The following is a 72,089-nucleotide window of genomic DNA, read 5'->3' as shown; positions in this document are numbered from 1 at the left end:
GCACTGAATTCCAAGTATGAAAGATGAAAGCAGAAAATAGCAATGCAGATGGACCATCCTCTTTAGGCACATGCATCCAGGTGGTGCTCAGAGTATGTTTTGAGGAATAAGCACGTGATTGTTAGAGCAAATGGAGCAGAGTCATATTACGAGACCTGTTATACTTGTCAGTCAAGACCACAATTTGTTACATCCAATCATTCTTGAAATTACCAGATGGGAAATCCATATTTTAATGTTCAAATTACACAGTGGGTAATGTTTCATGTCATATAAACACAAATACTATATAGTCAATTCTTGAAAGTTTTTCTGTGCTTGTATTTTATATGAAATTTAAAGTAACCCTGGTATAAAAGAAATATGTTTTCCATATGCACAAATTCATGTTAATTAAATATTTAATTTTTATGTAAATCCAAACATTTAGTAATGGTATTGTTACCTGTTAAATTGTATCAATAGTATGAACGTCTAATATTTGAAATCTAGAGTAATATTGTACTTTAATGTTTGTATCTGACTCTAGAGGGTACATTTCTTAAAAAGCAAGATGATCAGTTCCATGTGTAAATATAATAGCCATAAAATACCATCACCAAATATTTGTTTAAACATCTACTTTCATTAGATTTAAATTCACATAAAAGTAGCTAATGAAAGGTTTCAGTATTAAGTCTACAATGTCTGAAGAAACTTAAAAAAAATTGTATTAATTTATTGTTCAAACCTTTTTCACTGTATACCCCTAATGATGATTTTTAAAGACCTCAGAGCTGGACATAATGCTGCACACATTTAGTCAGAGCATTTTGGAGGCAGAGGTAGTAGGTAGAGCTCTCTAAGTTCAAAGCTAGTCTGTTCTACATAATGAGTTCCAGGGCATCTAGAACTACATAGTGAGACCCTGTCTAATAATGATGATGATGATGATGATGATGACAATGATGATGATGTTGATCCAAAAGACCTCAAATTACTTAATGAAATATGGTTAATCTTCTTGTGGATCTATATAAAATAGATGAATGGGATATTGGTCCCCAAAAGATGAAGCGAGGAAGTGAGTAATTTGGAGTTTGTGAAGTAGATTTAGAGTGGGCTTAGTGGGATAAAGAATAAAAGAAAAGACTCTGTTTTTGTTTTAAGTCAAAGATACAAAGGAACACAATTGTTGTCAGTTCAAGTTGCTTTTTATATATGTTCTATGGAAGTTACTGAACTAAATGTGGAGAAAAAAAAGTTAAATTATTACTCCCAAAAGTTTTTTTATCATAACCTTTATTTATCATCTCATATATCAAAACACAATTCAATGGTGTCTTGTACTCATCAATAGTTTGAATGTCTCTCTTTTCATGTTCTTAGAAATACAATCATATTTACAGCCTCATCCTTGACCTTCTTTGGTTACTATTATTATTATGAACATCATCATCATCATTATTTACCTCCCTATATATTTTACTTGCCTTGGAAAGGTGACAAGGGATTCTCCAGAGCAGAGTATTTTAGAAAGAATACTACCTTTCATGGATTAAATTTGAATATGAATAGTTTCAAATATTATATACTTATATATCAAACTAAATAAGTACTTACTTTTGGTTCTGAATAGTTTAGTAGCCAAAGTAAGAATGGATAATAAAATGTTGGATTGTTGCTTAAAGTCCAAATGGAGTATGATGTAAAACTAGACGTGAGTTTTATAGTGTACTAGGCAGGGACCAACAAATGTAACTGCATCTCTATTTTTCATACACAATACGAATGATTTAAGTAAATATTGCACTTAGTCAACACCACATCAACTAAGAAACACAATATTTAATGAGTTGGACATTGGAAATGACTTGCTGGAGAGAAGTAAGAGACTGATGGTTTAAACATAATCCCTATAGGTATAACCTGCTTTAACATACCTAAATTATAAACTATGTTATTTTCTGAGCCAATAAGCAATTTGATATGGTATGCTTACTTGGGAGTAGCATGATATCTGTGGCTTTCATTTCAAATTCTTTAAAATTTGTTTGGCAGTTTAATGCTGTGTCATTTCAAATGTCTCTGCTATTAATATTAGCTTTAACATTTATGAACGAGTCACTGTGTTCGCCAACATTTCACAGTCACACCTCAGTTTAGTCAACGTAAGTTAACAAGAGTAAAGGTAGGAAGGGAAGGAAGCTGAAGACACAGCTTTCCCCAAGTCTCACTTGTGGATTTCATCATAAAGGAACTCTGAGACTGGCTCAGCAGTTCAGAATACTCGCTGCTCATTACAGAGAACCCAAGCCAATCCAGCCACACACACGATGTTAGTATATGTCTGAACCCAGTGACGTCATATTTAGGGGCCAGGGACTCCTAAATTGCTGAGACAACCACTCCCAGAATTCACCTGCCTCGCTCACCTACACCTGGGAAGTTACACGTCATCACCCACTTAAATAGTTGAGACTGCCCCAATCTCTCTCTCTTCCTCTTCTCTTCTCTCTCACTCCCTTCCCCAAATAAACCCCTTCCCATGGAACCCGACCAGCTTTGCATTGTCTTTCCAAACTGTGCCCGAATTCTAACACATGAAGGCTCACAGTCATCTTTAATCACAACTCCAGGGAATCCAACACCTTCTGGCTTCTCTGGTCACCAGGCATATACATTGTACATATAATTTGCAGAAAAAACGTTTATACACATAAAAACTTAAAAATAAATATTTTTTTAAAAAATGAAGTTTCAATTTAAATAGGTGGTTATATCTCAAGTATTTTTACCCAGAATTGCTCCTGTCTAAAGGAAATCCAGGAACAAAGACTAGTGAAGAGACTAAAGGAAAGGCCATCCAGAGACTACATCACCTAGTGATCTATCCCATCTGTAGACACCAAATCCAGACACTATTGCTGATGCCAAGAAGCTCTTGCTGACAGGAGACTGGTATAGCTGTCTCTTGAGATACTCTGCCAGAGTCTAACCAATATAGATGTGTATGCTCTCAACAAGTCATCGGACTGAGCATGGGTATCACAGTGGAGGGGTTAGGGGAAGGACTGAAGAAGTTGAAGGGGTTTGCATTCTCATATAAAGAACAACATCAACCAAACAGACCCCCCCTCCCCAGAGTTTTCAGGGACTGGATCACTAACCAAAGAGTCATGTGAAGGGACCCATGGCTCCAGCTACATATGTAGCAGAGTAGTGCCTTATGTGGCACCAATAGGAGGGGGGACCCATGGTTCTATGGTGGCTCTATACCACAATGTAGGGAAATGCTAAGGTGGTGAGGCAGGAGAGGGTGGATAGGTAGTGGAGCACCCTCATACTAGCAGAGGAAAGGGGGAATGGGATACATAGTTTGAGGAGGGAAAACCAAGAAGGGGAATAACGTTTGAAATGTAAATAAATAAAATGACAAATAGAAAAAATAAATAATAAATTAAAATGTTGATTTATTTCCCTTTGAATAAAGTCTATATTTACTTTTTAAAGAGTGGTGGTTATATAATTTCATCTTAAAAGTCATGTTGCCTTGAAAATTGAACATCCAATATCATTGATGGGGTGTAAAAATATTAGTATGGCATCTACTGCCTCCTAGTAATCACCAGTAATCCCCAAAGGTTATTGTTTTCTAAAAGTGTTTGTGGTGAATAAAATGGGCAACTAGGCCTGACCTTTGCTGTCATACTTCTAGTTTGCTTTACTTCATGGGCAAATGTATACATGAAAGTTCAATGAGGTGAAACAGGAAAGGAATAGAATAGAAATAACATAATATACATTTATAAAAATAAAGCAATGATTGCACAACTGAACCCCCAAGTCAGGAATTAAAAAAAAATATGTATGTGCTCCAATAACCGCATGTCTGAACCCTTCAAAGACCTAATCCTAAAACTAGTTAAGTTTAGAGCCCAGGTTGCTACCAAGAGTGGGGATTATTCTTACTCTTAAACAATGTTTGGGTGTGGCCTAGGCTTCTTATATTAAGATTCTACGAAGCAAGATAGAATATTTAAATGGATGTATCTTTTAAAAAAATCTTAACCTATGTATCATAACTAAAAGCAAAATCAAATTATTATTAATAGAATGACTTTAAGAATTTTTTAACAAAATGCTCACTTCTGATTCAATGTCCCATTCTCTACTGAAGCTATGTTTGTTCCACTCTGCACTCTGTTAAGAAAAAAAAAATCTGAACACAGTCATCACAATCTAAGACCTATTTAGACTTTATGCAGCAGTACATGATCCTTTAGGTTCCCAAATACATTTCAGAAGTACTTTTATTTCAACATATTTTTGGTATGCCATGGTGGTAATTACAGCAAACAATTGCCTTCTTTTTTTTCTAGTTGGAAGTAGACTTTGTGTCTTATTCACTGTGATTAAAAATAAATCCCAAATGTGAATAGTATTCATGCCCTAGCATTGGTAATAAAGGGTGAGTTAGGGGAACAGTGAGGATGTACACCAAGTAGAGTTTTTTAAACCTACAAATAAATAAAAAGAAGAAAAAGGAAGATAAGGATAACTGGCTGTGCCTATGTAAAGGCATATAACATCATTGATGAGCTTCGAGGAGGACAAGCATATGCCAAGGAGGCTGCCAGGATATACAGTCTCATTCACAACTCTGAGAAAGTCAGAATGAATAACAAAGAAATAAGAAGACAGAAATGTCTGTTTTTACAGCTTGATAATCGCAACATATTATTCATATAAAATTTTAAAAATTTTAAAAATTTGCAAATTGCCTTCATTGTGGAAAAGAAACACATCTGTCACAGAAATAGTCATTCATAACAATTTTTTCTATTTTAACTATTATATATATATATATATATTCTTTTAAGTATACACATATTTTATATATATCACAAAAACCATGCAACATATTTATAGACAAAACTATTTCTTATTAGAATTTGGCAGGTGTCCCAGATGACGAGCACGTGCAGGAAACCTGTCTAAGTGCAGCTCCTCTGCAAGGCTCTCTGAGCACATTTTCATTTTAATCGGTTCTTAAGTCAAGCATCCCAGGGAAATACACGCCTGAAAAATTAATAAATCTCACATGGAGGACAATAGCTTTCAGATGGTCCTTCACCTACTTTTTCAAAACAAGTGAGAAAGCACAAAAATACTAAAAATGCAATATATCTGTCATTTTATATAAACATCAAAACATCTATTAATATGACTGAACTGATCCTACAATCTATACATTAATCTGCTTAGTATTGTTTAGCTACTTAGGAAATGCCTATAGATTGATTTAGTTATTTAAAATATTTTGTTTCTGCTGACTATATCAACCCTAAAGAAAATAGGTAGATCCATATCTTTAAAAATAAAAAATATAAACATGTATTTTAAGTTGAGATATAGAATGCAAAGTATAATGACTGAAAATATGGTTTTAAAGTACCTCATAAAAAGTGGGCCAAAGGAAAAATAAATCCTTGTCAATATAAAGAGAACAGTTTTTAAAAGTGAAATTTTACAATTTCTTAGAGAGTCCATACCACACGTTTTAACATATTCATATCCCCCCAATTCTTCTTAGACCCAAATTCTTTCCCTACCCATGAGAGTAATTTTAATCTTTAATGGTCTTTGATTCTGTAAAAGTTTTATTGAGCATATCAACTCACCAACTCTTTTCTCTTTGTCCTTCATGTAGTCTGTATCTTTTCTTTTTTTATCTTCATTCTTTTTTGCTCTTTGTCATTATAAACCTCCTGTGTCTAGTGTCACCCAAATAAACATGGTTGCATGGCCATGAGCATCCATGACAAGCTACTTGGAAAGAAACATGACTCTTCTTCTCCAATTAGCCACAAATTCTGCCAATATTTCTCTAATGGGGGTGAAATCTCAAAGGCTCATTTTAATAAGAAATTTAACCTCCATTCTAATATGGTAACAATGATTGGAAGTACAAATAATAAAAGTATTGATGAAACTTTTTCATATAAAATTATGTATAGCATAAAGAAAGAAACAGTTTATTAATTGTGCATGTACCCATTTGTTAATCATGCATTTATTATTAAGCATAGATATCCACAATATTGAAATAAATATTTATAACGTGTCAATAAAATTACAGACATGATTATTTGTGTTTTACAAGCTTTTAAAAGTCATAATCACAAAGCAATGCAAAACATAATGATAACTTTCTTAGAATTAAATCTTGTTTTCTAAGATGTTTAAAGAATTAATTTCAACATTATAAGTCAGAGATTGTTTCCTATTGATTTGTTTTCTGGATATACTTGATCTCTTTTACTGACGTTTTCTCAAATTTTTTCTTAGCTCTAGTATATTTTATCATTTAGAGAAGTTAGAAAAATCTCATGCTAAATAATACTATTTAGAGTCAGAACCTCTAATAAAGACAGAATAGAAAGTAAGAAATAGAATTTGAAGAGGATCTGATCATGACCAATCTGCCATGCAATAAAATATAAGTAATATTTTATAGACTAGATTAGATGAAACCACTAAGAATAAATAAAGAAGGAAAAATTCTAAGAGTGGAGCAAAAAGCAGACAGAGCAGGTAAATATGTATCATGATATTTCACTGAGATGATAATGAAAATATTGCCACTAGCCACTTAATAAGAAGGTCTCATCAATTAAATCATTTTCCCATAGGTGTTGAGATGTTTATATTGTTTTGTCTGTCATTTGGTCATCCCTTCATTTCCTCTGCTTGTCACTTTGTTTCCCTTAGAACATTTAACTACTTGCAATATCTGTTTCATATGGTGGCTTTTTAACTATTTTTTCATTGTGTGACATTTTAAAGTTTAGCGCAGGGATTAAAATTTTTTTCTTTAGTTTTTCGTAGCTGATTAAAACTTCAGATTGTGTCATTTCATAAAAAGCATAAATACCATAAATATCATATTCTAATTATAATTTTTAAGCCATTGTTCATGTAAATCATGTGTGGATGTGGCTCACATTTATTTAAAACTATACTTGACAATGCTAAAATGTCATGTGCACTTAAAAGAAGCAACCAGTAAAATATGATTTCAAAAGATGTAAAGTCTCAATTTATTTGCTCATCTGGTGAGTTGTTTTGTCTGAAATGAAACACTCCTGCTAAAGGAAGAGAGATAATCACAAGCTGAAAGACATACTAAAACACAAGCTCAAAGATGTGCAAAAATGAAAATATTCCCATGGTTGAGGAGCAATGAAACCCATATGAGGGACAGGATTCTTCTAGGATCAACTGAATGCCAAGCAGAGTACTGCATCAGGCAGTGCTAATGAGTCATTGTCTGTGCTGGAGTGGGTTTTTCCATGATACAGTGGCCTTTGAGATGCCCATGCTCCTGTTATCTAACCCTCTCTTTGGGGTATAGCTATACATTCTCATGAATCTAAGAAAAGCAATATAATCGTACATTTCAATTGGTTCCTTTTTGTTTCTTTTATTTGTTCTCTAATGTATTATATCTGAATCTCAATATGCCCTCCCTCCTCTTCTCTCACTGCTGTAACCTCCTCACTCCTCTTAAACCCACTCCTACTCCATTTCCTTTCAGAATGGAGCAGGTCTTCCAGGGATATCAACCCACCATGGTATAACAAGTTGCAATATAGGGCAAGGTACATCCCCTCATATTAGGGTTGTTGAGTCAACTCAGTAGGAGAAAAAGAGGTCTCAGAAGCAGGAAAACTTTCAGAGACATCCTTCTTTCCCACTGTTAGGAGTCCTTCAAGAAGATCAAGTTATATAACCATAATGTAATGTAATATAATGTATAGAAGACATAGGTCAAACCTATACATGTTCACTGATCATCAGTTCAGTTTCTGTGAGCCCTTATGAGCCCAGGTTAGTTGGTTCTGTGGATCATGTTCTTACAGTATCCTCAACCCCTCTGCCTCCTACAGTCCTTCTCCCTGCTCTTCCACAGGATTCCTTAGGCTCTGACTATTGTTGGATCTGGACCTCTGCATCTGTTGCCACTAAATGCTGGATGAAGCCTCTCTGGTAACAATTATGATAAGCTCCAGTCTATGAGTACAGAAGAGTATTATGAGAAATAATCTCATTTACTAATTTTTTCCTGTCATGATAGGCTCTATTCAAGCTATCTGAACTATCCAGACTTTGGTGCTTGGCCCTCCAGGCAGTGTTAGGCTTGGGTTACCTTTCATGTCTCAAATTTGATCAGTCATTGTTACACCACTTGTTTAAGTTCTGTGTCAGCATTACCCCAGAACATCCTCCTGATGGATCAAATAGTAAGTCATCTTAGAAATGAAGATATCAAACAATATTTAACAATTATGGCTTGCAAAATATAACATAGAACAATATACATAAGACATGTCATCTTAGAATAATATTTTGTTAAATACTATTAAAAGATAGTCACCATTTTAAATATTTAAATTGTATAACTTTTTAAAGTCACAGAATGTGTCTCTCTTGATCTAATATAAATCTGTACACATTGTTTTCTTTTAGTATTACTACAAATGTTTTGGGGTTTACATTTGAGATAGACTCAATCAGAAATACTTTAATTATATGTAGCTAAGGCTATTATATGTAGCTAAGGCTGACCCTGGACTCCTGATTGTTCTATGTGCATTTCACAAGTGAAGGAATCATGAATAGTTTTTATTGCACCCAGGCCATTATTTCCACATAATGCATTTAATTGTTACTAGAAAAGATAATGATTGCAATTCCAATTTATTTTTATTAAAGATATACACTATGGCCTTTTTTCCCCATCAAGAAATGATATACAACTCCTTTCCAGAGTTCAAAACAAAAGTTCCAACAGCAAAAATAAATATTGGAAAACTCACATGAGCACACACACACATACTCACACACACACACACACACACACACACATACACACACACATGCATACTAGCACTGTAAGAAAGCTGATGGGACTCCCCGAATACGCTGTGAGTAGGAAAATCAGAACAAAGTACAATGCTCCTTCAATCAACACACATACACTTTGCCTCTGGCCAAGCTCCTGGCATACATATCCCAGAAGGATGGAACATCTCTAAATACTGTTTAGATGAAATTTTTATTAGTTAAATGTCAACAGGCTAAGTAAAGATTTTGTATTGTCCACAGTTAAGTAGTATCACTGACATACCTATTGGGAACTGCGACAGCTCTACAGTTCCCCATAAAACATTGTGATCTTCATTTAGTAACCAACACTAATGCTCTAAATATCAATGTTTTGAATGTATTTAATATGTTTCTGAGTTAAAATCTTCTTTACGACTCACCTCTTTTCTTCTTATTAACACAGGGGGCATAATTTGGCTTTGGGTTATAGAAAATTCTGCTACTCATTGATCCTTTTACTGAGAAAATCATAGCTTTTGCCTGTCAGCTTCTTTTTCCAATGCCTTTCTCATTATTGTTTCATTGAAGAATCAATAACCCTTCAAAATACAGTCAAGATCATTGGTACTTTCTGCCTTCTATTAGACTTGGAAACTTCCATATGCTTCATGTATCTCATTAAAAGGGGCCTGTCTTTAAATCTAGGTACTTCATGTAAACTCATTTTTTTGTTTTGTTTTGTTCATTTTTTGAACCTTCATGAGTTTTACCCAAAGAGACTGTGGTTTTGCAATCTAATTTGTTGACCCTTCTCTTTGTTCTGGAGATATGTATATTGTTGCTTTTCTCCATGAAACATTTTTTTTCTAGAAAAAGTCTTGATTTGTCTCCATTTTATCTTAACATCTACTTTTTCTCCCATCAGAACAGCAAGTCAGCCACGTTTTAGAGTTTTTCTTCTCATTTTAGTTACTAAACAAACGTTCATATATTTACCAATGACAGTAAATTGAATATAAAAACCACCTTAATCTAAATGATGAATTTTTGATAGTCACTTAATAAGGGAGATTAAGATATTTCATATTAAAGATAATTTGTGCCTGATCTTGATGTGTGCATTCTCACTGGGTTAGTGCTTCTATTCATTACTTTACACAAAATAATCCAGTTCAGTTAAACTAATTGCTTTGGCTTATAACTATTCCTTCCACTTCCTTAGAACCTGATACCAGTCCATCTAATCAGACTTCATACATTCATATTCATGCCACCACCTTCCCTGTAGCTATGTCCTACTAGAAAATAGGGTCTGGAGATATCATATGTTTTCAGTAAAATTTTAAATTATTAAGAGTTTTACCCTTTCCTTAATTAACTCAACTAAGGATAATTTTTGGAACTGATAATTTTAATTATCTATAATATAGGCTACAATTCAACCTACATATCTGAGCCAATTGATCTACTGGTACTAAGTGGGTTGCAGTTAACAACACATATATCCTCAATGTAAAGCTGTATAGTTCCACAATGAAATAATTCTAACTCGTATTCATATTGGTGAATGGGTATCTTAATCTTAGTGATTCTGCTTCCAAAATTCTCAATGATGAGCTGATTTCTGAGAACAACAAACCAGCTATTGCTAGGAATCCCTGGCTACCACATGCCATTTGTCTCTGTAATTTTTCTGATACCTGAAATCCCAAAGTTCAGAAGATTTTGAAGTCCTCACTTGATCAGACTGTACCCATACATTGAAATAAAGATTAATCTCATTTCTGTTCCTCTATCTCAAGATCATCACTTTAGCATTCCTCCAATAATGTTCAACAGATTGCATGCAAGTCACCTGGACTGTGAATGAATACCCTAGAGTGTCTAGCCCAACAAGATGTGACTTAGGAATTGGCACAGAAAAACTGGACATGCTACTTTGGGAAAATCTTCTAGGAAACTCCAGAAGAAATTTAATAATTATCAGAGACAATAAATTAATAAAATTATATATATATGTAGTATACATATATGTGTGTGTCTAAACATCTATGTTTATGCATGTTCTTTCATGTAGCTATATCCATTACTAGTAAAATCTAGAAAAAACTAGACAAATCAAGGTAGGTGTCCAAGGCTCTTATCAAAAAAATCAGCGCCTATAATTTAAACAGTTGTTTGTTTAAGTCTAATACCGAGTTGTTGAAAGTCATATAAATGGTACTTATCTAAAGTAGACTTAAATTCTAAAAAGACGCTAGATGATATGAATCTGAATGAAATTGGAATCAAGCATGGGATGTGCAAACTACCTAGATTTCGATGTTTCCTCGACAATGACTCAGAACCCTAGTCTGAAACCGTGGAGGGGCAGACTGCTGGGTTCTCAAGGTGTGGATCATATCAGCAAGCTTTGGGAATGAAACAAGGAAGTGTAAAGATGCTTCAACTATTCTAAGGACTTAGCTATCCAGTTGCAGTACATGTGTTTCTCATACCAGTGTTATTAATGCTTCTTTGAAGAGTAGAAAACACTGCTAAGGCTTTGTGCAGATCTGAAAGTTCAGTCCTTGTAGCTAGTCTAATGAATTCGGTCATTTCTATTGTCCTTTAGCTTCTGACTTCTTTGTGCCCTAACCATTTTCTGGTCCTTTCACATACTGTTCTCCCTTATTACTTCTTCTTTTCTCCTCCTCCTCCTCCTCCTCCTCCTCCTCTTCCTCCTCCTCCTCCTTCTTCTTCTTCTTCTTTTTCTCTTCCTCCCTCTTGAGACATAGCATTAGATTTTATATAGTTAAGTCTATTCTATCAGTGAATTGTCTTAACTGGTAAAATTTCTGTTCTACCACTTAAGGTTCTACATTAGTGTAATATATGTTTTTCAAATGTGTGTCTAGATAAAATGTAGTGAGCTTTAGAATGACAAGAATAATTATTTTATCTAAGAGTAAAAAGACATATTACCTAAAAATGTGATATGTACAAAAGAATATTTTGGGTAAAATTTATACTTCTGCCAGAGAGCTCTGTAGTCCCAGAATGTTCACAAATAGCATCAAATTACAAGGGAAATCACCCTCAGCTTAGAACTGTGATCTAGTTTAGACATTATCTAGAGATAGGCTCCTAAAATGACTAAACTATCAATATTAAAATAATTAAATGATTTACTATTTATATAATTTTGTTAAAAATCCTAGAAAAGGGCATTTCTTGGAGAGAACATTAATAAACTTAAATCAAACACAGGAATGGGTTGATTGCAGAAGAGTACGGAAATCACTTATCTGATTGATACAGGTAAGGAAAATCCCAATTGTTTGGGAAAAAAGCAAAATTAAGCTTGTCTGACTATGTTTTGTCTAACTTTTGAAGTGCATACAATTTATTGAAAGCCTTTATTATGGTAGAGGATTTAAGAGCATGAAGAATGTGAACAATTTTGTGTCCACCAGCAAAACAAGGTTTACTGACAAAAAACACTTATTATTTTTCCCATACTATCTATAATCACCTACTAAATATGCATTATCCTAGGAAGAGCACAAATTTTTGAAGATATTTTAAGATATTTGAAAATATATTGCTATATGATTATGTGACAGCTGAGTGACAAACTTGCAGACAGATCATATTTTAAAATGAAAACAACATGTGCTATTTCATGTGGACAGATACAAATCATAATTACTTAAGTAATACTTGCCTGCTGTTAGGATTACTAGTAGTTACAACAATAATGTATTATAAATACATGAATTGCTATTATTATTATTATTATTTATTATTATTATAACTATTAATTAGGTTTCTGAGACAATTCCTCACTATGCAACTCTAGGCTGGCTGCAAAATCTTGTCAGTCCTGCTACAGCCTCCAGAAAACTGGAATTAATATGCTTTAGCCAACATATTATGCTGAAGCCATTGCCAATAAACTGAAACAACTCAAAATTGTTTGCCTCAGCTGGAGTAGTCCTAGTGTTGTGCAGTTCATGGTATTAACTTAGCTAGTATTTCTTCATCTAAGTTAATAACTTTGCATCTAAAGAATGTTAGAACCATGTATCTATTAAAATTCTGTGTCCATAAAAATTGAAATATTTTTGAAAGACTTTTCTCAACAGATATAGTTTATGGCCGAATTTTTCAAGCACTTATTTGGCATTAGAATTAGGTTTTAAAAAGTCTCATGAAGATGATAATATAGAACATGAAACAGAAATATGAAATGAGTGGTTTTACTATGCTTTATTATCACACAATAAGTGTTAGCAAAGAGTTTGTGGTTATAGGAGACACTTGTTTGCTGACAGCAACTGCAATGCAACTGAAACTTAACACAGGAAAAATGAATTAGTTATAAAACCTAGTATTCAACCTCGTTTATCATAGTTACCCCAGACACTATCAATGTTATAAAAAAAAAGAAAAAGAGAAAATGATTTTTTAAATGCTATAGAACATTAGAAGCTTACATGTAGAACCCAGAAGACATAAAGCACCATAAAAGTCATTCAAATAAATCTGAGAAAAATAATTAATACTGAATATTGTTGTACTATGTATCTATGCATTCATATGTATAAGAACTTCAAAATTGGCAATGTTGTCAACTCTTAATTTTGTTTATGACAGAAGTCAAAATATTTAATTTTGTTATATATTTTAAATGTTTTATTTTGAACACTGAAAAGGAAGCATAAAAATCCAATTTCCTGAAATGCCTTAAAAACTTCTCAGACATAACAGTAAATTTTGGAGTGTATTTTCAGCCCAATTAACCATAGAATATCTATAAACTTAATTCATTTTTTTCTGGAGATTTCTGTTTTGAACTAGGAAAGAATTCTTGCTCTTTTGTCTGAAATGGATATACTGTAATATTAGAAATAAATTTACCAGTTTTCTCCTAAATATAGTTACTGCTACATTTATTAATATGTGTGTGCACATATGTTTGTTTGTATGTATGTATTTATCTATGTACAAACTACTTTAAAATATATCTAGATTTTTTTATTCATTTAAAAATAAATCGACCATATGGTAACTCCAGAGTGGTTGTCATCTGAAAAAGGTTTGAACTGTAGGCTGATTGTTTTTCTGTGTTACTTATAGACATTACTTGTTGCTCCGCTATTGTTTTCTTTTGCCATTTCCAATCATGCTGTTATTTTTTTTCTCACAGATTCAAAAACGTCTTTTCTTTAGGAAAACTCTATTTTTGTTAAACCTAGCTGGTATAATGATCCCATGAACTCTGCTCAGAAGATACATACATTCCTTTGCGATTTCTGGAGACACAGCAGAAGTCACGGTAAGAACAATATTGTTACTTACCAGCTCCACCCACCCCCTGCCCTTTTGCAGCTAAAGGTCTAGAGAAGAGTTCATGTGTAAATGATTTGATCTTTTTTTATTGAATATTTTAATTACATTTAAGATGTTATCCCTTTACCCCATCCCCCCTCTGCCCAGGAACCCTCTATCCTATTCCTCCTCCTGCTTCTATGAGCAAGTACCCCCATCACCCTCCCACTCCCACCTCCCCACCCTCGAATTCCCCTACACTCAGCGTCCAGACTTCATGAGACCAAGCTCCTCTCCCACCTATGACCAACAAGTCCATCCTCCCCTACATACACAGCTTGAGCCATGGGTCCCTCCCTATGTGCGCCCAGGCTGGTCGTTTAGACCCTGGGAACTCTGGTTGTTTGTTATTGTTGCTCTCTCCATGGGGCCCCAAACCCCTTCAGCTACTTCAGACTTCTAACTTCTCCATTGGGAACCCCATGATTAGTTCTATGGTTAGCTGCGATCATTCGCCTCTGTATAAGTCAGACTCTTGCAGACCTCTAAGGAGACAGCTATATCAGACTCTTGTCAGTATGCACTTCCTGGCATCCACATCAGCCTCTACCTTTGGTTACTGCACATAGGATAGATACCCAGGTTGAATGCTCTCCAGACGTCCCCTCCTTCAGCTTCTGTCCTATACTTTGTCTCCATATTTGCTCCCTTGAATATTTAGTTACTCCTTCTAAGAAGGACTGAGGCACCCACACTTGGTCTTCCTTTTTCATGAGCTTCATGTGGTCTGTGAGTTGAATTTTGGGTATTGGGAGCATCTGGGCTATTATCCAATTATCAGTGAGTGATACTAAGTGTAGTTTTTTTGTTTTGTTTTGTTTTTTTGTGTGTGATTGGGTTACCTCACTCAGGATGATATATTCTAGTTCTATCCAGTTACCTAAGAATTTATCTAATTCATTGTTTTTAATAGCTGAGTAATATTTTGTTGTGTAAATGTACCACATTTTTTGTATCCATTCCTCTGTTGAAGGACATCTAGGGTTTTTTTTTCCAGCTTCAGGCTATTATAAATAAGGCTGCTATGAACATACTAGAACATATGTTCTTGTTGTACGTTGGAGCATCTTCTGGGTATATGCCCAGGAGTGGTGTAGCTGGGTCCTCAGGTAATGCTATGTCCAATTTTCTGAGGAACTGCCAGGCTGATTTCCAAAGTGGTTGCACCAGCCTGCAATGCCACCAACAATGGACAAGTGTTCCTCTTTCTCCACATCCTTGCCAACATCTGCTATCACCTGAGTCTTTGATCTTAGTTATTCTGACTGGTGGAATCTCAGAGTTGTTTTGATTTGCATTTCCCTGATAACTAAGGATGCTACCTTTTCTGTGCCTTCCTGTCTTTTTAAGGGATTCCTTAATGCCTCCATATGTTGTGAAGTTTTGCTAAAACTTTAAATAATCACATGCTGTATGCCACAAACTCCATGGGGTTACAAAGTTTATTGCTTTTAAAAGTTAAATTGAAAATTTTCTCATTTTCTTGAAACTAAATTAAAGCTTGAGAAGACTTCAATATGACAAAATAACATTCAAGGATATCTCAAGATAATCAGAGTTATGCTGAAGTTAAAATCAAAACAATAAACAAAACAAAAATTTAAAGAAAATTTAAAAGGAACTGTAGTCTCATTTTAAAGGCCGATGAAGCAAAAATTATTAGTCTAAGAAAGTTAATTTGTATTCAGAGATTTCTAATAAATTAATAATTAAAAGGCCCATATTGACAGCAATTTGGAAATGCTGTTCTTTGTAATCATCATTTCATCTGTGGGCTTATCTTATTAGCATAGTTAAATTTAACTTTTGTACAAATACATATAATATTAAAGTCAGAATAGTCAAATTAATGATTTTCCCTTAAATGAATTAAAACCAAAATCTGATACAGAGAGTTCTTATACAATGAAGGTGATGTTATGGGCTGAGTCATTTGAAGCAAATTTGACTTAGTACTTTCCAATTCTGAAATTGTGTTAAAGTCTGTATTGGTTTGAATAAGAGTGATGCTTTAGGCTCATATATTTGATTCTTAGTCATCAGGGTGTTATGCTTCTGAGAAGGACTATGATGTGCTGTTTTGTTGGAGTGGATATGTCGTTAATGGAGGAAATGTGACACTGGAGATGGGGTTTCAGGTCTCAGATGCTCAAGCCAGGCCTAGTGCCTCTAACATTCTGCTCTTTACAGATTCAGATATAGGACTCTTACCTCCTTCTTCAGCACCATGTCTGCCTGGGTGCCAGCATTTTTCAGCCTGGACAATTATAAACTAAAGCTCTAAAGTTTTTTTAAGTCCCAATTAAATGCTTTCTTTTATACAAGTTCCTATGGTCATAGAATCTCCTCTTAGCAATAGAACAGTGACTAACATAAAGTCCATACCTCTACAACATGTTCAAACGCCTGTCTTCTGTACAACATCATTCATTCTTCTATGCATCATTCATTCTTCTATGCTGTCTCAAACTATATTGCTTACCTTTGGAATCATTTCCCCTAATTTGTGCTGCCTTGTCTAACCTCAATAGGAAAGATAAGCCTAGTCTTATTGAAGTTTGATATGCCATGGTCGGCTGATATGCATGAGGTTTCCTGTTTTCTGTGCAGAAAGGGGAATGGAGTGGCTTGGGGGGAGGAGAGGGGAGAGAGAGAGAATGGGATGAGAGAGGTATGTAAATTAATTAATTAATTAATTAATTAAGGAATACATGAATTGAAGGAGCCTCTTAAAATTATTTTATAGAAAACAACCATACTCCCTGCAGAATTAGTAATTTGAAGTGTTCTGTAAAATGAAATGAGAACAAAGATATAAAAACAACTTCAGAGAGAGAACAAAATAAAATTATCAATATGATGGTGAAAATATAACAGACGTTGTGCAAATCAGAAATAGATGTAAAAATAATCTATAATTTTTGTGATATAACATTACTGCCCCTTCAACTTAAGGTTTTTTAAGTCTTCCTTGTACATCATATGGATTGTTTTCCTTCCTAAGAAGATAAATAATCTGTTAATTCCCATATGATAGCATAAGATTTACATGAGTATTGTTCTTTAAATATAGTCAATATTGAATATGTCTAATAAAGTCATGAGAGTAGCTTAGAAATTGGTAAAAGGTGAAAGAAATATCACAGAGAATATTAGACCTAGTTTAAATAAAGGCTGGCGACATTTTAGAATTCGGACTGACTTAAGGACAGAGACTGCATCTATTAGAAGAACATAATTTTCTATTGAGAGCTTATAATAAACTATCAGTTTTTCATGAAAATGACCTTTTGAAAAGTGAAGAGGCGTGCATTTTTTCTTAGCAAGAATATTGCATTAACAATTGTCAACCTGCAATTAGAAGAGGAGAAGGCTTTCAGTTCCTGTAACTTTCCACTAAAACATTGGCACATGAAAAGAAGTAGCCTGGACAGATGGGAAATTAACATGTCATAAAAATCTGTACTAGACTAACTACTGCTGTCAATCTCAGGCAAGTAATTTTATCACAATTACTTTTTCCTAAAAATTATCATGGACTTACAAGAAGAAAATAGTATGTATGTAATACAAACAACACAAGAAATTATTGTTTCTTTACCAGTTTATTATTAATCAGTGCCTAAAAGCTCTGCTAGCATTCATACTTGTAAAACATGTAGTATGTCATAAAAGTTTTGATTTTTAAATATTCTTCTATATGAAATATATACTCATAGATCTGTCCCAGCACTTATAGGCTGCAACACTTGGGATAGTGTTGATTGAACCTTGACTAGGCATTACAGTGAACCTGACTCTAGAGATATGGATGCAGATGAGCCTTCTTGAAGCACATGAGAGCAGAAGATCTGTTTCTGCCTCCTGCTGATAATTGCATTGGCTGGCTTAACCATAGCAATACTCAACACCTCTCCCTAAGGACTGTCAAGCTCAGCTACCATGCAGACCCAGATCCTGGGCTCTGAATTGGACAACTCTCAAATCTATGAGATGTGTGAAAGGGATACTTCTGCTGTTTCAAAGCTGCAGAATCTCAATGACACAGGACAATAACAGAATATCCAGGAGGAGTGTCAACAAGTATCTAATATTGATGGTGTCAAAGAAGCCAGAAATCTTGAACCAGACAAATAACTCATTGCAATGAACATTTGCAAATGAAGATATGTGGACAGTGGAATATTCTGTGGGACATGGTGTGATACACTACAGGTTTCATGCTGGGATGTTTTTCATGCTTGGTTTTTATTGTTGTTGTTTGGTTGTTTGTGTGTGATTTATTTGGGGAGAGGAAGATGCAAGCATGAAATATAGATGTAAGGCTACTTCACTGGGGTGTATGCTGTAAAATAGAACAAATCAATAAAAACTTAAATATATATTCCATATATATTTATACACACACACACACACACACACACACACACACATACACAGAGACACATACATATCTATGAGTTGGACATGCTCAACCACTGCATGAATCAGTGTTTCACCCTCAGTCAACATTGTCCAGCAAGACTTGGGCCTGGCTGTCATGTATTCCCATACATATTTCAACTCTCCTAAGTCCTAAGGTCACTGAAGCAAGAGTGGTCTACTACAAGAAATTTAATGAGATGACATACTTGGGTGGGGGGAGTAAATATCAGAAATCCATAAACTATTTCTGAGTAACATGTTAGGTGACACTGAGTGGAAGTCCTAATTGAGTTTTCAGTAAGAACACAACTAATCTGTCCTCTTAGCTCAGGGAATGTTTAGTACATAAGGGAATAGAACAATAATTTTCTACAAAAATGCAATTTCACTGGCCTCTCAAATCCGAACAGAGAATATTTTGTGGCAGAACTCAAAGATGTTTTGATCAATTTCATCCTGTTTCTAGGACATCACAGTGCCACCAGAGTGCAAACATAGTAGATGCTGACAGGAAGACTGTTTTACATGATGGATGATAAGATTATAGCCAGTCTATCTGATTGTGGTGCTATAGTCAACCCCAAAAGATGCCATACACGGCTCATAAATGTTTCTGGACAAAAGTGCCTTTTCTATAGGTTATTTTGCTCTTCATTTCATAGAACATTTTTGTTTTTATCTTCATGAAATCCAAGAATTCCTCTTCTCACTTAAACTGTAGCAAATCCCATGGAAACTGCCCCCCTTGAAGAAATGAGTCACTTGCATCTCGTCTGCAGACTTGGGTTCTGTGATAGAACTTGGAAAACTCAAGTAGAAAAAATGCATTAAAAAAAGAAAAAGTGAATTAATACTTTGAAAGTTTCTTCCACCACCCTAGAGTACTTGCATATGCAAAAGAAGATGTTCAGTATAAATTCAAATGTAAGAACCCATCAATTGAACTCCAAACATAGATTTGTAATACAAATTTTCTTCTGAAATTACATACATTTTGATCACTGTGACCTTTTCAGTAATAAAAACTTTTCTGTATTTCAAAAAATAAAGTATTACAGTGATGGGGCTGTTCAGACTAGTTTCGTCTTTAAAAGTAGGAATAGCGTCAAGGTTTTTGAAATTGTGAAATAATATCGGAACAAATCTTGGTATTCATGAATATTTTCACATGTATAGATGTATAACAAGATATAAAACATGCATATAATATACACATAATATTCAAATGTCCCATTTTTTATAATAATGACAATAATATGACAGGGTTGAAATGCTTCCTGCTGTCTTCTGTGTAGAACTACTAAAGATAACTAGTTATCTCTAGCCCTTAGTAGCAAAACTTATGGTACTGAATGCTAGAACCTACACATAATCATCAAATTCTTCCCTGAAATATTAAATATGTTAGTAAATATCTTTACCGATAAATATTTCATATTCTACCTCTACTTTATTTATGTACTTTGTACTGAATTTTGCATTCAATACATGTGATTTAAAATGTGGCTTAGAATCATATTTATTAATCATTATGATGTTTATTATATAAGATATTCCTATGTGATGGAAGCATGCATGTGTGTGTGTGTGTGTGTGTGTGTGTGTGTCTGTGTGCATGCATGCAATTTAAATGCACCCATGTAGCAAAATTTAATTTAGTTTTTTATATTTCTTTACATTTGTAAAAACTTAAAAATAATAAATATCATTTAAATATCAGCATATTGTTCTGCAGAAATTATGATTAAAGGTAGATAGTCATGGTTATGTACATATTCCAGGAACATAATGTTCTATTTAAAAGAAAACATTCTAAACAGCTTATGATAAATATGACATTTTTTTGATTTCTTCAAGACACATCTCAAAAGTAAAAGAAATGTTATAAAATCATTGCGATCGCTGTAAGGAAATTCCCACTTCTAGTTAAGCTTTAGCTTCCATATGTCTTGATTTCAGCATTTCCCAGGGTGTTGACGAAGTGAAGGATGAGGCTCCTCACTCACTTTCACATGTCACATTTTCATATTATCCCCCTGCCATTTGAAACATTCTATCTTGGGCATCTAGGACCTCTTCTTTTCCTGTTTCCACAGCCATATTTAAAGACTTTAGTTGTTCTTTCTTTACTACTGAACATATGGGAAATAGTCTCTCTTTAGTCAGTATTAACTTTTATAATGTAAGCATCTCACTTTTTGTACAAATAACTTACTAATAAGAAAAACATCAAAGTTAACTTTGATTTCTATCAATTATTTAAGAAAGCACATGTTATTTCATTAGTTTATGAATAAAAGAAACAACACATCTATAACTTTTTTCTAGACAAACACAAGTTAATGAATGTCAAAAAAGAACATACATAGATGGATATATATCTGTACAGATGTATGTATATCCATAACATATAATACCTGTATAATATTTTATCTTACATTCATTAAGCATATTCAATTCAAAGTATATGTCTGATTTATGACCAAAATTTCAGATTAAGAGACTCATGAAAGCAAGATGCTAAGAATTAGTACCTTTTATAAATTCCTAGAGTTCTGAATTAGGCACATTTTAAAATTATCCCAAAAATATGTTAATGTGAGAACATTACTCTGTCAGTAACTTTCTAAGTGGTCGGTCACAATGTCAACTCCAATATCCTGACAGCAGTGATAGTATAAACATTAAAGGTTTATTAAAAAATTAGAATGATAATAGTTGTCAGAATAATGAGGACGGAGGTGACTATTAAAGTTAAAACTCATAAATAAATTCAATTTTCTACTAATACAAAAAAATCTGTATGAAATATTGCCTTGTAACTGTAACAAAATGCCTGATGAAAGCTATATAAGAGAAAAAAGCTTACTATGGCTTACATTTGGTGGACAGGCATAGTGATGAAAGCAAGGGGAAGAGCTGGGAAAAAGATGATCTAGTCAGAAAAAAAAGAAACACCAGGCAACAAACAGGACCAGGGCTGGAAATTTTTAAATCATGTCCTTAGTGATTCACTTCCTCAAGTAAGGCTTTACTTCTCAAATGTTTCTCTGCTTTTTCCAACAGTGCCTCCAACTGAGGACCAAGTGCAAGCTCAGTAGCATGTAATATTTCATGTTCAAATTCCATTCTATGCGTAGCTTCTAACAGTTTCTGAGCATTCTCATGATGTAAAGTAGTCATGGTGGGACTCCACTGATGCCTATAGACAGAAATATTGTTACAAACCTGAGGTTATGCCTTTCCCCAGCCTAGAGCAGGCCAGAAAGACCTTGTTTACCACAACACACCTATTGTAATAGGAAATAGATGGAGTCATCCACCCTGGCTGCATATGCAACTTCCTGCAGGATCTTAGAATAGACTGCCCTCTGAGATTGCCTTGCAACATAATCCAGCTGAAGTAAAGGATGGGTTTGGTGTAGTTTACCTTATATATACAAGTGCTGAATATTATACTTTGAGCCTTGATCTGAGATTTTTGTCTTGGCTCCATGTTTTTCTTGCCTCTCTGTCTCTTATTCATTTCCATCCCTTCTTTCAGGTGAACCAAGTTCATCTGTGGCCAACGGGGCAGCTACATGAGGTAGTAAAAGACTGATGCAAAACAAGGTTGGAGATACATGAAAGGGCTATTGCACATGTGAACTCACACAGCTATGACTAACACAGAAGACTCCTAAAAACGAAAGCCAGTTAAAATTCTGGTGTGCATGGGATGAGGACTAATGACACAGTCCTTTTATCACCTATTATACCTTTAAAACTAATATTTAGTTGAAGAGATAGTGGTTTCTTTGGAAAGCTGAGCCAGTTTTCCACTGATGGGGCCCTTGCCAGGCTGTCCATGTTTCTATGGATGATCCTAAACCCATGGCCATATAGGTAGTCTCAGTGGGTATTACAAAGATTCTATGGAACTAAGATGGCAAACTGGTAATGAAGTGGTTAAAGGAAGGAATAAGGTCAGGATTTGACCAAATGTGTGGTGTGTGTGAGTGTGTGTGTGTGTACTTATCAATAATATTGTCAAATAATAAATTTAAAAATATTAAAGTCCTCATATACTTTAAGAGTCTATCACTGTTCTGAAGCCCCAACTCTGTTATCAGATCAGAGCAGTTTCTTTACAATATGTCTCTATAACAACAACAATAACAAAAGTTACTCACTTCCAATATATAAGAGAAGTGTGAAAATAATCTCATTTTCAAAGGGAGGAATGAGGGCCAGGAAAGAAAACATAGACTACAACCTAACAGAGTGAAAATCAAGCCTTTCGGACTCCATGTATTGAGTCAGGTCTGTGAAGTAAACACAGCCTTGACAAACAATGCCAACATTTGGTGAACATCTTCCTATACATGAACCAATGAAGCAGCATTCATATTCAAACTGCAAAATTATCTACATAACGACTAATTTGCACTGCAAAAATGTGTACTGGCCTGCCAGTATTAGATTATTAAAGGTAAAATGTTATTTTCAAAGTCTCTTTGCATTACTATCTAAATATGGTTTTAGTTAAACCCCCAATTTTATACAAAAGCCTAATTTCCATATTCTGTTTGACTACAGACACTTAAATTAATAGGATAGGCCATGCTAAGGGCAAACTGTAATTTTCCTTTGAAGAAAATGATATTAAACTATGAACATATTTAAGGAATGAAGTAAAGTAATGTAACTGTCTCTATTTAGCAATACTTGGCCAATTAAGGCAATTCCAAAAGTCACCAACACAAATTTCTAGTTGATGTGAAAATACACAGAAACTGTACTTACGCTGTTCAAAATTTCTTCAGAAGCAGGGAATGCAAAACTTCAAAGCCCTCATAGTCAATAATAATTAGTGAATACTTTTGGAAGTCTAGCTTTCTGGTACAGAAAATCACATTATTTCCTTGATTTTATGAAGCTCACAGTATAGACCCTGAGGTGAGTAAAAATAATCATATTTGCTGCTGCCACAGTTAGCATAGAATATAGCAAATTTATAAATACTCAAATTATTAAAGACAATGCCACTGATAATGTACTAGATAATCTTATATTCTTCAATTGTAAAAATTGGAATTACAGCTTGAATTAAGCAAAACCATAGTATTTTGAACCAGTGTACTCTGCAACGATCTATTGTTCAAATAGAAAATTTTCTTCTGAAAAGGACATTTTAGCCCTTGCAATTATAAACATTTCAGCTTCATTTTCTAAACTAACTTACAGAATTTTTATCCAATACAATCATGTTTATGAGCAAAAGTGTCTGTTAATGTTGTTAATTTGTCTTAAGCAGAGTCTTTCCAATTTCTTTCACTTGTGCATTTCAATCAGTAGTTTACAAGCCTAGCATTTAACAGTCTTGAAGATGCTAAGTGGGATGAATTCATCCAGATAAATTTTGTATTTTCAGAATTTTCATGAGCAATACCAATGTGAGTCCATTTTACCCTTCTCCTATCATAAGTAATTGGTATAAAACCTTCATAACTTAGGCAGCTACAGCATGGGAGTAGAGATCAGAGACATCAATGTTTTTTTTTTTCCTCCTTCCTCTTTCTGTTCATTGGGTATGCATTTTCTCTACGAGTATTGAAGAGAAGTCCAAGACTATTGGTGTTCTTTGGTAAGTTAAAGTCAATGTTGTCTGCATATTGACTTAATTTTGCCTTCAAATATGAAGTGTCTTACTAGGGAAACTATTAATGTAGTAATAATAAAGTATCTCAAGCTTATGATAATCTATGGAACTTTTATCTAAATAAGTAAAAATGAGAAAATGTGAAACTAAACTGTCTTCAATTATTTGAGACAAAAAAAAAATTTCAACAGCATAGAGATGTTATATGAGGAGATAAAACTATGTCTCTTTAAACCTTCTCAGTAACTTAAACATTTATAAATATACTTTTCATTTTAGAATTAAAATAATACTCTCATGTATTATAATTTCACGATTAAATTGTGTTTATTCTGTCAATGTATTTTCTTCATATGTTTCATTTTATATAAAAAGTAAGGTCCAAACGACATAAATTTTCAACTAAATTGCAATAGATAACATGACCCAGTCCGTTCAGGTCAGTTAACAGGGTCTAGCAAGAGAGAGAATGGGGATGGAGGAGCAAGAGACATGAAGAATGGAGACAAGACAGAGAGTCTGTTCAAGTCCCGTTTATTGAAAAGATATCATGGATATATATAAGTAAAAGCAGGGGAATGCAGCTAAAGACACTTTACCATGTGCGCCTTGCTGCTAGGGGCATTAAACAGCAAAACAAGATATTTCAGAAAAACAAGATATTTATCAGAGTGTGCTTAGCTGTTGTGGGCTATTGAAAAACAAGTCTCTTGTCAAGGTATATGGCCTGAGATGGCTACAAAGATGATAGTCGCTTTCTGCTAGGAGTTGGCTCCCAACACTAACAGATAGCATATGATAAGTCTACTCTGTATGTATTGTATTGAGTATAGTTTTCATGCTATTTTTGATTTGAGTATTTGAAAATAATATATATATGTATATACATATATATATATATATCTCAAAGAAATTAATTTTTATCATTGTATTAAATTGTTGTTATTGCCTGGAATTTGAAACACAATTATAATAAAGATATGATCAGTTCAAGTTGGCTTGATTGAAGCAAAAATGTGTTGCCCCATATATACAAATAATCTGAATCATACCTCTCCCTACCTACAAATAATCTGAATTATTTCTCCCTTGATAGAACTGATGTCATTATTCTCACATGTTGAATTTAAGTATTTATTAAAATTAACTAAAAAGCTATGAATGCTAAATAACTAAAAAATAAGGCAAAATGTTAAAACCAAATGGAACTCAGTAAAATACCTTGTTAAGATCTCATGAAGTATTCTTAATGTATTCTTAGTGCTTCTACATAACCTTCTATTGTAATACTAGAGTAAGTTGAATCACAATAGTATTGTTCTGCTTAAAAAATGCCACAAACCTACCTCATCATATTGAAAAAGAAAAATGAATTCAGTGTTTTGGATGAATTACATTTATACATAAGTTTATGAAATTGTGTGCAATCACATAAATGTTATATATTTATTAGTGATGGATATGAGAATATTTTAAATGTTATTGAAATTCTACTGAAGTACACTCATTTGTGTTTTGTTTTTCATGAATTTCTAAATGACTTAATATCTTAAACTCTATGATTTTGTGTCTTAAGTTATGGATATATGATAACTATGTCATCTACATTTTATCAAGATTTTACTGAAGTATGAATAAGCATTATACATAATTACAGTTGGGCATGGTGACAAACATCTGTAATACTATTTGATCATAAGATGGCATTAGGAAGATCATCTCCATCGACTCTGACTTACCGGATCATTCTGATAACAGCCTTTCAGAGTAAAGGGCTCTTTCCTATTCTGTGTTATGGTGTGACTAAAGAAATCTTTCAGTGAGCAACGGAGTGTGGCCTTGCTCTAAAATTTCACAAACAGATTCACTCTGCATTATAGCCACATTTGTCAGTCTTTTGTTTATTTATTTGGTTAGTTGGTTGTTTGAATCTTAATCAATAGGTCAGTACTCCAAACCTGGGGGGGGTGTGGGGCAGTGGGTTGTGAGAGACAGCTTGGTTTCTGGTTGAGCACTGGTTAGAGATGGCCAGAGACCCACGAATTCAGAGACCACACAGGTTTCCCTGCAAGGGATGGCATACATTTCACCACACTCCCAGACTCCAGGCTCCTGACATGATGCAAAAGATCTCTATTGATTCTTGTCTTTCAGGCAATTAGGACAATGCCCCAGAGCCCCTACAAAAGAGAGGTTTGTGTCAGGTAGCACAGGTAGAGGGTGTGACTACAGGCCTCAGAGCCTCAAGATATCTCCATACTAATGAGATACCTAAAGGCCAGAGGGCATAGCCAATTCCTTCCCAGACCCTCCTCTTACTTGCAAAAGCTATTTAACCTCAGACTCACCTTGAGATCATGGGTTACAGCTTCATCCACTTTCTGCCGTGACAATAAACCTTTTATTTTTATTTTTTAAAATATCATTTATTTTATTTATATGAGTACACTGTAGCTGTCTTCAGACAAACCAGAAGAGGGCATCAGATCCCATTACAGATGATTGTGAGCCACCATGGGGTTGCTGGGAATTGAACTCAGGACCTCTGGAAGAGCAAGTCAGTGCTCTTAATCACTGAGCCATCTCTCTAGCCAGACAATAAACCTTTTAAAACCATGGACTCAAAGCCACAGTCTAACCTCCCACTGAGGACTTCTCTACTTTCCACTCATGAAGAGGCCACCAATCCAAGAGGAGCTAGCCAAGCCAGCCATGACCCAGCCAAGCGAATCACTGACCAAGAATCTCATTTCCTCACAGGGAGCTGCCAGAGCTCATCTTTTCCCCTCGCCAAGTTTTGCTTCTGCTCCCTGAGCTGCAGCCCTAGCTGCCTAAGGCAGCAGACATGTGCGACCCACAACTCAACCCACAGGACCCACCCTCACAAACACCCACACTACAGCTCCACAGCGGCATGGGGGGTGATATTATAAAGCAAGATAGATAGAGGTGCCAGTCTTTACTCTAGGACCAGTAACAAGACCATTCCTGGTTTATATGGTTTATAAACTTGATTTGTGACTGGCTACTAGGATTGATTATCTCTAAAGCCAATTCTTATGAACTGAGTTATCACTCCATATCTTGTAACAATGTACCATACCATTATAGAACATCATTTGTACAACTGAACCAGCATAAGCATAATCTCAACACACTTTTTCCTATCACACCTCACCATCTTAGCTTACCACATCACCACATTACCACATCCTGTCATATATCCCATTAAGCCATTCCATCAAACACATCATCTCATCATAACACACTAACACAGTATACCACACCATCTATTGGCACCATATCTTCACAATACAACACAAAATCACACCACACCCTCTCATTGCTTCATTACCACATCCCTCATCACCACATCACATCACTACAACGTAATCATGTCAAACTTCCTCTAACATCATATGACACTGTACCATTGCCTAGCATCAGATCATTCTTACTGCCGAACAGTCTCATTTTTAATAAGTCTTGCAGTTCAATGGAGTATACGCAAATAAAATGACATACTCACCTCACCTCAAGATCATCACCAAAATAACACCAACAAAGGATTTGTTGACACAGTCCCAGCTTCTGGACCTTAGGACGAACATGTCTCAGTTGCAGATATAAATAGAGCTTAGGATTTTTGGAAGTTTTTCCAAGTTGTGAATGATTCGTAAAATCAAATTCTTATCAAATACTATTTATTACTCAGTATAGAATGTATTATTCATAATTTTTAATTATTTATGCTCTAAGAATTTAGGACTGGAGAAGCCAGTATAAAACCTTATAGAATACTTGCTGATTTGGTTCTATACTTTTCATATAAAGTAAATAAAAGAGGAAAATAAGACAAAATAGAGGTTAATGTTTTAAATATTTGATATTTTAAAATATCACAATCAATATTAAATATATGCAAGGCTAAAATATTTGCTGTAAAATAAAAATTATTTTAAATATAAATATAAAGTAATGTATTCTATAGGGATGATAATTTTGACATTTTAATTATGTTAATTATGTTAAAACAATGTTCTCATTAGTTAAAGAAGAATTGAAAGTAGAGCAGTTCACATCATGCAGATAATGAATATGAGTAATCAAGTCCCTTAAATAAATTTACTTTATTACACAAATTATTCACCTCAATTATCAACTTGGCCTCTTCTATTGAGATGATCATCCTATTCTCATGTGTGCAATTATCCTCCATAAGAGCATGTAACTAATATGATTGGATTGGAAGGAATTGTCTTAGTGTTGATGGATGGAAATCAGTGCCCCTGTGCTAATTGTTTTTGGTGCACCATGCTGCTTTATGCCTTTTCTGAAGGATAATGATTTCCTCATCTGATAGGATATAACAGAGATTTTATGGAAACTTATTCCAAAAAAGTACTCCACAGCTAGTGCATACTATGTCTTCTCCAAAGATGTTCAATTCAACAAGGTGAGTAAATACAATCAAAAAATTCATGTAAAAAGAAAAACAACAAAATAGAAAATATTTGCTCAATAAAATTAGAAAATATCTTTGTCTTTAGAGCGTAAAAACAGTCATCCTTTGTTATCCCAAAACCAATGAAATTATTTATACTCTAAACCAAGGAAATATTTCATTGTTAGAGATATAGGATTTTTCTTTTTATCTGTTTTCACTCCAGATTTTATCTCCCTCCAGGTCCACCCTCCTACAGTACCACATTCCATACCTCCTTCTGCTCCATCATCCTGTCTCCAGGATGATGTTCCCACCTCCACCCACTACCCCACCAGGCCTCTAATCTCTCTGGGGGTTAGGTGCATCTTCACTGGCTGAACCCAGACCCAGCAGTCCTCTGTTGTATATGTGTTAGGAGCCTCATATCAGCTGGTGTATGCTGCCCTGTTGATGGTTCAGTGTCTGAGAGATTGCAGGTCCTCCTACAGTGTCATCTTCCTCCTCAGCTTCTTCCAGCTTTTTCTTAATTCAAGCACAGAGATCAGCAGCTTCTGTTAATTGGTTGGGTGAAAACATCTGTATCTGACTCTTTCAGCTGCTTCTTGGGTCTTTCAGAGGGCAGTCTTGATAGGTCCCTTTTTGAGAGTGCTCCAAAGCCTCTGTAATAGTGTCAGGCCTTGGGACCTCCCCTTGAGCTGGATCCCACTTTGGGCCTGTCACTGGACCTTCTTTTCCTCAGGCTCCTCTCCATTTCCATTCCTGCAATTCTTTTAGACAGGAGCAATTATATATATATAGTGTGTGTGTGTGTGTGTGTGTGTGTGTGTGTGGGTGTGTGTGTGTATATATAGTGTGTGTGTGTGACATAAACATACTTGAACAAATTCCTGTCTATGGCCACATATGTACATTCCTGTTGAGTACTTATCTTGGAGTAAAATTACTAAAACAGATTATACATTTGTTCAGTATGCATTCCTGCTAATACTAATCATGTAGTAAAATCATTGAAACTGGTTAATGTTTTGTTCCAAAACAACAGATAATGACAAAGAGTTGTGTAGATTAGTATGATAGATTATTTATTTTCACACACACACATATTAATTATTTAAGAATTTCACATGATATGTTCTGATCTCATTCTCCTTTTCATCTTCCAGATATAACCCCTGTCCTAACCATCCAAATTTTTGTCCAATTATTAAAAATTCATCTTGTCTAATCATACTGTCCATATATTTTTATATTTGTTGTTTAGACCAAGAGTGTAGTTGGCTTACCAGAGACATTATTAGAGAAAAACTGATTGCCAGTTGCCAATAGCATCTAAGCTTGCACTGAGACTTTGGTTGTAGAACCTTTTCTACAGATTAGTATTCAGTCTTTCATGATCAGACACAGGTCTCAGATATGTTGTTAAACCACTAAATTGATATAGGCAGCTACCCTGAAATAATAAGTTAGACTTGTCTTGCTACAGTGGTCGCTGAAGGCCAATTTGCCATACACAAAACTGTCTGAACCCAGTGCCCCACCTCTGCTTCCTTTATCCTCTCCAGCTGTTGGCCAACAGCCTCCTATGAGAAAGAGGGGTCCAGAGGTTCTTATCATTAAGTTGTGAAGGCTAACCACTAGCTTATATAAAGAATAATTTTATTATAATTTCTGTTGCTTTTTGTGTGTATTGTGTGTTTACTATATTCTACTTAGATATATTTCCATATTACTATACTATTAAGTTTCATTTGCCAGTTGCTAACAACCCTGAGAAATATTTTACATAACCATATATCTCTTCATGATGTATTTGTAGGGTTTTGTGTTCACTGTGAGTATAATTTTTTGTAATTTATATATTCAGAATTTAAAAACAGAGTACTTAATTATATTTGGCAGGGATATCTTCCAGAAGTTGCGCTGATAAATCTGTCTTCACTGTTCAAACATTTAGTATATTTTTATGATTTGTGTGAATGAATATGTCCATTATTGTGTAAAAACACTCAGTAATTGAAAAATACAATTTTAGTTCTTTTCAAATTTGTAGATTATTTTCTGACATTTGAGTTGTAATAACTTTTAAAACAATGTTGATTTCACTCTTACAATAGGCATGTTTCAAATTGATACTGTTCAAAGTGTATATATATGATACATACTTGGAGAGTAGTTTTGTAAAGATTTAGATTATTCTGTTTACCTGTATATGTAAATGTTGGCGTCTGCATGCCACATGTTGGTGGATATGCACAGAGTCCAGAACAGGATGTTAGATCTTCTGGAGTTTGAATTACAGGCAACTGTGAGTAACTTAAAAATGGGTGCTAGGAAAAGTCTTCAAGACCAATTAGTATTCTTAACCAATGAACCATCTCTCCATTAGGAACTCTTTTCTAATAGTGAAATCCCTTATGCTGTTATGTTATTACAATTTCATCATAAACTAATTTTTATTTCTTTATTTTTTCCAAATCCCTTTTTGAGTTTTCTGCATTTATGTTCTCTGCTTTTATTCCTGTCAGAAAACTGCCATTATCAGTTTGATCACATTGGATGTGTTAGCATTCATTTTTATTTTCTAAATTAATTTATATATTTGTACCCCAATAGCTCCCCCTTTTTTTCTCACCTCATGCAGTCCTTCTCTTCATCCACCCTCACCCTCAAGTCTGAGAGCGTGTCCTACTGGGAATCTTCCCACCATTTGTGCATCAAGCCTCTGGATTTGGTGCATCCTCTCCCACTGAGACCACACAAGGCAACCATCAGCTACAAAGGGGTTGCGGGGAGCAGGGCTCTGTTATCCAAAGTAGATGAATTGTTCCTTTAGTGATTTTTACCACTACTAATTCTCAAAAATACAAAACAAACAAACAAACAAAAAACTTGACCTTTTTCTATAAAGCATAGTGTAACTGAATACAGCGGAAACCTTAAACTCTATCTTCTCTATATATTACATCAATAACAAGAGAATATGATAAGATACAACACAATAGTTTTGTTCAAATATATCCCTAAAGGCCACCAGTCTTCTTCCCTTTTGTCCTGGGTTCTAGTGAAGAAACCTCAGGCTGTTGCTATGGAGTGTGAATGCCTTGTACAGTTACACTGTAGTCTCACCCTGTCCTTCATTCATCTCACACACACCATGTGTCCACACACCTTCACTTTATTAAAGCTGTCCCTGAAACCTATGTTCTGATGTAGTGACTGTTCCTCGGGTCTTGAACTACACTAATGCTCAGTTCAGCAGCTATTCATCCCAGGCCAGCAGGACTCAGTCCAAAAATCTTGCAGTGTGTGAACCTTCCAGCTTCTTTTTCACATCCCATATCTGACTTCTTACCAAGCTATGGTCATAAATATAATCATTGAACTGAACATTCTGCAAAATATTTAATCCTCTCTCAAGCACGTTTCTTCATCACAAGCACTAAGGCAATTTTGTTTTCACAGACTTTGGTGTTCACATCTCTATTCTCTACAGAAGAGCTATAGCTCTAAACATTAACTATACTAACAGTCTCCTGCTAGCAAACTGCTTTTTTTTAATAATTTATTTTTTTTCAAATCATAATTCATTCACACAGCGGTTATAAACACAGAAAGGCAGGACGTGGGGAAGGGGAAGACACTGGAGTTCAGGGGGAATACAGATACCTTTCAGAACCGGGTATCAGCTGGGTGAAGGTTCAGGGTCACTATGACGCTGCCTATGACTCATTTGTCCTTATCTAAGTTGGTATTATCTGCCAAGGCTACATATTTACAAGGTCTGTGACTACTCAGGCTTGTAAATTTCCACAAAAGCTGCCTGTTTTCAATAGCTTATAGCCATCTGTTTCAATGTTTTTCCACAGAGACTCAAGAGTTGGTGTTAGTATACATGTATGACAGGCCTATTGCTGATTTTAGGCCTATGGCTGATTTTAGGCCTTCAGTGTGTAAGCAGGGTTGCCCCTGACATCTCCTCCCTTCTCTAAGTATAGAAGGGCTGTGGCAATTCTAATCTTGCGAAGGCGGGGATAGAGGCCTGTCCTCCAGTAATTGAAGGGGAGCTTGTAATGGCTCCAGTCCCCCTGTCGTTGTCTAGTGAGGCATGAGGGCCATACCCATCCCGATGTCTTTTTCCTGGAGAGGGGATACTTTTGATATCAACCCCTATGCAGTCAGGCTAGCAAACTTTTGAAAGAGAAAGAAAATACCCTTATTGTAACAAAGTATCTTAGATTACTCTCCATGGATGAGTTTTGTAGGCAACCCCATTTATGTTTATTTTGTTCCTTCCAGGAATGAACAAAGACATAACCTAGACTGAATGTTTTCGTAAGTTGTATGATTTGCTTACTTATTTTATTCATGAAATGCTGAGATCTAACCTTAAAAATCTCCTAGCTAATTTAAGTTCCTAACTTAGAATGTTCTCAAGATATATATTCATATATATGGTGGGTCTTTTAAAAGATTATTGAACAAAATAAATTCATAATATGAAAATAATTCACTAGATTTCACATGGATGATAGATATAGATACATAACAGAAAAAATACTTGGAAAGACATAGAAATCTGTCAATAAGCATGGGAGTCGGTAAAAAGCACACATCTGCTAAGTCAGATAAAGTAACCAAAACTTTCTTTAATTCTCAACCTGTATATTTCCTTACTAAAAATAGTGTTATTTATACTTTTCAGACTTTTTATCACATGAGGAATGTTGTTGAATAATCACTTTGGAGGCAGAAGCTTTGTGCTTAATTGCTGCTCTTTAGAAACTGGAACAAGGACAAAGAAAGTTTCTTAATATCTGGTAAGCTAGTAATGAAATAAAAGGAGTGGATAAACCCATGGCTACTACATGTTACAGGCTCAGGCAACAGAAAACAAATGCAAATATATAAAGGCTTGTATTCAGGCTATAAGCAGGCTTTGTTTACCCTAAACATTACATTGATTGTAAGCAACAGTAAAACATGCCCAGAGACTGAACTGCTTTCCTGCCATACACTTACACTTAGAGACACAGTTAATGCCCATTTAGATTCACTTGCTGCTTCTTTCCTTTGTAAAGGATAATAAACATGAATGAATGACTGAGGTATTTATGAAAATGAGAGCTGTCTTTGCCTTGGCAAAGTTGAAACACTAAAAATATTTGCTGACAACCAAGTGTGGGTGACACAACTGTAAAACCTCAGAAATAAAACACTGAAGATATTTAGGAAGATCCACATTTAGACACCTTTACAAGCCACTGGGACTTCACACTTCACTTTGAAGGAACAGCAGCTGGAGACCGTGGAGGTATACTTTTAGAAAAGTGAGGAGACACGTGCCCTGAAAATACTGGGTTGAACCTGGAGTCCAGGCAGACTAATGCATAATTACTATGATTTTACAAATCTAAAGTTCAAGAAATGGTTTTATTTTTCAGCTAATCTACAGTTCCTAAATCCAATGGGAAAACAGCTTCTTCCATTTCTGTTTCATTTTCAGTACAAAGGGCAACAACTGGTATATGTGCCAGATAATTTTATTTCAACCTCACAGAGGGTACAGTTATCTGAGAGGAGCACACCTGACCTGAGAAAATGACTTCATAAAATTAGGCTTTAGCCAAGACAGTAGAGCATTTTCTTAATTAGTGACTGATGTGGGAGGCCCCAGTCCATTGTATGTGGTGCCATCCTTGATTTCCTGCTCCTGCGTGCCATAAAAAAGAAGGGAATAATCCGTGAGGAGCAATCAGTAAGCAGCACTGCTTCATGACGTCTGCTTCCTTCAACTCCTGCCTCAAGGTTCCTGTCTTTCTCCAGTTTCTGCCCTCACTGCTTTTGATGATCAACTGTGATATGAAACTTTGAATGAAGTAAACCCTTTCCAAGTTGCTTTTGGTCAGGAAACTGAATGAAGTAAACTATTTCTCTTCAGGTTGCTTTGGTCATGGGGATTCATCACACCCATAATAAACCTAAGACATTATATATGCTATATTAAGCTTATTTTTTGTTGGTTTTATCAGAATTATCTCTTTTTTTGTTTAAATTTCTTTGTTTTATTGTATTCTCTTCTTTGACTGTCTCTCCTTCAGTCATCTTTTATATATCAATTTTTCTATGTTTACATTTAATTCTCTGTTTATTTGTATGTGTATGGGGGTGCTGTGCTATGCCTTTACCATAATATACATCTGGCTTCCTGGTGCAACTTGATACACTCAGTTCTTTCCTATTACCTTGTGACTCCCACGGATTAAACTCAGGAGATCACATTGACTGTAAACCCCTTTACTTGCTGAACTGTTATAAAATCCCCACTTGATTTTCTTAATGTTCCCATAAAGATTTAAGATATGTTTTTTTCCATATTCATGGGGAAGAAATGTTTACAAAATATGACCAGAAGTGTTTTGTGGATGGAAAAGCAGCCAACTTCCCTTTAGAATTAAAGCAAAACAAAGAAACAAAAAAATTAAAAACAATCATTTATTTGGGGATATACCAAACTTGACATGAAGAAAAGGCAATGCTAACATTATGAAGGTTAATTTACACATTTTTCCTCATCTGAATCCAATTTATTGTTTTATTGCTTCATTGTTGTCAAAAATTATCTGTTAGCATGCCTAAAATATTAGTTTGCCTAAAATATATATGAGACCATATGAGACCGGTAGTGTTTCTACAGTTAGAAGACTCAGTAGGTCAGATCCCAGTCCACCTGCTTGTGGACAGCTCTTACAGTAGTGTCTGCCCTTGCCAATCTAACATGTATATGGGGTAAGTCTACCTCCCAACTCATACTTTCCTCTCCATTGATAAATTACCCAGCAATCTCTGTAGCTCAAGACTCCTTCCTTCACTGTAAGTTTAAAAATTCTACTTGGGCTGCATGAATCCTGTTGTTTTCTCTGTATTTTACAACTAACACACACAAGCGTCTACATTAATGTGTTCTGTTACTTATACATACATAATTTTGGAAGGTATTATATCATGGAAATTGTCTCTTTTCATTTTTCTTTATAAGTATATACATTACAAGAGAAACTGTGGCTTTTTATTATTTTAAATTTAGAGACCAAGGCTTTCTGTAGGTAACTTTCACAACTTTATTTCAAAACCATTCAGACCTAGTCAGTTTCCTATACTTGGCTTGGAAGCTGTCTCAGGAACACTCCATAGTTGATACATATGCAAATTTGTTTTATCCTAGACAAAGAAGCCAGCCACTTAAATAAGACAAGCAGATCTTTTTTCCATATCAACAGATAGGTTAAATCAAGTTCCATTACTGATATATTGAATATTAGCCAGAAAATTTAAAAGGAAAAAGAGAGAAAAAACAGTGCTCTAGTACCAGAACAGTAACCATTAGAGATACTTGGACAGTGTCAAAGCATGGAAGTCTTTCTACTTATGTGAACTATGGAAACTAGGATTGTACTCTTGAATAGGTACTCAAGAAAGGCTGTGTCCTTTCTGTGTGGTTAACTTTACATCGGAGTGATGGGACAATTGAAAGGCAAAACTTAAAACCATTTTAGCACATAATATTGGAGGTTTCATTCAATCACTGCTTAGTCTTGTTGTCTTTGGGCCTGTAATGAGGCAAACCATCAGATGGCAGGGAAAAAATCTAACAATTGGTTACAGAACGTCAGTAGACAGTGAGGAATGGAGAAACATCTCAATATATGCTGCACTGGAGTCACCCAATGACTTCCTTTGTCTCTGTCCCACTCCTCAAATGATCCAAAGGACAAGCTGGTTACTAATCATTAGTATAAGTGATTCCAGGGGACATTTAAATTTCATACAAAAATATTTCAATGGGATTTCGTTTCAGTGGAAAGGCTCAGGAAATACTTCAAAAGATTGTTGTGCATCATATGGATAGAAAATTTATCTTTTTACTCAATGTTCTAAGAAAGAAATGACATTCTGTTCCTCTACTTTGACTGGAATCATTGATAAATTCCCTGGATAGTTCAGATGTTTCCCTGTAGCCACTGGAGTCTGAATAAAGACAGAGACTCACTAGAAACATGGCCTCAAAAGTGGAAACTGTATTCCTTACCTTATTTTGTAGCCACATTGGAATATGTAATAAGGTTGAGGCTCAAGGATGTAATAAGAGCAAAGTGCAAAACTAACTGTGCTTTATAAAACATACCAGATTCATAAATACTACTGTGGAACACAATATAGAAGTCAAACTGGTAGTATGTGGGCCTCAGGATAACTTTGAGGTATAAGCTAAGTTGCCTTCACCTCTTAGCATCATAAGAGTTTTCTGGCTTTGTTTCCAGTATCATAAAAGCTGAATAAAACTATTAGAAGTTTGAGACTAGACTAAACTATTACTGTAGAGCCTGCGAGAGTATGATGAGGAAACATTCTGGAAATCTGGGGCAGCAGAAGCCATGAGATGTATGGTAGAGATGATTAGTAGAAAAAACTAAGGTGAACTCAATAAAGTACCCTGTATCTTGTTGTTCTCCAGATGGAGAACTGAGAAATGGCTCTCACTATCTTAGTTACATGGGTGTTAGAAAAATACAGTAAGAAAAATAACATCAGCCCTCCAGTTTTCAAACTTGAAATTTGATAAATATCATGACTTTATTATAAAAAGCAAGATTTTGCAATGTAATTCAAGGGAAATATCCTTCAGTTTGCCGTTGTTTCATTTTTGACATGGACAAATAGCTTTATCCTTCAAATTGATTCAATAATTGTACATTTTTAAGCATCATGACATACTTTCGGTTCATCTTCTCTACAATTATACATTTTGAAATCATGATAATTACTGTTAAATGATGTAATGTGCTTAGCAAAACTGCAGCAATGAAATGAAAATTCAGGGTATGTGATTCCTAGTTGTCATTATTACTAAGCAAATGGCTGGTTCCTATGTCCTGTGGATGACAATGTGCCCCATGCTGACTTTCCTTTAATCATAATCCTTTGCTGATGTATTTTCTCATGGTCAACTACATATTCAAATAATGAAAGCAATCCCCAGTCAACACCAATAGTATATACAGCACAAGATTCTAAAACACACTAATGCAATTAGCATTCTGACCAGCTTCTCCTTTACCTTATTTCTCCATTGTGTTAATGAAACTAGAAGTAGCCTTCTTCTCTTCAACTTTTACAATAGTTTAGTGGTTGGCTTTGAAAAATATCTTGCAAGCAAAAATAAAAGGCTCATGTTTGCTTCAAAAGAACCACCTCTTTTTGTTTCATTTCATTTATTCTTTTTTTTGTAGACAAAGTGGATAAAATAATGTTACTCCATTATAAAATGTAGTTTGGGGATGCTACCCATCTCTATTTATTTATTATTGTTAATTTGATTAGAATTTTAATTGTCAGAATCTATGTCATATGCTTAAAAGCTTAAAATACTATTTTTAGGAATGAACCAAAAATATATGGTCTTAGTTAATTCCAACTGTCATTGTTTTTTCAACTGGAGACAATCCTGACATGATATAACTGACATGAAGGCATCTTTATTAAGGTGCTGACTCCATCAGACTAGATTATGGACATGTTTGTGTAGATATTTCTTATTTGCTGATTGATTGATACAGGAGTATCCAGCTGACTGTGAGTGGTGTCATCCTGTGGCTCTGCCTGAAAGTTTTGTGGTTGACCTAACAACCACAACACTGACATAAAGAAACAACAGACATAAGGACACACATTTATTGGTATTAATAAATACAGTAAATTGTAACATTAATTTTTTTCAAAGCCTACTTTTTGTGATGGTTTTTAAATACGCTAACTTCCATTCTAGCCCATCACCCACCAGAGATAGTGGAAATGAAAGGATACAGAAAATTAGACCGGTTTAGAAATAGTTCTTTGGAGAAGATCACATCTGCATAGCCAGGAAATCAGCAGTTCAGTCCACAGGTCTGCAATAGCAGCTTGATCCACAAGCAAACACTTCACAGATATGCCAACAGTTCAGTTCAGTAAAGTTGGGATAGCAAACAGGAATCAGCAGTGGTGGCAAGACCTAGCAGAGACAGACAGGCCACAGTTGAATCTGCATGAGTCAGCAGTAGGAATTCAGACCAGCATGGATATCAGAGGAAGTTCTTGGCTGTACCTCTCTCAGTGAAGCTAAGATCAGGAAACACTCAAAACAAACAAGCATTGCACAACTAGCTCTACAAGCAAACCCCTCTCATAGTGTCCATTGATATTATACTCTGTCCAAACATGATGTATCCTCCACTAGGTCTTGCCTCAGCACTTGAGTATTTCTCAGCTGACATCACTATGCCAATTGGCCTGAGTCCTCAGAAGCAGTAAGAAATCATAAGAAGCGGCACCATAACACCAAAAGTTTTTTGGTGCATTTCTCTCTGTGGAGCCCTCCCAAATGAAGCTCAACTATGCAATCTAAAGCAGATCAATACATGCCTGTCATTAGCAAAGAATCCTTCATCATGTATCCTTTCATGTGCTTCTGTTAGCAGAACATTCTTTCACCTGTGTCTACTTCAAAGAAACATTTCTTCACGAATCTGCCTTAGCCTTTCACCTGTGTCCACTTCAGTGAAACAGTCCTTCATGTGTTTGCACCAGGAAAACACCATCCAACACAACTGATATTTCAAAGAACCCTTAAGTTTCCACTTCAGAAGGTGCTTTATATACATTTGTCTTATCCAAAGATCAGTTGTTCATGAATATTCATACTTGTACCAGAAGAACACTTTACTATTTGTATGGGTCTCAGTTGTGATCCCTGATGTTGCTGTGCCCATGACAATAATACATATTCACTCAGGAATCCGTCTCCTCCCACAAACCTTGATAAGTGGCCTTGGCTGTATAAAATGCAACCTGAGCAAAACACCAGGAGCAATCCAGGAATAGCAGTATTCCTTTATAATTTTGCCTCAGTTCTTGCCTATGGGTGTCTGCCTTATGCTCCTGTCCTGGCTTCCCTTGGTAATGGATAACCTACCTGTAAACTGAAATAAATGCTTTCTTTCCATGTTACTTTTCCCATGTTTTTTATCACAGTAACATAGAAGAAATCTAGACACCAACTGATAAAACATCTAAGAAAGAAATGGTTCAAATATCTATATGTGATAGTTTAGTTAATCATAAAATTATGCACAAAAGTGACACAGACTTAGAAATTAAAATGGAGGTGATGAATATGTCTTTATTAGTAATTCTAATCATATATTCCTCAGACACTATCAAATTCATTTTACAATTTTCTCAGGTAACTTATTTTTAATTTCTGAAAACTTATAGAAAATAAGATTGACCAAGGAAAATTGAATTAAGAGCTTAAGTTCTCTTAGAAATTTTTTTTCAGAACTTCTAACATGTTATATTTTTCTTGATAGTGGTAAACAGAATGAAAGAGCCTATGAGAAGTTCTCTGGGGACATTTTATAAGGCGACACCTAGAAAAGTATAGTAGCTGAAAAACAAATAATATTAAGACATTCAAGAAACAAAAGAGCCATTTTAGTCTTGGGTCACATAGATTATGTACATTCAAATTTTTATGAAAAACATTTTACACAGGACAGTATAATGTGTGGCCTCTCACAAATGTAGCTAATGTACTAATAGGCTCAAAGAAGTATAAACTGGACTAACTCAGATCAGAGAATTTTCAAAATTTAATAATAAATATGAACATAGTAAGCTTTGTGGTAACTGTCAATAGTCATTTTACTTTAAGTCTGTTATCCTAGCATACTGATCACATGCCCAGAGATAGCTCCACATCCAAGAGTATTTCAGACACAAATAGGACCTGATGATTTTTGAGTGTTTGTTTTGTTTTGTTTTCTAACTAGGGCATGAATATGGGGGCAGAGGTCGGGAAGTGAAAGAGGATCTGTTAGAAGTTGGGAGAAAGAAAGATATGAAATTCTCAAGTGATCAATTAAAATATTATTTTTTAAAAGTTTAAAGGACTAAAATCAGTAAAACTAAAACCTATTGACACACAAAGAACAATTTATGTTTTAGTGATATAAAAACAGGAGCAAATTCAGGAGCTCATCCTAAGTAAAATATTAAACTTGTATTATGTTGTGCCAAATTAGAAAGAGTCTTCATTGATGACATGGTAGAAGAGTCCCTGACAATTTAAATTCTCTGGGAGAATATGAAGAGTATCTTTTCCAGAAGGATTTTCAAATCAGCTTAGGTTCAGAAGTTTCCAGTGTACTAACAATACTTTTTTCTTTAATAACAGTAAAAATGTACTCACTGATAAGTGAATATTAGCAAAAAGTACAGAATACCCATGATACAACTCACAGACTGTGTGACGCTTAATAAGAAGGAAGGTCCAAGTGTGGATACTTCAGTTCCACTTAGAAGGGGGAAGAAAATAATCATGGGAGGCAGAGGGAGGGAGAGATTGAGTGGGAGAGGAGAAAGGAGGGGAAAGGGGGTACAGGATTACGTATAGGAGGAGATAGGAGAGAAGCTCAAAGGGCCAGGAGAATAAATGAAAATATGCAGCAGCTGGGGCTGGGGTAAGGACAGGGAACATCCCAAAACTCCCAGAAACCTGGAATGAAAAAGGTTTCTAGGACTCAGTGGGGATGACCTTAGCCAAAATGTCCAACAGTGGGGAGATAGAACCTGAAGAGCCCTCCTCCAGTGAATAGACAGGGTACCACACTCAACCATCTTCAAAATTTTTGACCCAGAATTGTTCCTGTCCGAGACTAAAGGAAAGGTCATCCATTAACTGGCTCAACTTGGGATCTATCGCAGGTGCAAACACCAAACTCCAATGATACTACTGATGTCATGTTGTACTTGTAGACAGGAGCCTAGCATGGCTATCCTGAGAGACTCCACTAGCAGCTGACTAAGACAGATGCAGATACTTACATCCAACCATTGGACTGAGGTTGGACACCACCTATGGAAGAGTTAGGAGAAGAATTGATGGAGCTGAAGAAGATTGCAACACCATAAGATGAACAACAGTATCAACTAACCCATACTCCCCAGAGCTCCCCAGAGACTAAGCCACCGATCAAAGAGCATGCATAGTCTGTTCCATTGCTCCCAGGACATAAGTAGTAGAGTACTCCCTTGTCTGGCCTCAGTGGAAGAAGATGCACCTAATCCTGTAGAAACTTGACAGAAGAAAAGAGGGATGCTGGCTGGGTTGAGGTAAGGATGGGTTAGATGGTTGGAGGGTGGGAAAGTGGGAGTGAGTGAGAGGGTGGAGGAGCACCCTCTCAGAAGCAAGGGGAGAGGGAATAGGTTAAAGTGCTCTGGGAGTGGGATTCTAGAAGGGGGTCACATTTGGAATGTAAATAAATAAAATAATTTAATAAAAAATTAAAAAATGTAGAGAAGTAACAGTAAATAGTAAAATTATAAAATAGTTAAAACATAAAATTGAGTATATACTCTTAATAAATCTACACAGATTTTTGTATTATTTTTATAATTTAAATATACAGGGATAGAAATATATACGCATTCCCACTCTGTTGATATTCTTAATTAATGCATTCACATTTTTAGCCACACAGGTTAAGACCAGTATCTGATTTCTACTTCCATATATTCATTGCATTTGCATGCGTTTTTTTCAAGAATTGTTCAGTTTTTCCTCAAGATATTATTATAACTGTAAGATTATTTTTTCTCTCAGTCCAACCTCTTCAGTGTAAGGAAATATCAGTTGGCAACCATGCATTAAATCCATTTGTATTTGTATACGTAGCTTGCATGTTATCCTAATACAGTTCATTTTTATCTAGATACTCTCTTAATATAAATTCAATTTAACTTCCATTATTACCCATTGTCTAACAAAACACAAGACATAGTAAAAATAGAAAACTGAATGTATTTTACATTAAAATAAAGTAAATGGAGATAAGAAGGCACATAGGTGATGAGTTCCTAAATTTCATATTTCTTCATAAAAGAATGAAGAAAAATGGTTTAAATGTGTGTATGTGTAAGTTTACATCTAGTCGTTATATGTATATGAGAGAAAATGGTATGTACTTACTTAATCAGGCTTAGTTTGCTTAATATCATTATTTCTAAACTGAGTCCTTAGTTTTCAGCAGAATGGGCAGGTTTCTGTCAGTGGATAACACCCTTCAACATTAGCAGCTGGAGGCCACATCTGTTTACTTTCTCAAAACACTAGAGATCAGAAATCCACATGAAACCTGCCACAGTCTATCCTTTGCTCAGATTAAGAATCCAGTTGTCAGGAAAAAAAAAGACCCCTTCAGAAGGCTGAGGATATGCAGCTGGGACCACCCAAGGGGAGACGAATGCACTTTCTCATAGTACTTTTCGGAATGAGGCCTCATTCTCCATGCCATCTGTCAGCTGCTGTGTGGTCATATTTCCTAAGAGGTCACATTTCATATAATGATTTGTTTTGTTCAATCCAGTCCAGCAGCAGCTGGCCACCCACTTCTTATCCTCCAAGCTTCTTGACTGCTTCCCCACCTCTTTAATCCCAGTGACAGAGAGTTCTCTGCTTTCAAAGGCACCTGCAATTACGTTGAGGTTACTCAAACAGCCTAGGATTATCTCCTTTTCATGCCCATGACATTAGCTATATCTTGAAATTCCTATTATCATGTTTCCAGTATGACATGGAAACAGGTTACATGGCTTATAACTCAGACATTTTAAGACCTGATGATTTCTGTGCTCCATTCCTTTCTGCTAAGTTCTTTTCTGTATATACAAACTCATGGTGAAAACAGGAAAAGATAATAAATTCACATTATATTAAAACTCTTTTTGGGGGGTATCATTGCTGAAGGACTGTGTGCCTCTCTCTCTCTCTCTGTCTTTCTCTCTCTCTCTCTCTCTCTCTCTCTCTCTCTCTCTCTCTCTCTCTCTCTCTCCACTCAATGACACAAATGGATTTAAGGTAAAATATCAGACATAGCATAATAATTAAAAGAAATTTGTTCAAGGGAGGGAAGTATGTGCACATGCATATATATGGAGACTAAGGCCAGATGAGAGCATCAGATCATTTGAATCTTATGCTATGGGTGATTGTGAGCCACCCATCATAGGAGTTGGCAACCCATTTCAAGGATAAATACATCACCTAAGTATCTAAAAGACCACAACTGATTTCCCCTTTGTCATTTTACCTAGGTATTTTCACCTTAAATTCATAACACTAATAGGTGGGTTGATCTACAAAGGGCACTTCCTCTTCTATGAGGAAAAGGGGAAGGGTAATGGAGGAAGGGAATTGTGAGGGAGGGACTGGGAAGAGAAGAGGAGGGGGGCTGTGACCCTGATGTGAAGTGAATAAACAAATAAATGAATAAAAATAAAATATCACTACTAGAAATGCACCCACATTTAAATGAGGTAAGTCTTTTATTCTTTGCAGTTACATGTTGGGCAGTGGCAGGGGAGGCTATTATAGGATTGAAGACTCTAATTGTATAATATTTAAATATGCTAGGGAAGAAAGGGTTCTCTTTAACAGAACTTAGGAATCATTCCTTAACTGCTTTGATGAATCAGTCTTATCTATAAAAAGGGAATGGTAGCTAAAATATAAGTTGTAGATATATAAAGAGCAGCCATTTCTCTTACATATAGGAGAATTGTGTGCTAATTTTGTGTTTTACGATGTTTTTTTCCCAGGCTTAGATGACATTAGAAAGTACACTATACTTGTCGCATTTTATCATGGTCTCTGAGCAACATTGTCAGAGGTCAGTGTTCTGTGAGGCTGTTTATATCTGATAGACAAATTACTTGTCCTCGAAGCAAGTGCCAGGCCATCTTCAGAATGTCAAGAGCTACTGCACTTTCTGTATTCCTTCTTAAATTCAATGTGTGGAACATCTGCTCCTCTGTTCAGATTAATTTTACAAGATGTGAAGGGTGATCCAATTAGTTGTGTAAACTGTCTAAGCCAAGTGTTTGCCTAGATCAGTTACCTGTTCAACCATTATCTGAATGAACAGCCCAATTTCATTCTTTAAAATAACACTAAACGTTTCCTGTCTCAATTGAATGTCGACTGAGGAAATTTTATGAGTTAAGATTTCCTATAAATTACTCACAAATGTTATCCAAAATCTTGATAGAAAAACTCAACTACTAGATGAATCTATGGTGTGGTATTCAACATTTAAATATCATCATGCTATTGGCCAAGATTACATAAATATTTTCACATAGTCAATTCTAATTAAATATTAACAAACACATTTTGGTTGGAAAGGACCATTGTCAATAGTGTAGAGAGCTGTAAGGAAACTGGAAAGTCTTCTTACTTTAAGATATGCAATGTTAAGTTATTAAAAATTATATGAAAACAGGATCTTATTTGACTGACAATTGATATATGATATATCAATTCAAAATATAAACATGGGCCAGCAAAATGGTTCTGTTAGTAAAGGTATCTGCATTCAGTGTTAATGACACTAGTTCAATCCCTAGGATCCGCACAGTGAAAAGTTGATATAAGCTCTCACAAGTTGTACCCCGACAATAATGGGTTTTCAGTGGCATGCACATATGCACATAGATACCTACAAAAAAAATAAATACATGACAAAAGCTTTTAAAATATCCCCAAAATTTTGAGCTTCTGAAAGGTGGTTTGCTGAGATATAATTTGTGCTTTTCAGTTAATGAAACACGAAATCAGATTCATAATTCTGGAAATATCTGACAGTGTCCTCAAAGAATATACATGTCATCAGGGGACCACATGAGTAAGGAAATGCCGAGCTGTGCTCCTAACTTTTTTCAGTAGACATGGTACATTTTTTAGGGGACATTTTCAGTACAATAACAGGGTGAAAGGTATTGAAGTCATTTATTATTTGTATTTATTCCCTAGAAGAACACTCAAGGTAGTTGATCCAGATGATGGAATGAAATCATGTCATAGGCTTTCATTATGTATTTTTTTTTTGTTTATTTCAAACTGTAAATGAAGAATGAAATACTGAGTGCTTGAGAGTAAAATAAGTCATATTTGAATTCCAATAGTTCAATTGATATTCAATATCAATTGATATTTGAATATCAATAGTACAATTAGGATCAATTTTAAACATTTTCCTCTTAATAGTATGCCTCTGGCTTGTCAAAAGCCATAAACCAAATAAGAAATGAAGCATAAATACATCACTGACATCAAGAAATAGGATGGGATAAACCTGTTGGTGTAGTATATTCAGGACAGACCTCCAACCATGAACAAGGACCCTAGGAATATGACTGTAGTCTTCTAACATTATGGCCCTGCCCATTTACATTAATAAACACTGCCATTATTTCTACGTTGCACCAGAAATCAAAATCAAATTTTACTAACAGATTCATTCAGGATCAAATTTGTATTAAAGTTTGATTTCTAAAAAATATGTATGTGTAATAAAGGTTTGAAGAAATTCTGTATATATCAATCAAGGAAAAAAAACATATTTTGTAATCTCTACCAAAGCTCCAGGAGAGATTCTAGCTCTACCAGAGGTCACAATACTTTAAGTACTTCTGGTAAAACAATGCACAAAGCGTGCTAATACCTGTTAAATCTCATCTAGACATCCGCTATAATACTCTGTGCCCTTGGTTCCATATCTCAGTTCACAAAACCAGCAGAAGACTCCTGCTCTACAAGAGGTTAGTAGTAACCCAAAAACCTCAGGTACTTAGAACCCCGAGGACTATACTAGTATCTAGAACCTCAAGGCTATGGCAGTTGCCAGAACTCTAGAAGTCCAGAAAACAAGAGTCATCTTTAGCACACAAACGCCCCAGAAGAAAGATACTACTTGACCTGAGGATTTGTTTGTCACCAGAACCACAGGCTACTTAGTTCGGAAGACCAAAAATGAAACAGAAGGCAAAAAAAAAAAAAAAAAAAAAAAAGCATCCAAAAATATTTATCCAACAAAGATAAACTTAGGAAACATCACTTAAACCTATAAATAACCCAAACTCAGATGCCTCAAGGCCAGCATAAAAATACAATCAACATCTATGGCAATAAGGAACCATCAGAGCTCAGTTATCCTACTAGAGCGAGTCCTGAATATTCTAACACAGTGGAAACACAGGGATATGACCTTAAATCAAATATAAAGATTACAGAGGCCTACAAAGAGGAAATAAGCAAATCACTAAGTAAAATCCGGGATGACACTAATGAACAGGTGAAGGAAATGAATAAAATTGTCCAAGACCTGAAGATAATCTCACATCAGACCATCAAAAGAAGGGCAACACACAGACACACACAGACACACAGACACACAGACACACGCTAATATACACTCTCACCATACCACCACTATCAGCAACACCAAAAAAACCATGAATTAATAATCATTTTCACTAATATCTCTCAATATAAATGTATTGAATACCCAAATAAAAAGAAATAGTCTAACAGAATGGTGGTAAAAACAGGATCTATCCTGATGCACATAAGAAACAATCCTTTACATCAAGGTTAGGCATTTCCTCAGGGTAAGGGTTGATAAAATTTTTTCCAAGCAATTAGACCCTAGGAGTAAGCTGGTATAGCCATACTAATATGTAACAAAATATATTGCCAATGAAAATTAATCAAAAGAGATGGGGAAGGACATTTCATACTCATGACAACCAAAATTCACCAAGATGGCATCACAATTCTGAAACCTATGCCCCAAATGGAAGGTTACCCTATTTGTAAAACAAACATTACTAAATCATAATTCACACATACAACTCCACACATTAATAGTGGGAGACTTCAACATCCCAAACTCACCAATGGTCATCCAGACTGAAATGAAAATAATATAACTAACAGATATTACTCAAATGGATCTAACAGATATCAATAGGACATTTCACCAAAATATTAAAGAATATAATTTCTTCTTAGCATCTTATAGAACCTTCTCTAAATTGGCCACATACTCAATCAAAAACTAAGCCACAATATATATAAGAAAATTGAAATAACCTTCTGTATTCCATCAGAGTACCATGTATTAAAGCTGGATTTATAGAAGAGAAACAACGAAGATCTTAAAAACTCACAATAACTCAACAAATGTATACTGAATGACTACTGGGTCTGGCAAAAATAAAGAAAGAATAAAGCCTTCTTAGAATACAATGGAAATAACTGCACAACATGCCCAAACTTATGGCACCAAATGAAAGCAAAGTTAAGAGGAATGTACATAGCAAAAAGCATAAAGAAATTTGAAAGATCCCATACTAGCAACTTAACAGCACACCTGAAAGCTCTAGAAAAAAAGTAAACAAAGACATCTAAAGGGAATAGAAGGCAGTAAGTCATCAAACTCAAGATTGAAGTCAATAATATTGGAACAAAGAGAATAATAAAAATAATCAATGAAACAAAAGATGGTTCTTTGAGAAAATCTACAACATAGAAAAATCATTATACAAAATAACTGAAAGAGAAAGAGAATATCCAAATTAACAAAATCAAAAACGAAAAGTGGAAGATATAACACCAGACACCAAGAAAATACAAGAAATAAATAGAACAAAATCTGTACTACACAAATATGGTAAATAATTAATACATACAAATTCCTTGATAGATGCCACTTACCACAGGTAACTCAATAATAGGTGAGCAATTTAAATAGAACAATAACTCTTAACAAAATAGAAGCATTCATTAAAATTCTATGAACCAATAAAAGACCAAGGCCAGAGTTTTTGTGCAGAATTCTACTACACGTTCAATGAAGAGCTAATACTAGTACTCTTTAAATTATTCCACAAAATAGGTAAAAGAAACACTGTCAAATTCATTATTTGAGGCTACAGTCACCCAGATACCTAAGTCACACAAAGTGTTAACAACAACAACAAAAAAACAAACAAAATAAAACAAAAAAAAAAAAGACATACCAATTTCCCTGGAGAACATTGATGCAAAAATACTCAAACAAACAAACAAAAACAATCAAAAACTATAAAACTTAATCCAAGAACACATCATAAAAAAAAATGATTCATCATGATCAAGAAAGCTTAATCCCAGAAACACAGATATGATTCAACACACAAAAATATGTCAATGTAATCAACCATAAAAACAAATTGAACAAAAAAGTACTCAATCGTCTCACTTTTTATTGGATATTTTATTTACATTTCAGATATGATCCCTTTACCCTATTTTCCCCACTATCCAGGAACCCCCTATCTCATCCCCATTGATCCTGCTTCTATGTGGGTGTGCCCCAACCCACATGCCCACTCCCACCTCACCAACCTTCAATTCTCCCACACTGGGACACTGAGCCTTCACTGGAACAATGACTTTCTTTCCAATCTATGCCCAACAAGGCCATCCTTCCCCACATATACAGTAGGAGCCATGGGTCCCTCCCTATTGTTTCCAGGCTGGTGGATTAGACTCTGGGAGCTCTGGTTGGTTGGTATTGTTGCTCTCCCCATGGGCAGCAAACCCTTTCAGCTCCTTCAGTCTTCTCTCTAACTTCTCCATTAGGAACCCCATAATCAGTTCAATGGTTAGCTGTGAGCATCCACTTCTGTATATGTTAGACTCTGGTAGACCTCTAAGGGAACAGCTATGTCAGGCTCCTGTCAGCATGTACTTCCTGGCATCCACATCAGTGTCTACCTTTGATGGCTGCACATGGGATGGATACCCAGGTGGAACAGTCTCCAGACGACCCCTCCTTCAGTTTCTCTCCCACACTTTGTCTCCATATTTGCCCCCATGAGTATTTTGTTACTCCTTCTAAGAAGGACCAAAGCACCTACACTTTGGTCTTCCTTCTTCATGAGCTTCAAGTGGTCTGTGAGCTGTATCTTGGGTGTTGCAAGCTTTTAGGGCTAATATCCAATTACAATGAGTGCATACCATGTGTGTTCTTTTGTGATTGGGTTACCTCACTCAGGATGATATTTTCTAGATCCATCCATTTGCCTATGAATTTATCAAATTCATTGTTTTTAATAGCTGAGTAATACTCCATTGTGTAAATGTACCACATTTTTTGTATCCATTTCTCTGTTGAAGGACATCTGGGTTATTTCCAGCTTCTAGCTATTATAAATAAGGCTGCTACGAACATAGTGGAGCTTATGTCCTAGTTATATTCTGGGTATATGCCCAGGAGTGGTATAGTTGGGTCCTCAGGTAAAACCCTTAGCCTGACTAACCAGTGGGCACAAAGACAGTATCCAAATTAATAAAATCAGAACTGAAAAGGGAGACATAACAACAGAAACTGAAGAAATTTCAAAAAATAATCAGCTCCTAATATAAAAGCCTATACTCAACAAAATTGGAAAATCTGGATGAAATGGATAATTTTCTAGACAAATACCAGGTAACAAAGTTAAATCATGCGCAGATAAACCATCTAAACAGTCTCATAACCCCTAAAGAAATAGAAGCAGTCATTAAGAGTCTCCCCACCAAAAAATGTCCAGGGCCAGATGGTTTTAGTGTAGAATTCTATCAGACCATCAAGGAAGACCTAATACCAATTCTCTTCAAACTATTCCACAAAATAGAAAGAGAAGGAACACTACCCAATTCATTTGATGAAGCCACAATTACGCTCATACCTAAACCACACAGAGACACAACAAAGAAAGAAAACTTCAGACCAATCTCCTTTATGAATATTGATGCCAAAATATTCAAAAAATTCTAACAAACCAAATCCAAAAACACATCAAAGCAATCGTCCATCATGATCAAGTTAGCTTTATCCTTATAATGTAGGGATGGCTCAATATTCAGAAACCCATCAGAGTAATCCACTTTATAAACAATCTCAATGAAAAAAATACACACAGTCATCTCACTAGATACTGAGAAAACATTTGACAAAATACAACATCCCTTCATGGTAAGTCTTGGAACTATCAGGAATCCAAGGCTCATATCTAAACATAGTAAAAGCGACATACAACAAGCCAGTAGCCAATGTCAAACTAAATGGAGAGAAACTTGATTCAATCCCACTAAAATCAGGGACTAGACTAGGCTGCCAACTCTCTCTCTACCTATTTAATATAGTACTGGAAGTCCTAGCCAGAGCAATTAGACAACAAAAGGAATTTAAAGGGATACAAATTGGAAAGGAAGAAGTAAAATATCACTATTTGCAGAAGATACAATAGTATACTTAAGTGACCCCCAAACTTCCACCAGAGAACTCCTAAACCTGATAAACAGCTTTAGTAAAGGGGCTGGATATAAAATCAACTCAAACAAATCAGAAACTTTCCTCTACTCGAAGGATAAACAGTCTGTGAAACAAATTAGGAAAATGACACCCTTCACAGTAGTCACAAATAATATAAAATACCTTGATGTGAATCTAACGAAGCAAGTGAAAGATCTTTATGAGAAGAACTTCAAATCGCTGAAGAAGGAAATCAAAGAAGATCTCAGAAGATGGAAAGTTCTCCCGTGCTCATGGATTGGCAGGATTAATACAGTAAAAATGGCCATCTTGCCAAAAGCAATCTACAAATTTAATACAATCCCCATCAAAATTCCAACTCAATATTTCACAGAGATAGAAAGAGCAATTTGCAAATTCATTTGGAATCCCAATTTTCTCATTAGATTCTGAAAAATATTTGACATAATCCAACAGCCCTTCATATAAAAATCTTGGGAGAAATTAGGGATACAAAGGACATTTCTAAACATAAGCCACATATACCAATAAGATAGCCAACCTCAATTTAAATGGTTAGAATCTCAAAGCAATTCACTCAAATCCAGAAAAAGGGTGTCCACTCTCTCCATATCTATTTAATGTAATATATCTATTTAGAGAAATAAAACAATGAAAGACGTTCAAAGGAGATATGAATTGGAAGGGAAGATGTCAAAATATCACTATTTGCAAAACAATATGTTAGTATACATATGTTAGCCAAAAATTCTACCAGGAAACACATGCAACTGATAACAACTTCAAAGTCATGATGGATACAGAATTAAAAACAAACAAACAAAAAAAGAATGTTCTTACTATATACAAAAGGTAAATAAGCTAAGGATGAAATCATAGAAGCAACAATCTTCATAATAGATGCAAATCATATCAAATGTCTTTGGATATTTCTAACCAAGCAAGTGAAAGACCTATATCAGAGAATAAGTTTGGAAGAAAGAAATTGGAGAAGATACCAGAAGATGAAATGGTATGCCATATTCATGGGTCAGTATAATTAACATAATAGAAATGGCCATCTTACCAAGTCAGTTTAATGTAGTCTCTATCAATGTTCCAACATAATTCTGTATAGACCTTGAAAGAATAATATCCAACTTGAGATGGAAACATGAACCAGCAAAGGATAGTTAATACAACCTAGTACAGTAAAAGAAGTTTTGGAGTCATCACATTTCCTGGTTTGAAGCTCTATTGCAAAAGTTTAGCAAAAACGAAAAAAAACAAAACAAAACAAAACAAAAAACAACTGCATAATTTTGACATTAAAACAGATAAATTTATCACTGGAATTGAATGCAAGACTCAGGTATAAATTCAGACACTATGGAGCCCTGGTTTTTGACAAAGAAGCCAAAATTATTTGATGAAAAAATATCATCTTCAACAAATGATTTTGGTCTCACTGTCTATAGATATGTAGAATGGTAATGGATTCATGCTATTTCTCTGCACAAATCCCAAGTCCATATAGATAAAGGAACTCAACATTAATCTAGGTACACTGAACCTAATAGAAGAGAAAGTGGAAAATAATTTCCTTAAAATCACTGGTGAAAGAAATAACTTCCTGAATAGAATAACAATAGAACAAGTATTAAGATCAACAGTTAATAATTGGAAACTAATTAAAGTGAAAAAATCTCTATAAGACAAATGGCACCATCAATAGAAAGAAATAACAGCCTACATATTTGGACAATATCTTCACAAACATTACAGAAGACAAATTTACAAAATACAAAACAAATTCAAGAAACTAGACATAAACAAATAATACAATTAAAATGTGGTACAGTTTAGAAGAGACAATTCTCAATAAAAGACTCTCAAATGACCAAGAAACAGAAGATTTCAACATCCTTAGTCATCAAAGAAATACAAATGAAGCAACACTGAGATTCCATGTTTCTCCTGTGAGAATGGTTAACATTGAAAACACACATGACAGCTCATAGAGGTAAGGATGCGGAATTAGGAGAATCATCTTCTATTGCTGGTGTGGGTACAAATGTACAGTCACTTTGGAATCAATATGGCTGCTTCTCTGAAAATTGGGAATGTTCCTCATGACCCAACTATGCCACTACTGGCATATATCTGAAGGATATAAAAGAAAATAAAAACACATGATCATCTAATATAGATTCCAAAAAAGCCTTGAACATAATGTAAAATATTCAACATACCACAATGACATTTGCACAACTATGTCCATAGCAGCTTTATTCATAATAGGCAGAAACTGGAAACAATTTAGATGTCTTTCAACTGAAGAATATATAATGAAAAGTGGGATGTTTACACAATGGACTATTAATCAAATATTTAAAAATGTCATCATGAAATTGCCAAGTAAATGATTGAACTAAAATCTTCCTGAGGGAGGTAGCCCAGGACCAGACATCAAACATGGTATGCTATTCACTTATAAGTGGATATTAGCTGTAAAGTAAGTGATAGTAATGTTATAACATGTACACACAGATCATTAACAAGGATTGCTCAAAGGAACAACTATGAATCTCCCTGGGAAGGGAATATAGAATAGATATTGTGGGTGGCATGAAGTTGGTATATGACAGGGTCAGTTAGGTCCTAGTAAGAAGAAATGGTACTGAGAGAAGACAACTGAAATTGGGGGCCATTTTTGGGGACAACTAGAAGTATAGTGTAATAGAAATTCCTAGGAACCAATGAGCGAACTTATCTAAAGCTTCAAGCAAGTAAGGATATAGAGTCTGAACTCACCATTTCCTATAAGGAGGGAAGACTTTCAATGGAGGGGTTGGAATGCCAACTCAGAGATAAAACCCTTGGGCTTACAGTTTGTCCTTGTAAAATGTACTAGAATAAAGATAACACAGTAATTGTGGGAGTGCCCAAGTAATGACTGCTTCATCTTGAAATCCATGGCATGAGAGATGCAGTCTTAGAATGTCTAGAGGGCCAGAAAGCAGAAGTAGACTTGATCACAGACCTAAGATAAAACCAAATATTATAGGAAAATTTTATTTCATTTTTTAATGAATTGAAACTCTGCTATATCCATAGATTGGTGGCTAGCTCAATTGGTATCGGAGAGGATTTATCCACCAATGGATGGAAAAAGAAACAGAGCTGCAAGCCAAATAGGTGAACCTCTAAAACTGAAGAAAACAGGGAGAACAGATTGTAGAAACTAAAGGGGTCAAGGACTCCACAAGAAAACTTACAGAATCAACTAGCCTGGGCTTATATGGGCTCACAAAGTCTGAACAGGCAACCAGGGAGCCTGCATGGGACTTACCTAGGCTTTCTGCCTATATGTTACAGTATATAGCTTGGTCTTCTTGTGGGATTCCTATCAGTGAGAACTTGTACTCTCACTGACTATTTTGCTGGCACTAGGGACCCTTTTCTTTATACCTGGTTGCTTCTTTCAGCTTTAGTTCGAGAGAAGGTGCCTAGTCTTACTGCAATTTAGTATGTCATGTTCGGTTGATACCTATGGGAGGCCTGCCCATTTTGAATAGAATCAGGAGTAAATAGGAAGGGTAGAGAAAAGGTGAGGGGAGAGAATAGGATAAGAGGAGGGAGGGGAAATTAAGGTCAGAATATATAATTAATAATGATAAAAACATATATAATATAATATATGTAATGTAATGTAATGTAATATAATATGTTTTAATAATACAAATTATTAATATTATTAAAACATTTTTCTTGATCTAGTAGAAAAATATTTAAGAGTTTCTGTGGGCTGAGGAGTTGGTTAAGTTCATAAAGTGCCTGCCATCAAGCATGAAGACTTGAGTTCATATCTCTAGCTGAACATAAAGTTATGAATCTCTGCATCCCAAACCAAAAGAGTGTAGAGTCAGGTGAATCCATGCAGCTCACTAGACATTGCATCTAGCCAACTGTTGAACATCAGTATGAATTGCAAAATCTTTTATTCACTTGATACAATTTCCAACTCAAAGGCTGACTGCTGAATTAACCCAACCTTTCTATTTGTTTTAGAACTCTGCCTACCTGGTTCACTTCATCTGTTCTGGCTCAAACTCCTCTATAAGCTATGTGATTCAATCTGGATTTTCTCACATCTCAACTATGTCTGGCAATTTGTTCCTATCTTATAGCTCTTTCTTATTCTCTGGCTTTAACTACTTCTGCTGACCTGAACTGAACTGCATGTATTCAAGAACAAACTCAACTCCATTGCACTGTACTTACTGCATTGATTCCCAACTGACTATCAAATCACTCTTTCTCCCTCCTCTGTTCTTATGTAGCTTCTATTAGGCATATCCTATCTCTGACTCATTCTGTCAAATCTTTCTCTGATTCATCACTTTGTCTGCCCCCCAATTAGGAGTTACTTTCAAACATGGCTACTTCATTTTACAAACTAATTTTACCTTAAAAACATGGCTTTATTTCAGCCAAAGGAATTTTAGGTGTGTGATATGTCTGCATTTCACCCAGATAATGTACTCAGGCCTTTGAAATAAACCCCTTGATAGGACAGCCATGTTGCTAGGTTAAAATTCCTCTACAATGAAAGAGTGAGATACCCTGTCTAAAGAAACAAATTGAAGATGCAAAGTATGTATATGTGTATGTGTATATGTATATATGTGTGTGAATGTGTGTGTATGTATATATGTATTTAAAGGGTTGTTGGTAAAATTGGTTTATTTTATTTTTATTTTTTTATTGGATGTTTTATTTACATTTCATATGTTGTCCACTTATCCCATCCCCCACCCACCCAGGAACTCCCTATCCCCTCACCCCTCCTCCTTCTACTCTGTGGATGTAACCCCTACCTACCCCGCACTCCCACTTCCCCACCCTCAAAATTCCCACCCCCTGGGGCATCCAGCCTTCATGAGGTCAAAGATCTCATCTTCCACCTATGCCCAGCAGGGCCCTCCACTCTTACATATTCAGCTGAAGCCCTGGATCCCTCCCTAAGTGCACCCAGGCTGGGGGTTTAGACCCTGGAACCTGTGGTTGGTTGGTATTGTTGCTCTCTTCATGGGGCCACAAACCCTTTCAGCTCCAATGGCCTTCACTCTAACTCCTCCATTGGGAACCCCATTATCAGTTCAATGGCTAGTTGTAAGCATCTGCCTCTGAATATGTCAGACTCTTGAAGAAATCTGAGGAGACATCCATATCAGGCTCTTATCAGCATGCACATCCTGGCTTCCATATCAGCATCTACCTTTGGTGACTGCACATGGGATGGATACTCAGGTGGAATGCTCTTCATATGGCCCATCCTTCAGGTTCTGTCCTTCACTTTGTCTCCATATTTGCTCCCTTGAGTATTTTGTTGTTCCTTCTAAGAAGGACCGAATCACCCCCACTTGGTCTCCCTTCTTTACGAGCTTCATGTGGCCTGTGAGTTGCATCTAGGAAATTTCAAGGCTCTGGGCTAATCTCCAATAATCAGTGAGTGAATACCATGTGTGTTCTTTTGTGACTGGCTTACTTCAATCAGGATGATAATTTCTAGTTCCATCCATTTACCTAGGAAACTCTCGAATTCATTGTTTTTAATAGCTGAGTAATACTCCATTGTGTAAATATACCATATTTTTGAATCCATTCCTCAGTTGAAGGACATCTGGGTTCTTTCCAGCTCCTGGCTATTATAAATAAGGCTGCTATGAACATAGTTGAGCATATGTCCTTGTTATATGTTCGAGCATCTTCTGGGTATATGCCTAGGAGTGGTATAGCTGGATCCTCAGGTAATGCTATGTCTAATTTTCTGAGGAACCACCAGACTGATTTCCAAAGTGGTTGCACCATCTTGCAGTACCACCAACAATGAAGGAGTGTTCATCTTTCTCCACACCCTCACCAGCATCTACTATCATCTGAGTTTTTAATCTTAGGCATTCTGACTGGTGTGAGATGGAATCTCAGTGTTGTTTTGATTTGCATTTCCCTGACGACTAAGGATACTGAACATTTCTTTAGGTGCTTCTCGGCCATTCAAGTTTCCTCCCTTGAAAATTCTTTGTTAAGCTCTATACCCCATTTTTTAATAGGATTATTTGGTGGTCTGGAGTCTAATTTCTTGAGTTCTTTGTATATATTGGATATTAGCCCTCTATCAGATTTAGGATTGGTAAAGATCTTTTCCCAATTTGTTGGTTGTCATTCTGTCCTATTGACAGTGTTCTTTGCCTTACAGAAACTTTGCAATTTTATGAAGTCCCATTTGTCAATTCTTGATCTTAGACCATATGCCATTGGTGTTCTGTTCAGGAACTTTTCCCCTGTGCCCAAGTATTCGAGGCTCTTCCCCACCTTCTCTTCTATTAGTTTCAGTGTATCTGGTTTTATGTGGAGGTCCTTTATCCACTTAGACGTGAGCTTTGTACAAGGAGATAAGAATAGATCAATTTTCATTCTTCTACCTGTTGTCCTCAAGTTGAACCAGCACCATTTGTTGAAAATGCTGTCCTTTTTCCACTGGACAGTTTTAGCTCCTTTGTCAAAGATCAAGTGACCATAGGAGTGTGGGTTCATTTCTGGGTCTTCAATTCTATTCCATTGTTCTTCCTGCCTGTCTCTGTACCAATACCAGGTAGTTTTTATCACTATTGCTCTGTAGTACAGCTTGAGGTCAGGGATGGTGATTCCTCCAGAAGTTCTTTTATTGTTGAGTATAGTTTTCGCTATCCTGTGTTTTTTGTTATTCCATATGAATTTGAGAATTTCCTTTTCTAACTCTGAGAAGAATTGAGTTGGGATTTTAATAGGTATTGCATTGAATCTGTAGATTGCTCTTGGCAAGATGGCCATTTTTATTATATTAATCCTGACATCGATGAGCATGGGAAATCTTTATATCTTCTGAGATCTTCTTTGATTTGTTGGGTATAGTAATCTGGGCTGGCAATTGTGTTCTCTTAGGGTCTGTTTGATGTCAGTCCAGGCTCTTCCGTCTTTTATAGTCTCTGGTGAAAAGTCTGGTATAATTATTATAGGTCTGCCTTTATATGTTACTTGACTTTTTTTCCCTTAATGCTTTTAGTATTTTTTCTTTGTTTTGTGCATCTGATGTTTTGATTATTATGAGATAGGAGGTATTTCTTTTCTGGTCTAGTCTATTTGGTGTTCTGTAGGCTTCTTTTATGTTTATGGGCATCTTGTTCTTTAGGTTAGGGAAGTTTTCCTCAATAATTTTGTTGAAGATATTTACTGTCCCTTTAAGTTGGGAATCTTCATTCTCATCTATACCTATTATCCTTAGGTTTGGTCTTCTCATTGTGTTCTGGATTTCCTGGATGTTTTGACTTAGGAGTTTTTTGCATTTGGCATTTTCTTTGACAACTGTGTCAATATTTTCCACCGTATCTTCTGCATTTGAGATTCTCTCTTCTATCTCTTGTATTCGGTTAGTGATGCTTGCGTCTATGACTCCTGATCATTTTCTTACGTTTTCTATCTCCATGGTTGTCTCCCTTTGAGCTTTCTTTATTGTTTCTACTTCCATTTTCAGATCCTGAATGTTTTTGTTTAATTCCTTCTTTGTGTTTTCTTGCATTTCTTTAAGGGATTTCTGTGATTCCTCTTTAAGTGCTTCTATCTGTTTACTTGTACTCTCTTGTATTTCTTTAAGGGAGTTACTTATGTCCTTCTTATAATCCTCTATCATCATCATGAAAAGTGATTTTAATTCTCAATCCTGCTTTTCCAGTGTGATGGGCTGTCCAAGGCTTGTTTTATTGGGATAACTGGGTACTGATGATGCCAAGAAACTTTGGTTTCTGTTGCTTATGTTCTTGTGCTTGCCTTTCGCCATCTGGTTAACTCTAGTGTTACCTGCCCTCACTGTATAAGACTGGAGTCTGTATTTCCAGTTATCTTGCTTGTGGCAGAGCTCCTCAGAGTCCAGATGTCTCTGTGGTCTTGTGATCCTAATCTCCTGGGTGGAAGAATTTCTGGGACTCAGGTCACCTCTTGGATCTGGAAATCCTTCTGCTCTGGGTGCAGTGGTTCCTCTAGGATGGCTCAGGATACAATGTCTCCCAAGTGCAAATCACTTTGGTGTCTGCTGCTCTGTGTGCAGTGGCTCCTCAGCTGCTCTGAGTGCAGTGGTTCCTCTAGGATGGCTCAGGATTCAGTATCTCCACAGGAGCAGACCAACTCTGTGTTGGCTGCTCTGAGTGCAATGGCTCCTCTAGGATGACTCAGGATTCAGCATCTCCACAGGACAGGGGCAGACCAACTCTGTGTCTGCCCCAGCCCAAAGGACCAGGCAGGGGCGGAAGGGAAGTGGAATTCTGGAGGGGTGGGGTTTGGGTAGCTGCTGTGTTCTGAATGTCCCTTGCTCCCAGATGTATCTCTGGGGCTTAGGGCGTGAGATGGAGTTCTTATCGGCTGCTCTGAGTGCAGTGACTCCTCTAGGATGACTAAGGATTCAGTATCTCCATAGGAGCAGACCAACTCTGTGTCTGCCCCAGCTCAAAAGGGTAAAAGTGTTTTAACTCTAAAAATATTAATCAGTAATCACTGAAAATATCTATTTTCTAGGTATCTTGATTTCTAATTTAACATCTAGAAATCAAATATGTTAGATATACATGTAAATCTTAATGAAGAAGCACATGATTATTACTATAGGACAATACTAAAGTCTGTTAAACAAGATAAGCCATTATTGACAAGGAAGCGTTCTTCCCTTTGTTAGGCCTTTCAGCTAATGTTACCACTGTTGGTTCCTAGGAGCCTCACAAAAGGGAGGAAGAACCTGCAGAGACCATGATCAGTGGTTAGGCAAGGCCTCAAGTTGAAGGATACAGCCACCCACTCATCTCCAAAGTTTTTACTCAGAATTGCTCCTGTCTAAATAAATATGGGGACAAAGTGTGGAGCAGAGACTGAAGGAAAAGCCATCCAGAGACTACCCCACCTAGGTATCCATCCCGTATACAGACACTAAACCCAGACACTACTGTAGATGCCAAGATGTGCATGCTGATAGGAGTATTATGTAGCTGTCTCGTGAGAGGCTCCTGCCAGAGCCTGACAATTACAGATGTGGATTCTCACATCTTACTATTGGACACCAATAGTAAGCAGTTAGAGAAAGGACTGAAGGAGCTGATGGGTTTGCAACCTCATAGGAAGAACAATAATATCAACCAACCAGACCACCCTGAGCTCCTAAGGGCTAAACCATCAACAAAAGAATACACATGGAGGAACACATGGCTCCAGCTGCATATGTAGCAGAAGTTGGCCTCATCTGGCATCAATGGGAGAGGTCCTTCATTCTGTGAAGGCTCGAAGCCCCAGTGTAGGGCAATGCCATGGAAGTGAGATAGGAGTGGGTGGGTGGGGAGGGGGGCACCCCCATTGAAACAGGGGAAGGAAGGATGGGATAGGGGGTTTCTAAGGAGGACACCAGGAAAGGGGATAACATTTGAAATGTAAATAAATAAATACACAATAAAAAATAGTGTTCTTTATAGAAACCAGTAATCATGGATTTTTAATGTGATTGACATTATTGTCATTGACATTCCAAAAACTGAACAAGAATATTGGCTTTTATTCCATTTAAGAGTCATAAGATCTTGTTCTGTGTATAATGTAGGTAACCTCAGCACCAGGGACATGAAGTCTAGAGAATTGGAAGAAGTCTAATCTCAGCTACATAGTATATTGAGTACTATTCTGGGATGCATATATTGCTGTCTCAAAAAAATTAAAATGAAATGAACAAATGAATTAAAAATTTTATGACCGATGATAAATAAAAATACAAAAGACATCTTTTGAGATATAAGGGGTTCTATACTCCGAACTACTGGCCATCATGTGATACAGAGAATTAAAAATTGGTTATTTTATCAATATATCTGTTTTGATAGCAAGATGCACAACAATACAATTCCGTGAATGAACATTTAATTGATGAGGTAAATTCAATATAATTCATAAATTAAGCTACTATTTCTCAATTAAAGACAGCCTTTGAAACAATTTACTCTTTAACTTGGGATATAGTGCAAACAAAACAGTGTGCTCATCTTAAAACTTATCTAAAAAATCATTCAATCATTCAGGCTAGTATTAAATTATTTAATATACAGTTGTGAATTTTAATATTTTATGATTTATAAGTTTCCTGTAAATGTTGAATGATGTAAGAAAACCATTCACTTTGAAAAGACTTTCAGCAAGAATCAAGAAGCTTTAACCAGTAGGAAACTCCATGTTACTCTTGAACCAAGATAGAGAAAAGCATAGTAACTGTGCAGTTTCCCTGAGGATTGTTTTGTGTTAAAGAACTATGGATCAGGCCATTCTCCAAGGTGAAGTAACACAAATTGGTTTACTTTTAGAACATCTTCAGCCGAGTCTGGTTCTTTATAGCTGAAGGCATCCCAATTTACCTTGTCACTCTTTATTACTGGTTACTTCTAAGAAATTTCTGTGGCTGCTGATTTTGTGGTGTCGGTGAATATGTAGCAAACATTTTTGAGAAGTAAAAATAATGAACTGAGGAGGAGAAAATAACGAAGTCTAAGTAGTCAGAAAAGTCTGTCTGTACACCATGAGAGGACTGCACATGCTTTATAGATGTGAATATACAGAGAAAATGAAAGAATGAAAAAATTGGGTATCTCACTGATAATCCTGCTTCACCAACTCTTTGAAATACATTTCAAATATGTTGTTTATATGCAGAGTTGGTCCCTTTACATATGCTGAAGAATTACTCACAGTCTCTATTTTTCTTACTTCATACTTCAGAGATTCTAAACACGTGAATATTTTCCTACAGAGCAAATAAGATGTAATGAACCATAGAGTCAAGCCAATATTTTCACATTAATTTTGATGCGTTATTGTCTCAAATAAACATTTATTATAGGAAAAATACCAGTACATTGTGTATACAGATAAAATCTCACTATCTACTTTATAGGTAAAATTCACAGTAATATTCATAAATGAAGATAGTGACCATTTTTGCTTAGTTGGTTTGGGTTCATAGAAGTTTCTTTACAGTTGCTCAGCCTTTGGCCAATGCCAAGTGTAGATGCAGAGTTTCTATAGTTTTACCATTATAGACTCGACCTCCCAGCCATGCTCCTACATATGCTGCTTGGTAAGCAAGGGTCATAGACACGCACAATCACACTGACCTTAGAGAAAACATTTCATTAAGTCTTTCAAAGAAACATGTTTGATTTATAACTTCTGAAAAATTAGACATAATTTTTAACAATGTCAATCCAATTTCAGTTGATCTATTATGTAGGAAGCTATATAAAAGTATTTTGAGTGTCATTATTGAGTTTATCAAGAAAATGATAGATTAACTTGATCACAATCATTAGTTTTTATGCCAAATATATCAAGTCAATTTTTATTTTCATAGGGGAGTTTCAAGAATGAGCTTATAGATTTTAGGAGATCCGTGTAAAGTTTTAAAAAGCCACTTATCTGCACACTGACAATTTAATGTTATTGTTCTGTTGAGGTTTCACTATTAAATATGAATTACCTTTGCTAACCAATATTGATGCTGTTTCCAATCAGATAGCAATTAATGAATTCCTGCTACTAATCAATGCAGCCAGAATGGGAAGTAGAGACACATTCCTTGTCACATATCACATAATCCTTAGTATTTACTATATGATTAACAAACCTCAAGAATTATATGACTTGTATATTTCAAAACTTGTGAAAATTTTAACAACTGTATTAAGTATTTTTCTATTACTGGGTATAATTATTACCTGCATATTCTCTTTACATATTTCTAAATGTCCTTAGATTCCTGGTTCCAATAACTATTTTCTGTTCCTTATTTAATAGAGAAATGAATTTATTGGGCAGAAATTATATTGTATTAGGTATAATAAAAATATAAGTATAAATTATTTTACCCACAATACTGATCAAATCTGATGCAATTATATTTTGATAAAATGCAGTGTCATTCACAAAGCAAGCTTCAAGAGATACAAGAAAATTGAAATAACTCCTTGTACCTTTTCAGAGCACCATGAATTAAAGTTGAACTTCAACAACAACTTCAAAATTATGGAAACTAAACAACTCTCAGTTATCTCTGGGTCAGGGAAGAAAGAAAGTAATTAAAATCTTTCTAAAATTCAGTGAAAATGAAAGTATATCCAATCCTATGTGACACAATGAAAGCAGTGCTAAGAGGAAAGTTCATAGCACAAAGTGTCTTGATGCCTCAGCATAGGGGAATGCTAGGGCAGTGAGGTGCAAGTGGATGGTTGGTTGGGTGAGCACCATCATAGAAACAGGTGGGAAGGGGGTAGTATGGGGGTTTGCAAAGGCGAAACTGGGAAGGGGAATGATATTTGAAATATAAATAAATAAATTAAATAAATTAACCAATAAACTTTTAAAAAAGAAATTAGAGAGTTCTCATATTAGCAATTGAAAAGTAGCTATGAATGCTCTAGAAAAAGGAACAAACAAAGGAAGGAGGGAAGGAAGGAAGGAAGGAAGGAAGGAAGGAAGGAAGGAAGGAGAAAATAAAACCAAGAGGAGTAAACAGCAAGAAATAATCCAACTCAGGGCTGAAATCAAACAATTAAAAAAATAATCAACAAACCCAATAGCAGGTGCTTTGAGAAAATTAACAAAATAGATAAACCCTTAGTCAAACTAGATAAAATGCAAAGAGTCAGTATCCAAATTAACAAAAGCAAAAACAAAAAAAAATGAGTTAAAATGGAGACATAACAAGAGGTGCTAAGAAAATTCAAAGAATCATTAGGTCTTACTTCAAAAGCCTGTATGCAACAAAATTAAAAATTTTAAAGGAAAGGGAAGATTTTTCTAGATAGATATAACTTCTGAAAGTTAAATCAAGTTCAGACAAACTATTTAAACTACCCTATGACTGCAAAGGAAATAGAGGCAGTCGTTAAAGTTTACCCAACCAATTCTGAACTTTACCCAAGTTCAGAATTATACAAGACTCTCAAAGTGGAGCTAATATCAATACTCCTCAAACTATTCCACAAAATAGAAATAGTTGGAACACTGCCAAACTTTTTCTATGATGCCACAGTTACCCTGATACCTAAGCCACATGAAGATAACTTCAGAACAATTTCCCTTATGAACATTGATGAAAAAAATACTCAATAAAATACTTACAAGCCAAATCAAAGAACATTTCAAAAATATCATTCACCATGATCAAGTAGGTTCATCCCAATGATGCAGGAATGGTACAGTATATGATAATCCACCAACACAATCTAAAATATAGACACACTGAAAGAAAAAAAATTGCAGGATCATTTCAATAGATGCTTTAGAAAAGCGTTCTTTGACAAAACCCTGCATCTTTTAATATTAAAAGTCTTGAACAGATAAGAAATACAAAGTTGATAAATAAATACAATAAAAGCAATATATAGCAAGCCATTTGTCAGCATTAAATTAAATGGAGATAAGCTTAAACAATTCCACTAAAATCAGGGTTAAGACAATGCTGCCCACTTTTTTTCTAGATTCCTCATAGAGATTGAAGTGTCCACCTTCTGTACCTAGGCAGGACTTCTATTAGAAAGAATTAAATTATTCATAATACACTCAATGTAAAATTTATTCTACCTACAAGATATGAAGGATAAAGATGTAGCAGACACCTAGGAAATAGCCAACCAATAAGTGGCCTAAATCAAGACTCATCCCATGTGAAAGTGACAACCTGACACAATGATACTCTTCTATGCTTGCAGACTGAATTTAGCATAACTGTCTCCAAATGGCTTCATCCAGAAACAGATGGAAACAGATGCAAAAACTCATAGACAAATTGTCAGGCAGAACTCAAGGAATCTTGTGGAAGAGTTGGGGATAAGATTGAGCAATATGGAGGGTTCTAGGATACTACATGAAGACCTATTGAGTCTACTAACTTTGGCCCATTTGGGCTCACAGACATTGAACCACCTACCAAAGCTCATGCATGGGCAGTATTTAGGTCACCCAGATATTTGTAGCAGATATGCAACTTAGTCTTCTTGTGGATCTCCTAAGAATTGTACTGGGGACTATGACAGTTGGTTGCTATTAGATCCCCTTTCCTTTCCTTATGTGTACTATCTGGCTGGACTCACTGGGACAGGAGGTGCTTACTCCTGCTCAGACTAGATATCTAGGGTAGGATACCCAGGGAGATCTCCCTTCACTGAGGTGAGGGTGAGGGGTATAATAGGGAGAGGGATTTGTTGGGATGGGACTGGGAGGAGAAGAGGGATGGATGGTGTGACTGGGGTATAATGTGAATAAAAAATAAAATTTGAAAAAAGCAGTAAGTTAAAAATGAGAATCTCATTTTCAAAACTGTCCTATCAGCTCCACATACACATATATACTTTTATACACACACATACATGTAGGAGGAGTTAAGGCGGGAGGAGTAAGGAGAGAAAGAGGAAAGGAAGAGGAAAAGAGAGGCGAGAGGAGAAAGGAGAGAGGTAGCAGTGCCATTGATGACCACACATGTACCGAGAGCAGTACTGGGTAACAACTTATCTAGGTTAGTTAATTGGGAAACATCTATAATTATGTTGGCATATTTTTATTGAACATTACCAAATATATAAAGACTTTGATTAATATTTAAGCTTCAGAGTCTCATTTCCTACCAGGCCCACATGAATGGCAGGATGGTCTGGGCACAGCCCAGCTTTGTAGAGACAGCATGGAAGATTGGCAGAGCCATCTCCCATGCTGGTGCCTTGTGGGTAGTAAGGCCTGTGTCTCTGTCCACCTGAGCAGATGGCCTGAGCTGAGCAGTGGTAGTATGGTGCCTCCACTCATGGCCACAGGCCTAGACTAGTCAGGAACATGGGGGCTGATTAAGAAAAGCCAGATTGGATATAGCTGTTTTAAATATCTCCCACTATACACATAAAGACACACACACCACAGAGGGAGATCATATATATACATTTGCACATTATAATAAGAAACAAATAATGATATACAACCAATTAATAAGAAAAAGGTTTCTTTCCTAATATTTTTGTGTTTTGTTAGCACTACAATAAATAAATGACAAAAAGTCATGAATATGACAACACACAATCCAAATTCTGTGCAGTGACTATATATATATATAAATGATGTCACTTCCGGGGAAAATGATTATTTTTAAAATTTGTGGTCCTTCAATATTTTACTGAGGTTTAATATACAAAATATATAAAGAACTCAAGAAATTGTGTATCAAAAAACCCCACCAAATAATATAATTGAAAAGTGGTATACAGATTTTAAGAGTGTACAGAAATCTCAAATGGCTGAGAAAATACTTAAATATTCAATATCCAATATCCGTAGTCATCATAAAATGCAAGTCAAAACCACTTTGTGTAATTTTCTGGCAAGGGGAAGTAGAGTAGATTGGTGGGTGGAATGAGGGCAGATGAGAAGAGGAACTGGAGAGATAAGGAGAGTAGACCAGGTGGAAGGTACAGGGAGTGACAGCTGGACTTGGGTGACATTTGCGACAAGCTGTGGAAACCTAGTGTAGTTGAAACTTCCTAGAATCTTTGAGAGAGACACCTAGTAATGAAGTATATGTCGTCTGAAGTGGAAATTATTGTAGGTAGTATGGTTTTCAGTCATGGAACTGGGTTGCATTCAGTTGAGATAGTGGCTGAGAGATTCCTGTGGAGATGCTAAAACAACCCAGGGTGATGTTAGGAGGGAGGTTTAAACTGAAAGTGTGGCACCATGGTCAAGAACAACATCCATGCAGGTCAATGAATGTAGTGAAGCTGATTTGGTGCCTTCCTGGAGCTTTCACCCCTGTGTTATAGTCCCTTCAGTGTGGAATTGCACTCTACAGAGTATGGAAAGAGAAACCGGAACAGCAAGCAGTCATAGAACTCTCAGCCTACAACTTGTCCTGATTTCAATAAGTGCTAGGACAATAATGGCACAGAATAATTGGTAGTGACCAACCAATATCTGGTTTCACTTGAGGCCCATGCCATGAGAAGACCCTCATGCTTCACATTGCCTCAATGATGAGGAGCTAGAGACTGGATAACCCAAGACAAATGGCAAACAAACTCAGATTCAAACAAAAAACAGTGAAATGATTCCTAATGACACTTTGTTATATTCATAGATCTGAGCCTTTGCAGTTATCATCAGAGAAGCATCTTAAAACAGTAGATGAGAGTAGGTTCAGAGACCCACAACCTGACATTAGGTAGAGAGAGAGACTAAACTGAGAGTCTCCACAGGACCATTCACCTCGGAGCTTGCTGAATATCGTCCTCCCCTGCAAGATGGGGAGAAAAAATGATAGGAATCAGAAGGATGGTGGACAATAGAAGAACATGACACTCTGAATCAATGAAGTAGGGCTTACATGTATTCATATATGTGGAAGCAGCAAGCATTGCACTTCATAGGTCTGTACCAGGTCCTTTGTGTATACATCATCATTGTTAGCCTGGTGTTTGGTGGAACCCCTAAGAGTGGGAATTGGTATGTCTGATTCTTTTGGCTGTTCTTGGAATTCTTTTCCTCTTATCTAACATAACTATAAATACGTTTACCTTAATTTGTTTTGTGGTGTTTAGTTGTTGTCTTTTGGAGGTCCACTTTACTCTGAATGAAAACAGAAAGGAAGGAAATCTTGTGAATTAGAAAGGTGGTAGAAACTGGGAGGGGTAGAGGTAGTGAAAACTGTGCTTGAGGTATAATGAATGAAAGAAGATCCTATTTTCAACAAAAGCAGGGAAAATTAGGTTCCCTCTAGATATTGCTAATATCAGATATGAAACAATGATGTCTTAAAATATAAATCATTTAAATGAAATTAAAATTAAACATAAAAAGGTATTTGTAAAAGATAATATGCAGGGACCTATATTGTGTAACATGTATGCCAAGTCATATTGGATGAAGCAAGCTATATTTGTTACTTATCCATATTTCAGTGTATCCACACAGACAATCAATGCCAACAACAACTGTTCAAAGTCAAAGTATCCATTGTAACGTTTCAAACCTACCATGTAAATTTTACATTGCTAAAATATATGAGTCAGTATATCGAGTTTGTATAGCATTGTAGATTCAGGGTGCATTTACATAGATTACATATTTGTTTATATAATTAAATATATTAATTAATTATACTTATTATATCTTTTTTTAAAATAATTTGTTTTTTCTCAAATCATAATTCACACAGGGGTTATAAACACAGAAAGGCATGATATGGGGAGGAGAATGACACTAGAGTGTGGGTGTTCATGGGGAATACAGACATCAGTATCGGCTGGGTGAAGGTTCAGGGGACAAGTCACTATGACTCTGCCTATGACTCGCTTGTCCTTATCTAAGTTGGTATTGTCTGCCAAGGCTACCTATTTACAAGGTCTATGACTATTCAGGCTTGTAAATTTCCACAAAAGCTGCCTGTTTACAATAGCTTATAGCCATCTGTTTCAATGTTTTTCCACTGAGACCCAAGACTTGGTGTTAGTACACATGTATGACAGGTCTATTGCTGATTTTAGGCCTTCAGTGTGTAAGCAGGGCTGTCCCTGACATCTCCCCGCTTCTTTAAGTATAGAAGGGCTGTGGCAATTCAAATCTTGAGAAGGCGGGGATAGAGGCCTGACCTCCAGTACTTGAAGGGGACCTTGAAATGGTTCTGGTTGCCCTGTCGTTTTCCAGTGAAGCATGAGGACCATACCAATGCCGATGTCTTTTTCCTAGAGAGGGGATACTTTTGACATCAACCCCTATGCAGTCAGGCTTGTCTCTCAGGTAACCCAGAGAGATATTTTTATCTTTTATTTATATTCCCTTGCAGTGCTTAGCCTTGCAGCCTAAGCAAGAATTCAGATCGCCTGTCAGAGGGGGTTCTGGGTGACCCCTCTCTGCTTGGTCTAGGGGTAAAAGTCTCCCCTTTTAGGTTGGGTGGAGATGGGTTTTGGAAATACCCTGTATAAAGTAACAACCTCATCTTAAGTCTCGTGGTCCTCCATAGCTAACTTATGATAATGTATCTGAATAGGTTTTGCTACCAAATTATTTATCTTTTGTATCACAGAGTTAGTCCACCTATTTGAGGCCCAGGGACCAACAGAAATAAGCAAAAAGAACCCAAATAATGGTCCCAAGATGGGAGGAAGTAAGGTTGACAACCTTGGAGAGGCTGAAAACCAATTCTTGTACCAGCATTCATCTGTCTCTTTCTGTCTCTGATTTTTCTCAGGGCCTTCACTGACCTATTTCATGCTCTCTTAAACCTTCCTTGCCTTGTCTATGTAAAGGCACCATTCTTCTTCACGGGCTGTACACAGTCAAGAGCTGTACACAGCCTTTTCTATTGTAATAAAGTAAATCAAGTCCAATAAGTATCTTTGCGATTTTAGGAAGTCTCTTCAGACAGTGAAAAGAGGGATTTCTTCAGATTAGTGATGTCAATCTCTAGCTGTTTGATGTTCTTGTCAGTGGCCCTTCAAAGGTCTGAGTAGTATCTGTTCAGAGGCCAGCATGTGGATAAGAACTTCTAACAGCAGACATCATGGGTGATTCATTTTTACCTGGAAAGGAAAAAGAAGGGAATTATCAGGGAGATTTCTCTTCTCTGGATGTAAAATTTTATTCACCTTATTTATGGTTGAGCCTGGCTTTGTGGTGGTGTCTATTTATTTCATTAATCTTTTTGGTAGCTGGTTAGCTGTGCCTTCTGTGGTATCAAAGAGGCATAACACTCCTCCACCCCGTAAGGGAACTGGGTCTGGGCCATTCCCGTTAAGGGTAAGAGGGTCCTTCCCCATATCTGTGGCAAAGTTTTTGTTGGTCTCAGTGGTGCCAGAGGCAGTCAGCAGCAGATTTGCCATGAGCTTTCAGCTTTAGAGAGTTAAAAGTGAACAAGGAATGATGGAGAGTTTTTCAGGGGGACTCCTTTTGAGGGGGGTACCATTCCCCCTCTTTTGTTTTTAAAGCCAATTTTTCAGAGTTCTTGTAAAATCAGGGCAGAAGCGCCAACAGTCGCTCCTTCCACACTCAGAGAGTCATGAAGACCCTATTTAAAGATATAAAAATCTATATTAATAATCTTTTGTCAAAGGACTGTTATAGCACCACTAATCAGCACTGACAACTAATCAGACTATATAATATATTGATTAGTAATAGCTTCTACTTTTTGTGAGATTACCTCTCTTTTGTCAGTTATTTGTTGAGGAAAATTAGGATATACATCTCTTTTGAGAATATTGAACAGAATCTTAAATTCTTTTGTGGAGAGCTTAAAATAGGATCTTAGCCAATTAGCAACTCCTAGAAACTTTTGAAAATAATTTAAAATAAATAAACTCCCTCTCTCCCTCTCTCTCTCTCTCTCTCTCTCTCTCTCTCTTTTTAGACTTTTTATCTGTGTTTTTTTTATTGGATATTATACATATTTACCTTTCAATGTTATCTCCTCTCCCATTCTCCCCCAAAACCCCTTATTCCATACCTGCTCCTCATATTTTTATGAGGGTGTGCTCCAAACATCTTCCCAGCCCCATCTCCCTGCTCTCGAATTCCCAAAGAGTAGGGGATCCAAACTTTCGGGGACCATGCCCTTCCACTTCCACTGAAGTCTGACAAGGTCACCCTCAATTACCTATACAGGTAGAGACATGAGTCCCTCCCTTTGTGCTCTCTGGCTGGCAGTTTAGACTTTAGGAGCTCTGGTTGAAACTTTTAATAATCCTTCTAGAAAGGACCAAAGCACCCACCCTTTGGTCTTCCTTCTTCTTCATGAGTTTTATGTGGTCTATACATTGTTTCTTAGATATTGTGAGCTTTTGGGCTAATATCCACTTATCAGTGAGTGCATACCATGTATGTTCTTTTGAGACTGGGTCACCTCACTCAAGATGATATTTTCCAGCTCCATCCATTTGCCTAAGAATTTCATGAATTCACTGTTTTTAATAACTGAGTAGTATTCCATTGTATAAATGTACCACATTGTCTGCATCTATTCTTCTGTTGAAGAGCATCTGGATTCTTCCCAACTTTTGGCTATAGATAAGGCTGCTATGAACATGGTGGAGCATGTGTCCCTGTTGTATGTTGAAACATCTTTTAGGTATACGCCCAGGAGTGGTATAGCTGGGTCCTCAGGTAACACTATGTTCAATTTTCTGAGATACCGCCAGACTGCTTTCCATAGTGGTTGTACCAGTTTACAATCCCCCAACAGTGGAGGAGTGTTCCTCTTTCTCCACATCCTCGCCAACATCTGCTGTCACCTGTGGTTTTAATCTTAGCCATTCTGACTGATGTGAGGTGGAATCTCAGTGTTGTTTTCATTTGCATTTCCCTGATGACTAGGGATGCTGAACACTTCTTTAGGTGTTTCTCAACTATTCGAGCTTCCTCAGTTGAGAATTCTTTGTTCAGCTCTGTGCTCCATTGTTTAATAGGGTTCTTTGATTGTCTAGAGTCTAATTTCTTCAGTTCTTTGTATACCTTGGATATTAGCCCTTTATCAGATGTAGGATTGGTAAAGATGTTTTCCCAATCTGTTGTTTGCTGCTTTGTCTTATTGAATGTGTTCATTGCTTTGCACAAGCTTTGCAGTTTTATGAGGTCCCATTTGTCAATTCTTGGTCTTAGAGTACAAGCTATTGGTGTTCTGTTCAGGAACTTTTCTCCTGTGCTGATGTGTTCCAGGCTTTACCCCAGTTTCATTTCTATTAGTTTCAGTGTAGCTGGTTTTAGGTGGAGGTCCTGATCCACTTGGAATTGAGCTTTGTAAAAGGAGATAAGTATGGATCAATTTGCATTCTTCTACATGCTGACCTCCAGTTGGACCAACACCATTTGTTGAAAATGCTGTCTTTTTTCTACTCGATGGTTTTAGCTCCTTTGTCAAAGATCAAGTGACCATAGGTATGGGGGTACATTTATGGCTCTTCTATTCTATTCCACTGATCCTCCCGCTTGTCTCTGTTCCAATACCACACAGTTTTTATCACTATTG

Source organism: Grammomys surdaster, unplaced genomic scaffold, assembly GCF_004785775.1.
Source record: "Grammomys surdaster isolate TR1022 unplaced genomic scaffold, NIH_TR_1.0 62, whole genome shotgun sequence".
Taxonomy (NCBI): Eukaryota; Metazoa; Chordata; class Mammalia; order Rodentia; family Muridae; genus Grammomys; species Grammomys surdaster.
The sequence above is the reverse complement of the archived record's forward strand: the minus strand, read 5'-3'. Positions refer to the sequence as shown.